The sequence below is a fragment of the Polypterus senegalus genome, chromosome 1, assembly GCF_016835505.1.
Source record: "Polypterus senegalus isolate Bchr_013 chromosome 1, ASM1683550v1, whole genome shotgun sequence".
Classification (NCBI taxonomy): Eukaryota; Metazoa; Chordata; class Cladistia; order Polypteriformes; family Polypteridae; genus Polypterus; species Polypterus senegalus.
Genome location: NC_053154.1, coordinates 231709892 through 231781980, shown reverse-complemented (window position 1 = coordinate 231781980; position 72089 = coordinate 231709892). Strand labels below are relative to the sequence as shown.

The 72089-nt window shown below is 37.3% G+C and overlaps 1 protein-coding gene across 5 annotated transcripts; it reads right to left on the bottom strand.

The window, feature by feature from the left end:
- Nucleotides 1-17809: 17809 nt before the first annotated feature.
- mki67 (marker of proliferation Ki-67) lies at nucleotides 17810-63543 on the bottom strand. Of its 5 annotated transcripts, none has more exons than XM_039770170.1 (17): nucleotides 63238-63540; nucleotides 62820-62935; nucleotides 62242-62323; nucleotides 62043-62158; nucleotides 61654-61717; nucleotides 61018-61081; nucleotides 51673-53008; nucleotides 50339-50979; nucleotides 49045-49304; nucleotides 43976-45014; nucleotides 43747-43868; nucleotides 39609-39777; nucleotides 35303-35440; nucleotides 26988-27790; nucleotides 21715-21772; nucleotides 18938-21484; nucleotides 17810-18480 (listed from the first exon to the last, which is right to left on the bottom strand). In XM_039770170.1, exons 2-17 carry the CDS (start codon nucleotides 62909-62911, stop codon nucleotides 18371-18373), a joined length of 7641 nt encoding a protein of 2546 aa, XP_039626104.1. In that variant the 5' UTR covers nucleotides 62912-62935; nucleotides 63238-63540; the 3' UTR covers nucleotides 17810-18370. The 5 variants fall into 5 exon arrangements, with proteins under 5 accessions (XP_039626104.1, XP_039626100.1, XP_039626095.1 ...); XM_039770166.1 differs by having other exon boundaries at nucleotides 50339-52360; nucleotides 52814-53008; XM_039770161.1 differs by having other exon boundaries at nucleotides 50339-53008; nucleotides 61018-61078; nucleotides 63238-63543.
- Nucleotides 63544-72089: the final 8546 nt, after the last annotated feature.

The window sequence follows — 72089 nt, the reverse complement described above, 5'->3', positions numbered from 1 at the left end:
CTGCCTCAGGGGACCACTTCCTGAATGAGTGTGTGGTTGTAGGTAGCGCCCTCACTCTTGGTTTGTATTGAGGCTGAAGCAGAACCAGGTTATGATCTGCTTTCCCAAGCGCAGGCAGTGGGGTGGCGCTGTATGCGTTTTAACGCTTGCATATAGTAGGTCAATAGTCCTGTTTCCCCGAGTGTTACAATCCACATACTGGGAGAAGGCAGGTAATGTTTTATCCAGCGTTACATGGTTAAAGTCTCCAGCGATTAGCACAAGTGCCTCAGGGTGCTGCGTTTGTAACTTAGCAACTGCGGAATGGATGATGTCACTCGCCATCTCCGCGTTGAGGGGGGGATGTAAACAATAACAGCAATCACGTGTCCAAACTCTCTGGGCAAGTAATAGGGCGCAGACTTACGGCCAACAGTTCGATGTCCCTGCAGCAAGTGGAGATTTTAACGTTTACATGTCCTGAGTTGCACCACTTTGTATTGACATAGAGAGCAAGTCCTCCTCCTTTCTTCTTTCCACAGGTACTTGCGTCTCTGTCCGCTCTAACTGTGCTAAACCCGGGTAGCTCCACGTTAGCATCTGGGATGACAGACGTTAGCCACGTTTCACTAAAACACAGCAAGCTGCATTCTCTGTAGGTTCTGACATTTTTCACCAGCACAGCCAGTTCGTCGATCTTATTTGGTAGTGAGTTTACATTTCCCAGGATCACAGAAGGCACCGACGGTTTATAACGCCATTTTCTCTCAAGTTGTCTCGATTTAATCTTATTTTTTATCTTTGCGCCGGCTCGGCTGCCCGATATCGTCTTCTTACCTCGTTAGGTAAATAAGGAACCACACCGGCATAAGCATTTCTTCTCAGTGCTTTAAGCTGACTACTTGAATAGGCGATTCTTGGAGTGTAACAATCCATGTCAAATAGTAAAATAGTAAAAATGTGTAAAAGTGTCCAGGGAGCAATTCCACATAAAAGAAAGTGGTAGAAGTGATCAGTGAAATAGAGAAAAATAGAGATAAAAACGTAAAAAGATAAAGTCATATACGGAGCTGCTGGAAAGGCTGCCAGTCAGATGCGGTGCCGGAAATGGGAAAAAAAAAAATAAAAAAAAAATAATAATATTCCTACAAAGACATGCCGATTAGGTGAAATGGCAACAGTAATATGTTCTGCAAAGAGCTAGCACTTTGTCGTGAACAATTTTCTGCATTGAATGGAGTAGTCCTGGGATAGACTTCTTCCTCATGAAATCCTAAAGGCTTGAGAATGTTATGAATGGTGTTCTGTGATCCTTCCATTACCAGTTTCATTTCACCTTTCACTCCTTGAGCTTTATGACACACTTGTGAGGCTAAAAGTGGAGCCTCCAGACTACAAAATACATAGCAGCGCTAGAAAAAGTCCAGAGAAGAGTGACTAGGCTCTGAGACTGAGAGGTATGAGCTATGAGGAAATCTGTTCAGTTTAAGCAAACTGAAATTAAGAGGTGACATGAATTTGAACAGTGCATTGAGATAGGTACTTTAACGTGAGTTGAACAAGAACAGGGGGGCACAGTTGGAAGCTTGTTAAGGGTAAATTTCATAGAAACGTTAGAAAGTTTGGAACGTTAGGAAGTTTTTCTTCACACAGAGAACCATAAACACAAGAAATAATTTGCCACGTAGTGAGGTGGACCGTAGAACTTTAGGGACCTTCGAAACTCAATTTGACTTAGGTGGTTAGGATTGGTGAGCTTTGTTGGACTAATGTTTTACTGCTACGTTACAATTAGTTCAAAAATACTGTATATAATTTGTTAAATGGCCCAGCCATTTATTACATGAAGACTGACCACAAGAAAATTAGTGAAATTATACAGAGAGCCTGAAGATCACTAAATTAAATCTTAAAGGGTGACTACCTTGTCTTTAGGCTTCTATTCCTAAACGCTACAGCTTCTTAAGCCTTCATGGTAGTGTCGATGATTTAGAAGTAAAATTAAGTGTATTCAATAAAAATGGGAGGCCTCATTATAACGCATGGTTTTGTTCAACAGCTCAATTCTGTTCAAACAGTAGTTGTCTTTAATGTGCCAAAATAATACAAAAACCTCCCCAACATTCAGAAACCGTACAAAATTCAATTTCAATTGAACATTTCGAAATAAGGGTGTGGAGAGCTATAGGATTTTAAGATTTAGTTATTTGTTAGTGACTAGGAGCTCAGACTTGGTAACTACAACGTTGCTGTTTCATATTGTGACCAATTGGAATATGATCAAGCCACTGGTGTGTCAGTTAAATAAAAATAAAAAAAAAAATGTAATTGTACTATAGCTTCATATATGTGTATCTTGAGATAACACTCACTATGAAAAGGCATAATATAGTGGGCGGGCAACGAACCATCATCCTGCACACGAGCGATAGCTGTGGCACCGGTTACTATGGACGGGTCACCGCTTGCCGCCAGGAGCTGCCCGAGGGACACTACACTGTGCGAGCAGTAAAATCGTCCCCCGCCAGCCACCACTTGCAGCATCCCCAGACCAAAGATGATGGAGCAGCAGTTACTGAGGCGCATGCGTCGCAGCTGCGCTCTCGTTCGTAAGTCGTAGGTCGGATGTCCATAACCTGGGGACTACCTGTAATTATTGTTTTTTGTATACCTTTTTGTATTTTCTTTAAAACGTAACTCCTTCAGACAGTTTTAGTGGAGCACGTTGAGTACTGGCTATGAAATGGCACTCTGTCCTTATCCCATAAGCCCCCTACACTTCCCCTTGTGGGCTGTGGGTGCTATGGCTTTTTTTCATATACAGGCAGTCCCCGGGTTACGTACAAGATAGGGACTGTAGGTTTGTACTTAAGTTGAATTTGTATGCAAGTCGGAACAGGTACATTATTTTAATAAATGCTATTGTTGACTGACTGTAACCAAGTGCTCTGCCAATGAATGATGGAGTTTCACCCCTCTCTGATCCATTGTTGAAGGGTGAAGACAAAAGGTTAAGATGAGCTGTTCTGCACAACACTGTACACGCTATCACAGCAGGAAGGCACCCCTCAACACGCCTGATGTGCTGACAAGAGACAACTTCCTGCTATGTGCGTAACAGTACAAGCATGCTTACTATTGAGAATGACTTGGGGAGGCGAGGGGGGGGGGTTCATCACTTGCCCACCGCACAGTCACTTCCACTACAGTATGCTGCCTGCAGCGTCCACCCACCAAGAATGAACACGGTGCGGCCAAAGGTGGGTTGTGAATTGCCCAACCCCAATTTAACAAGCAGCCATCCAAGGCACCCTACAATGCTACCCCCACAACCCCGTTCACCCTCAATGGCCTCCGTTCAGCCAGAACCGGGTCAGCAATTGCAGCATTATCAGCCGTGTGTGCTGGGCAGGCAGTAAAATGCCACCCTCCGCTCCATCCAAACTGTGTCCAGTCAGAAGCAGTAGCTGCGGCAGCATAGTGGCCGGGCAGCGAACCATCGTCCTACACACAAGCGTCAGCTGTGGCCCCGATGACTATGGACCACGGGTCACCGCTTACCGCCCGAGGGACACTACACTGCGCAAGCAGCAAAAGCGCCCCCCTCCAGCCACCGCTTGCAGCATCCCCAGACCGAAGATGACGGAGCGGCAGTTACTGAGGGTAATGCGGGATACCAGTTTAATGAGAGGACGCAGGATATAAACGAGAGTTTTGATCACTTTGTAACTAAGTTAAAATTGCAGGTGAAGGGCTGTGCTTATGCAAATTCCGAGAGACTGTGTTTGTGGGGGATTGACAGTTAAGGCGGGTGGGGGAGTCACATCATCATATCCCCTCATTTCGCTCTGAGCTGAGCTCCGCAGCTAACGCAGTGTTACGGAAGTGAGTTTGTGACGCTGCCACCAAATACTCACAGAAAAATCCACAAGTTAATACACACGCTGTCTCTACAGTTTCTCCACACTAAATCCTCCAGGCACTACTTACAAAAGGTTACACTGACAATCGTGTTACGTTATTTTAAAAATCTTTCCTTTTCTTAGCACAAGCACAGCTGAGAAGCTTCAATGCATGTGCTCCATAACGCGTTAAAAAATCACGCATTTAATCACACTTTGCTTGACTTCTGTCAATGCATATTTCCTGGTACACCGATTACATTGATCAGCGCTTTCCGATTCATTTTACCCTCGCACCCCCTTGGTTTGAGAAGAAATATGAAAAAATATGAGGTTAACACAGAAAAACAGATCACCAATTGAAGCTTTATGAATAATCGATTTGCCATCAATAATTGTTTTGGTAAAGCCATACTAAGTGTAATCCTCCTTCCATTTTACAATTTTTCCACCACTAGCCATGATTAAATGAACGGTAAAAAAGTAAGAGTGAAGCGAGGGTGACTTATTCAGGCAGACAGGCGACAGCTCAATAGCTCGAATTTGGATATAAGTAGGTTCTACTTAGTCGCCAGAAATATCTTTGTTAGGGATGGAAGTTGAATTTAGTCTTTAAATTTCTATGGTGAAGAAAAAGTTATGCAATGATGACTAAATTTAACTATATAAAGTCAAAACTTGTATATATAAAGTCATTCCCGAATATATAAAGTCAAAACTTGATTATATAAAGTCACTATCGGAATAAATAAAGTTAAAACTTGAATATATAAAGTCAGCGTCGGTATATATAGTCAAAACTTGTTTCTGAATATATAAAGTCAAAACTTGAATATATAAGGTCATTCCCAAATATATAAAGTCAAAACCTGAGTATATAAAGACGGCGTTGGAATATTTCGGAATATATAAAGTAAGCGCTGGAATATATAAAGTCAAAACTAAAATATATAAAGTCAGCGTCGGAATATATAAAGTCAGCGCTGGAATATATAAAGTCAAAACTTCAATATATAAAGTCATCGTCGGAATATATAAAGTCAGCGCTGGACTATCCATCCATTTCCCAACCCGTTGAATCCGACCACAGGGTCACGGGGGTCTGCTGGAGCCAATCCCAGCCAACACTGGGCGCAAGGCAGGAACCAATCCTGGGCAGGGCACATGCATCATTTTCAAAATATTAACCAAACAGTGTTTTTTAAATTTATTTTTCTGAATACGTTTTTGTTAACTTAGTTCAGTTCAGAGTCGTTTAAATCAATAAAATTTGACTTTCACTTGATATATTCAGGAGTGAGTTTATATACTCCGATGTTGACTTTATATACTGTAATCAGGAATGACTTTATAAATTCCGATGCTGACTTTATATATTCAGGTTTTGACTTTATATATTCCAGCGCTGACTTTATATATTCCAACGCTGATTTTATATATTCAAGTTTTGACTTTATATATTCGGAAAAGACTTTATATATTCAAGTATTGACTTTATATATTCTGACGCCGACTTTATATATTCACAAAATCAATGTATTTGCCTGTTTGGCTCCCCATAGTATATGTGTGTGTGTATATACACTCACCTAAAGAATTATTAGGAACACCTCTTCAATTTCTCATTAATGCAATTATCTAATCAACCAATCACATGGCAGTTGCTTCAATGCATTTAGGGGTGTGGTCCTGGTCAAGACAATCTCCTGAACTCCAAACTGAATGTCAGAATGGGAAAGAAAGATGATTAAAGCAATTTTGAGCGTGGCATGGTTGTTGGTGCCAGACGGGCCGGTCTGAGTATTTCACAATCTGCACAGTTACTGGGATTTTCACGCACAACCATTTCTAGGGTTTACAAAGAATGGTGTGAAAAAGGAAAAACATCCAGTATGCGGCAGTCCTGTGGGCAAAAATGCTTTGTTGATGCTAGAGGTCAGAGGAGAATGGGCCGACAGATTCAAGCTGATAGAAGAGCAACTTTGACTGAAATAACCAGTCGTTACAACCGAGGTATGCAGCAAAGCATTTGTGAAGCCACAACACGCACAACCTTGAGGCGGATGGGCTACAACAGCAGAAGACGCCACCGGGTACCACTCATCTTCACTACAAATAGGAAAAAGAGGCTACAATTTGCACGAGCTCACCAAAATTGGACAGTTGAAGACTGGAAAAATGTTGCCTGGTCTGATGAGTCTCGATTTCTGTTGAGACATTCAAATGGTAGAGTCAGAATTTGGCGTAAACAGAATGAGAACATGGATCCATCATGCCTTGTTACCACTGTGCAGGCTGGTGGTGGTGGTGTAATGGTGTGGGGGATGTTTTCTTGGCACACTTTAGGCCCCTTAGTGCCAGTTGGGCATCGTTTAAATGCCACGGGCTACCTGAGCATTGTTTCTGACCATGTCCATCCCTTCATGACCACCATGTACCCATCCTCTGATGGCTACTTCCAGCAGGATAATGCACGAGGTCACAAAGCTCGAATCATTTCAAATTGGTTTCTTGAACATGGCAATGAGTTCACTGTACTAAAATGGCCCCCATTGAAGACTTTAGTGCCACCTTAAGTGAAAAAGTTATGGAAAACGTCCTAAGTAATTGCAACACAAACACTGACTTGATCAGTTTAAACGCGAAAAGATGCCGACGAAAGAAGAGAACAAGCCTTCCGCTAGGGTGGAGAAAAGAAGAGCTAGTCAGGAAGCAGCAAGCGCATCAACCTCTGAGCAAATGAATGCTAAACGTACAAAGAGTATGAAAACTAGGAATAATCAAGTGAAGTGTATTTACTCCACGTTATCGTGCAGTGAATGCAGCGATGTTACTGGTATACAATATTGTCAGGACTAACTAAGAAAAGTAACTTTTCAATTCTAGTGAACCTCACTTGTTTTTTTGTCTCTCTAGCTCTGATGCCTTGGCATTTGAATTTGTGTTCCCTTCTCATACAGGATGAAAGAGGTTTTCCTCGGTCGGCAAACAGCACAATTGCAAGCCCTTTTCTGTGTGAGTGATTTATGCATCATAGGAAAAAGAACAGCTCCACGAGAGACGGACGGAAACAATGTATTGTATGTACTTTGCTTTTAATCCCAGGCAAACATGCCTCGATTTCCTCAGTTTCTGAAATACAACTTGCTCACTTGGTTCCAAAGGAATTCTGATCCTTTCATGAAAAATGAAATGAAAATTAAAAACAGAAACCAGAGTAAGCATTTGAATATTAAGTACTAAGGTGCTATTTTACCTCTAGCTAAAGGTTCATTCAGTAATTATACTGAAATTTAAGCTGAACAAGTCATAAAGACCAATGATGTACCCTACATATTTAAAATGTCCTTCTGATTCTTTTCATGGCTTAACATAAGACTCTTCATCCAGCCTAATTTGAACCGGAGGTTGTGAGGTACCACAGTCTATCATGGCAACATCAGGAGCAGATCAGAGTGATGCATACACCCACACTTACACCTATAAGCAGACAATTTAGAATTGACAATTTTTAGCAACTGTCAAATTCATACCTGAGGACTCACAACAAAAATCCATGCAGCCACAGGAAGAATGTAGAAAGCACCACACAGACGGCAGCCCAATATAAGACTGGAATCCAGGATGCTGAATTTGTGAGGCACCCTTGTGTTCACTCAACAGTAAAAGCATCTGATATTGGACAGAATTACAATTGAATTCCACATTATGTTGGTCTGTTCGGCTTTTGGCCAAATGTTTTGTTATTCGTTGTGTTCACAGCTCAAGTTTAACACATTACACATCTAACGATAGATTTCTGGGGACATTACACCTTTTTTTGCTATCAGTTCTTTGATTAGAGGTTGTTTTTTAATAGTTATATATTTTTCACTTCTTTTTCTGATGCCAAATTATATAGTTTTTCTGGGTGTTTGCATTTTCAGCATCAATTGTTATGGTATTGATGTGTAAAAAACCCACTGTGTTGCACAAAGCTGACTTATCACTACGATGGAAAAAGAAAGGTCAACACCATGCACTAGCTGGTCATCCAATTTTGTGAATAATTCAAAAGAAATCTCTACATGTTGCTTTTCTCGTTCTTATTTAGCGTTTTAGGCTCTTTTTTACGGCATTGATTTTGATTCCTGGTTTAGCCATTGGGTTTAACAAAAAGATTTTGGAAGTGAAGCCTTTCCTTGTCTGGTCACCTCTATTAATTTAATTTGCTTTCTGTTTTTCTTGGCAAACATGTAACACATGTTTGCAGTTTCTAATTGTTGTGTGTGACATTGTTTGTTAATGAAAGCTATCTATGAAAGATAATGCTGCCTTCCATTTGAAGTGGGAAGTTGGGATTTCCAAGTTCCTAGTCGAGAATTTTCAACAGGAATGCCCTCTTAAGTTGGATTTCCAACTTGGAAACTCGAAGCTGGTCTGTTAAGCCAGAGTTTGTCGGACTTCAAATTATGACATCAATCTAAAACAGTGAGATACACCACTTTAGGGAATCTGTAGTATTCTACTGTTTATTAGAGCTTCACTCTGTTTGTGTCTCATTAAATCAGTCCATGGAATTGTTGCAGTGGTCTTTGGATGCACAAACGTCCGTGTAATGTGTTGTTATTGTTCTGTACACTGATTAAGCGAGCACAACAAAGGTTTTTCATATTGGTTTACCGAATATTTCACTGGAACACTTTCAACTCAGGTGTGATGTCATTTTTCAGCTCTACTTGACTTTATTACCCTTCTCTCAGTTTACCTTTATGTCAAGATGCTCATGTAACCTGTATGTGTGTGCTATACCACCAATTATGTTTCTGTTAGACTTTCTCTGAATTTACTGTCTTAATCCTCTTTATTTATCTGGTTTGTACAATTGTATATACTGTATACCCTGCCGTTCTTTTTTAATTCCGTGAAGTGCCTTGAGCATGGGAAAGGCACTATATAAATAAAATGTATTATAATTATTATTATTCCCAGCTCCGACATCGGAACCTTGAGGTAAATGGAGCACAACAATGCAAGTCTGATAGGCTCACATTCCACCTGATGGTGGCAAATAAGGTCTTAACTATCAATGGAAACCTTATGGGTTTTGGAAACTGACTGTCTCGAGTAATTGTACGCACTGTTTCTCTATGCCATCTTTCAGTATGAGTGAAGTACAGATATTTTAATCATTAAGAATCGGTATTACCTTTCCTTTCTTACTAATTAGGAAACTTTACAGAAGTCTAGAAACCGACCAAAATGAACTCTTCACCATCAGTTTTTGTCTCGATTTAATTTATTACATTTTTAGATTTATTACTCTTGTTTTATCGTTATTATTTATTTTCACGATGTCATTGTAAAGTCATTTTTTTGAATGTTTTCTTACTTATTGATGCCAATTTCAGGATTATTTTCATGGTTGCCATCATATTGTTAACAGTAACACCACTAGTTGCTGGTTTAAAAGATGGTAGCGAGACAAACGTGTGATCATGTTGTGTGAGAGTACTTCAAAAAACATTTGCTTATGGCTTTGCTTAGTTTTGACTTTGACTTCAAATATTGGCTAGCATTTGCTTTTCGGTCATCAAAATCATTTCTCAGCTCCTCGGTTGCTACATTTATTTCTCTGATATCGTCTTATTCTCTAAATGTTTGTCGACACTGAATTGCATGACCAAAGCCTCTTGCTGGTTCACCAGAACCATTTCCTCTGCTGTGCTTATCTCCTCTTTAATTCTCTATGGGACTTTAGTTATAAAGGAAGTGGACATGGTTTTATACTTTTTTTCCATCCCTTTTTTTTTTAAAAAAAAAAAAAAAAAGAGAGAACAATTGGCATGCATTTGAAAAGAAGAAGTGAATGAAACCGAACGTAGCCCTTTTAGACAAGCACTCCACTCCATGTTTTCAATCTAGGATATAGAAATGTAGATCCTATTGTCACACTACCCTAATCCACTTATGGGTTAGAGGCTCAGAATGTCAAAAGTGATATTCAGAATTAATACTTTAAAGAACTATCTAATTATTTTAAAATAAGCCATCATCTGAATGAGGATGAAACACATTAGCACTGTGCAACTGAGGACGGTTTTAGAAACACGTCATTTCTAAAGGAGCTGAGAGTAGACAGCTAAAAATATGACGGTTATTGTGCCTCTTTTTCTCCGTGGCCTAGTTCTGCATTTGAGAAGCAAGTCTAATTTCTATACCGAAATGAGATTACATACGAAACACATTGGACCGTGAGCAACTGGTGGAGTGAAATTTTTAATCAAAAAATGGCAAGAGCACATTCACACTGAAATTAGAAGATGAAGAATAAAAAAACTTCAGTCTTCTCATCAGTGAAAACTGATTTAGTTATGTAAATTACAGCTATGAATATTAAACTACTGATGAAAGGTTTTTAATGAAGGAATCTTTTGTTTTGAAAATGCAAGAGTATATGCTTTAATTTCTTGCTAATTTACTGTTCTTTGATAATGTTCACATTTTCCCCAAAGTGACTTCGCTGATGGGTTTAATACTGTGAATACAACTACCGACTAACAATACTGGTTTTGACAAGCTTTCCCCTGTGTGAATATAGATCATGATTCGCAGCCCCTAATGCACAATTCTATTAGGGTGAATTTTGTCTACAGGGCTTTCTTTGAAATGAATTCTCATTTTAATGTTAGCCTCCTGCAGTTTTTAATTTTTAATCTTTAATATGAAATTGCAAATTTTACAAACATCATTTAAGAAAGCCAGTAGGACAGAAGTGAATGCCAAAGTTTACATTTCATCTAATTAGAACATTATGAGAACAGCTTATCAATGTCAAAGTCCAAAAATGACAATTGTTAATCTGAAAAAATGCACAGTTGTAACCTGTTCATGTGTTTAAGAATATTATCAGCGCTTAATGTGTGCTTAATTATGTCATGTTTATAGTGAACACTAGTCGCAATCATCACTCCATTGTCTTTGCGTGTCTAAAACTGATTGGCAATATTTTCTTTTAAGATGTGTAAAATAAGGTTATTAAATGCATGTATGTGTCCTACTGTGAATACAAGACCTAATATTACCTACACATAGACGTGCTCATCCGGTACTCATACAGTATTTCTTAGCGGTTACATATAGTATACAGTATATCACTTTCTAGTTCCGATGTACAGTAAATGTTTATCTTTCTGAAATAAAAGGCTTTCATTTCAGTTAAAGAAACATTAAAAATGATGGTAACGTGGCACAGCAGGGTGCACCATCTGCTTACAGCCATTGCCTTCAGGAGAGAACATCATCTGTGAAGTTTCAATGGTCTCCCCATTTTCACATATAATGAGCTTCTGCAACATCTCAACTGACAAGAGATCAACTTTGTACTTCAATTTTGATTTGTGTTCCTCATCCTGGCTTCCAATGAAAGCTCCTCGACAGTCTGGAGATGAGATATTTATTCAAAGAAAAGGTGTGATGGCTGGTAGAGTGCCACCATATGGTCGCAAGTGGATGGACAAAGTCATGAAACTACTGTAGATTAGATATTACAGTATAAGGAACAATTAATAATTTACATTAATAGTTGTAGGTTGTGTGTTCATAGGAATTACAAACACTTTGAAATTATTTCAGTTTTCTTTGTCCAGCAGCTCCTGACTCACCAGTGTGAGAAAACCCCCACATATGACATACTGCTCAGTGCATCTTGATGTCTAGTTATCCATCGAGCTTTTTGCCCCCCTTTCTTATGAACCTCTAGATCTGAAAACCTCCATATTATGTCTTGTGCAGGATATTACATCCTTATGATGAAGAGAAAACCCACAGGTGTCTTCAGCCAAAATTCAGATGGACTTGAAGTTGTGAATGTCAGAACCATCAACCCCAAGGGTTCACCCCCTAATGTAATACAAAGGGTCAAAGTTACTCCTTTTTTTTAAACTTTGGGGGGAAAAAAAAAAACAAACGGCATGTGGAATGTTGTTTTATTCTACTGTGAGATTACTGATCACAAACATAGTTTTGATATTTGATCAAAATATCCCAGAAGGTTAGAAATGACAAATTTCAAGCATTAGCATTGTGAACCACAGGGGCACATACAGCCACCCTAACCTCGACACAGACAGACTGAGACACAAATTTACCACACAGCACACAGTTTATTTACATGTGGAGGCGCTTCCTTCGCACCCCACAGCTACACAATAGCTGCAGCACAGTACAGTCCCTTCTCCTTGCCAGTCCATTCCTTTTCCTAGTCCTTCTGCCTGCACTCCTCTTCAGCAAGCTTCATCCACCTCCTCCCAACTCAGGCTCCTTGGAGTGAGGTGGCTCCATTTATTCTGCTCCTGGGAGTGCTCCAAGTGGCTCATTAATATTACCTGGAATTACTCCCAGCTGTGGTGGAAGGCCATTACAGGGCTCTGCCCCCAAGGAACAAAACAAGGCTGTACCAAACTCCAAGTCCCGGCATGCCCTGCAGGAACCCGTGGTGCCACAGCTGCTCAGGAGGGCATCCCAGGGGAGATAGTGCCTCGGAGATGCTCTCTCCCTCGGTTCTTCAGCCCACTGGCGTTCCCGCTGCCTGTCACAGCATGTCGGGTATCATTTTAATCTATATCAAAGTCAATGATTATGTGTGTGGTGTTATTTTTGATCCTTCACTAGGGATCTAGCCCTCTATGGACTTAAACCAAAGGGTCAAAAATGACTGTTACAACCAAGAATATTTAGACTTTAAACATTTTAATATTTCAAATAGCTGACAACCACTATTCTTGTTTATTATGTACTAGAGTAGAGTGTGTGCCAAACTGGTGTGTATGTGGTACCAAATCCTAGTCCCTGGTAAGGCAGATGAAGCACACCATAGTTATATTAGAATGAGTTAATTAACCACCAAGCGTTCGTTGCAAAGCTAAATATTTCTTGTCAGAAGTGTGTGTGGTTTCTGAAACAGAACAAATAACCATTAAACATTCATCCATCACAAAGTAAATGCCTAAATACTAAAAAAACAATAATACTCAAAAAGGCCAGTAGATGGCAGCAGAAATTAACAGAGCTCTATGTGTTATGCTATCATTGGCAAAGGCACTGGAAAGAAGTTACTGAATGTGTTAAAACTGTGTTTACTGTCACTACTTAAACACCATTTAACATGTCTGTTTTCTACAAGTATACATATATGAACAAAGAAACATTTCTTAATGTACTTTATACAGTTTTAAACACTGAACAAACTTCAACATAAAAGGTTGCCTGGGCATGTTAGTAAAACATCATTAGAGCTTTTAACATTACTCGCATAATAAAAAAAAGTGTTATACAGTATTTCTAAATAGATGACCCCCGTGGCTCCGTCCATGTAGCAGTGAAACAGGACAAACTTGAAAAATCAAAAATTTAAAAAAAAAAATGCATTTGTATTGAAAAGAATTTATATTGATGCTTACCTATTTGAAGGCCTCTTGATATACAGTACAATATTTTTGGTTTTGCTATCGCGATGCACGCTCTTCCGACACCTCGCGTTCTCTGTGAGAAGCATTCCTCCCTTGATTAGCCCTGAGGCACGATCTTCAGTTGCCTTGTACTCACGCTGAGATGCGTGCCGTTGTTGATCCGCTCTGAGGCGAGCAGTTCGCTCTTGTGAAGTTTGTTTGTCTAGATAAACGCTTTCTCTTTGCATAACAGTAGAACATCCAATTGGAAAAATTGACATGGGGCATATATTTTTTTCGTGATAAGTGAATAGACATCAATGTAGCTGTGACCTCTCTCTGTGGCTAAGCGGAAGGTAGATAGACTCTTAAGTCAAACGTTGGCACTGTATCCGATAGTGTTCAGCTCTGATGGGAGAGCGTCCCCCGCGTGCGGAGAAGAGCACGTGGCTGTGATATCTCCGGAAATCAGCGGCTACCCTCCAAAACACACATATCTGTGATCCTTTTCTCAAACATTACACCTTAACAATCTGCAGATGATAATGTCTGCTGAACAAACGAGGCACGCTCCAACACGTGGCTATAGAGGTAGGCCAACTTGAACAGAAGTTGGCGCGTGAGAGAGGATGGCCTCGCCCGGCTCCCTACTCTTGGCCCATCTTAGATTTGCGCGAATAAATCGCAGCCACAAGCGAACTATGATACTTGGCGCGCTAAGAGAAGTTGTAAAAATCAACCGGAATGTTCAAACAGATTATAAAAAAAACCTGTTTAGTTCTCTCGTGAAAACCAGACAGACGTTGGATTATATATACCAAAATAGACGTACACAAGGTTAACAAATAAATGGGACAACGTGCAGGCTCCAGGATGTACAGCGTTTCAGCATATCGGGCACAAGAACACACACGCGCACGTTCACGCATAACCAGTGTGCGTGATGACGCAATGGACATCGTGCTCAGACGTTTGCACACAGAGTATTGAAATTTTGTTAACTCCTCAAATTAGTGTGGCTTACACTAATCAGACATTTTATAACCCGTTAAGTTTAAAGAAACACTACAATGGTAGGCTCCAGTCCCTTGTAAAGTTAAATTGGCATACATATTTGAAAATAGGATGGTTTACAGTCACATTCTTAAAGGTTGTTGCTTTATTTTCTATAAATAAATAGGTAATATGTTTTTATAACCTACAAATTCAATTTACAATGGATAATCGAAAAGTATAGGCAACTTGCTTTTTAATGCCGGGAACTATTAGCAGATGAAACTAACATCTGCATCACTTCTCCACATAGTCTTCTTTCAGGTGGATGCACTTCTTGTTCCATTCCATAGGATGATGATTTACGGCTGCTCCCGAATCCAGGTGTGCACCACTTCCTTTACCTCATGATGAATGTGTGACCACATAGGACCTCATTAAATGGGTTGAAGAGGTGATGGCTGCATAATGCTAGACTAGGGCTGATGTGGAAGACTGTCATATTGCAGCTATTACATTAGGACGTGCCTCGTCATTTGCATGTGCAGCTCAATAAACTTAATGGTACCAAAAGCAGACAACACAATCCATCAATCTTCTCTGATGTAAGCATTCCCCAGGTTGATGGTCAACCAGATCTAGCTTTGTCAGTTACACTTTAAACTTTTTTTACCCATTCATAAATTTTTCATTGAGTCATGCTGTTTTCACTTCCATACTGTGTCAACATCCTTTGGTTTCATTACCTCTGTCCAAAGAACTCTCACTACAGAATGTTGATTGACAAAGAGGCAATCCTGCAACGGAGCATTTGTGTTCTTTTAACCTTGGCTTCAGCTAGACTAACAGTGGAGCGCTGCACTGTGAGTGTACAAAGTACCTATGAGCCATCACAAACATGTTACATTGCATCAGCTGATATCCATTGTTGTTACTATGCAATTTTTCCAATTGTCTTTACTTTTTGATTTACTCTTATGAAAGATAGTGTGAACAACAGCATCCAACAAATAGCAAAAATATGATTGCCAAAATCTGAAGCCAAGATGGAGTTCAACCCTAAAGATGTAATTTGCTTCACAGTGAATATTTTAGTGTTTCTCTTATGAGGTTTACCTAAGAATTCCTTAAGTATGAAGTACCAAAACAATCAAGACTTTTAAATGTACTTCCCTGATATAGAATACACACTCAGGTTACATCCACACAACTCTGTTTTTATTTATTATTACTGACAGGTGCCATAATAAAGACTGTATTAAAATACAATTACCACCATTCTATGTAAGTGACTAGATACTGAAATTAATAATATTGCTTCAACACATACATATACAAATCAGTAGACATATACAGACAATACCACCACCAATTTACAAACCATCATTAAGACCATAGTCCCCATGAGTTGTTATCCAAACATCAGTCTATCCGTTTTGGTCACACTTGCAACAAAAGGTGAAAAGAAACCCTGCACAGGCCAGCAGGCCATTACAAAGGCAGCAAACGCAGACAGCCACTACTGGCCAGTTTACCTAACATGCAAACCTTCACAGTGTGGAAGGAAAACCAGAGTGCTGGGAGAAAAACCCCACACAGGCATCAGGGAAAACATACAAACTCCATCAAGCAGGTCCAAAAACCAAACGTGGGGAGATGTGAGGTAGCAACTTCAAATAATGTGCCAGCCATTAATATCAACACCTATGAAAGCGAGAACTAAACCATGGCGGTTAAGGGCCTCAACACACCTCTTAAAAGAATCATAACTTGGCACATGGAGACTTAACATTATTAAAGCAAATACTGCCCTCCATATCAGTAAGTAATCAATTTTTACAAGCAGGTCAATCACTGAGGAAGCACTAGAACTTGAAGTCAGATGTCTCACAAGACTTGGAAAACAAAGCCTCAACATACTGGTTACCTGATTTGAGCCATTGATGATGTTCAGACTAGACCATCCTAGGGCAGCAACCCCAGCAGGTCCATTGTGCCAAAGAAGAGGGACACTGAAGCATATCCTTAACAGTTGCTCCAAGGTACTATGAAAATCGGTGAGGTTCTCAAAGGGTTAATTAAAACTCTCTCCCATGCCATTGGTAACATCAGGCACATGCAACCATCAAAATGCATTAGATTTATTAGGCAAGGAGTGATGCCTTAGGTCTAGGAGACATTCACAAATTTTCTTGCATCTGCACAACAAACTGGAAGCAAACTGCTGGCCTTCGAAAGCAGTTGAGATGTCTACATGACCATCTTGATGCCAAATATTGTTCTGCTGTTTGAATTAACTAGACTGGTGGTCATGTTGGAACTCACTTTCCTAGGAAGATACTGCTTTTCTTCTCACTAACCTCCTCCATTGCAGTCTTGAACCTAGGGATGGAAGTCCTGGTTGGAGCCAACAGTGGAATCTAATTTACTGGGTGTGGTGGAATGAGCAAGAACAGAGCCATCAAGACAGTATTGGAGTTGGCTGCGCATAAGGAGTTCCCCGGGGAAACAGACTGTTACCTGATCAGCCTTGGTGGGGTTCATCCGTGCAAGGGTATCAGGTATTAAAAGACCCGAAACACTCACCGCCCACAGGTTACTTCACTGATGATGTGCCCTAGTGCATCATATTATGCCAAGAACAAAAAGCATATAAAACCTGAAAACAGATTGACCACATAAACTTAAGCAGAAAAAGAATTTCTTCCACAGTCCGAGAAAAACACCGACCAATGCACCCACAGATATACATCAAAAGTGACCTCGTGTGCTATGCCGGGGGTCTCCCTGTTGGATACAACCAGTTTTTCAATCAGTAGTTTTCTCTCTTAATGAGCAGGTGCTTTCAAGCCGGTCACCCATGCCTATAAAACCCAACAGTTACATAAATGCGGTGGTATGTTATGTTATGTCATTTATGCAGGCAGTTTATTGTTCCTGTTAGTTCTTGTCCTTTCATAGTTGGTCAATGTAGAAATGGCAAATTGACAGCTGTGCTGGAAGTACCTACTTACAAGTCACTTCTCATGTCAATATTAGATTTGAATTGCTTCATCTTCTAAAGCAATAGCTGCAGAAACCTTAGCTTTTGATGACCACTGCCAATACCAAGGAATCACCAGCATCAACTTCAGGTTATAAATCCCAGAGGACAGCAGATTGTCCATTACTATGAGACTGCTTCACATCTTCTTGGACTCCAATGAGACTGGTGAGATTCTCTTTGGGGCAGTGCTGTCATCTCAGTCATTTTTCCTTGCTACTCTATATCACTGAAGAATAAGCATTTGGCATCATGCTGTTTAATCTGGATTTAGCTAAAACTTTGCACACTTTATACTATCAAGAGAGAAGCTGGGCATTATGCAGTGCACAGTTGTGTGGCCAAGCCAGGAAAGTAGTAAGGCATTTTAAAAAGTTATCAAAAATACTAGAGAATTAAAAAAAAAAATGTCCAAAAAATAGTTTTAACATTTATTTAACAAAATTCCCAGAAGAAGAAATGGGTAAGAAATAATAGCTTCAATTTTATTGTTTTGGTATACTGAACCATTAAGCTCTGCAGATTCTACAAATATTTTTTCAGATCACAAAATAACTGATGCAAGTTAGCCACCAATGAAAATCTACATATACAGATCATTTTGTTTCCTAACCATACCGGACTACAATGATGTAAACATTGTTGTAATCTAATATTGGAAAATGACATGCATTACTGGTGATTGAGCCGTAGGATGAATACAAAATTTTAAATATTCATATTTTGTTCTGATTTTGCTACATAGTTTTTTTTTTCTTTAAGACTACTTAACAATTTAAAACTAAAAACCATGAAAAACTAAAACATACAGATATAACATGATAAACTGTATATTTAAAACTCCCTTTTGAAAATATATACACAATAATCCTTATAGCCATATATTTAAAAAGTTATTGCAACAGTAAGATTTAACAAGTATGCTGAAAAAACAATATAAGCATAACTAGCTAGCAGTGCCTTACGTTTAAAATACCTGAAACACCACGGACTAAAGGCTAAAATTTTAAAATTAAACTTCATGCCTATTTCCTCCTTTTAACTGGATTCAATATTTTATTGTTGGTTTTCTGTTCTGTGTAGTGTCCTCTTCTAGACACCCTTTGAGGTTTAATTTCAGTATCAGGCAATTTGTCTAGAAATAAGAAGGAAAAAGTGGTGTTAAAAACCCATGTTGTATTGGAAATAAAATGTGGCCGTCTGTCTAGTAACAGGAGTAAAGTATTTAATTTTTAATGGGATCACTTGTAAAAATTTGCAGGAATTTATAGTAATATTTTGTTGCTTATTTATACAACGGGAATACTTTAAATATGAATCCGCAAGACAGCTATTCACTTCAGTGCATCAACAAACCAATAGTTTTAACTTTTTCTTCTAAAATCAAACATTAAAGTACAATTTAAACCACTTTTGCTCAGATTAACCAATCAAATTGCTTACAGTAATCGGAAAAGAATATTCATTCATTCACCGAGTTAAGCTAGAATCTGTATGTTTCACCCGCTGAATGTTTGCACAAAAACGACATTTCAAGTCAATTGGGATAAAGATTATAAAGTACATTTGAAAACTAAACATAAGATACTTACCATGGACATTTTTTGAAGTTTTATCTTCAGTCACTGCTCTTCTACCCCTTAAAGATTTTACAGGGCTGATGACAGATTCAGCGATAGCCGTTTCTGCAAGCACTCTTTTCCCTCTCCTTAAAGGTTTCTCTAATTTAGCAGCATCTTGGTTGTTGTCCGTTTGTAAAGAGTCCGATTTTCCTTGTGCTACCTTTAGTTTTTCTTCACTTTTAAGTTTGTTCACAGCTATTTCATTACCACATTTTGCCCGTCTCCCCCTTCTGATGCTCACAGTGACCTCACCACTGGCTTCAGGGGAAGTAACAGAATTTAAGTCTTCAGGTCCCTTACTGGCAGGAATAATTTTTTCTCGCCTTGGTCTTTTTGATATCAGCTGTTCTTGGTCTGCACTCTCCAGGACTGGGTTATCTGCAGTATCGGTGTCAAGTATTTTGCGCTTTCTTGTAGATTTTTCCAGCGGCACAAGTGCTTCAGCTGCTAGTCTAGTTTTGGAAGGTCGACCTTTTCTGTGTGGAAGCGTGACAACTTCAACAGAACTTTCTGCTGATGCATCTTCACAAATGGTATTATGCGCTTGCAGTAACTTTGACTTTGCAGACTTTCGACCTTTTGGCTTTGTTAACTCGCCACCACTTTTATTTTCAGGGGACTTTTCATTGGTTACTTGAAGCATCACAACTTCAGCATCTGGTGTATTAGATTTTGTTTCACTTGCTTGCCGTTCCAACTCTTTACTCTCCTGCAGAGTTTCAGATAGCAAAGGATGCCAGTTTACATGTTTTTTGCGCCCTTTCTTGGATTTAGTTTCTGACATATTGGTAGCTTCATTAGGAACTTCTTTCTCATCTGCTGAATTAAGACTTGACTCGACTATTTTGTGAGACTCTACATTATCACTTTCTGATAACTCTAGCACTACCTTCTTTCCTCTTAATTTCTTCAAGGTAGTATTGGAACCCTTTTCTGCTTTCAGGTTTTTCTTGGTTCCTGAATCCTCTACATTTGATATCAGGGTTTGAGTGTTGATATCTTCTCGCTTTCTTCTACCACTAGTTTTCCTAGAGTTAATATCTAATGCAGACTCAACATCAGTTAAAACCAGTAAGCTTCCAGTTCCCCTACGAGAACGATTTAAGACCGCGGTGGCTTTTTTAGTTTCCTCACCTTTAGTCTCACTATCTATAGAATTCCTTTTCCTAGTACCCATCCTAACAGGTACATGTGCTGACACTGTAGAAATGGTTTCTGCTTCTAAGATGACATTTCTACTAAAGTTGGGACTTGTTTCAGAGGTGACAGGTGGATCTGATTTTTCAAGGCTAGGATCTGCCAAATCTGTACCATCTGACATAGCAAGTTTAACCATTTCCTTTGTTTTTTTCAAAGCTTTAGACCGAGACCTTTTTGAAATAACTGGAATTTCACTTTCCACAAGATTTTTTTCAATGAACTCAATTTCCGATTGATCAGAAACCTGTTTTGCTTTATTTCTGACAGATCTGGTAGAAACAATTGGCACACTTTGTTCCAACTCTGAAGTGCCCTTTACTACTCCTCTTGCCCTCTTTGAACGTGCTATCGTATCATTTTTGACAGGACTTGCCCCAGCAACATTTTGGCTATCAGTACCTGGTTTATTATTTTGACCATGTGAAGACTTTCGAGGTAAACCAGACAATGCAGCATGTTTAGCTTGCAGTACCATTTTCTTTGGCTTAGAAGCATCTTCAGCTAACGCAGGACTAGGAGAGTTTTCTTCAGCACATGAATCTGTTGTCATATTTGGACTGGAATTTTTCTCACTGAGGGTCATATCTAAAGAATTTTCATGCGTTTTCCGCTTCCTTCCAGGTTTTTTGGCTGATGTAGGTCGTTGTGGGCTTGTGTGTAATTTTAGGAGAGATTCACATTCCTTAACATCTTCACCCGAAACCTCTTCAGACCTTGATCTGCTTTCTTTCGTGTCTATTTGTATTTTTCTTCCTCTAGTAGATTTCTTGGCAGGGAGTTCAAGGTTTTCAATCTTCTTTGCAACTTCTTTGCCTGAACCACGACCTGATCTTTTTGAAATAGATGTGTTCACCTTTTCTGCAACTTCTGAGATCACTGCACTTGTCACTGCTGTGACACAAGACAGATTTTCTTCACTTTCACTATGAGCACCTCTTCTGCTACGTGTAGATCTTGTGGTACTTGTTAAGTTTTTGTGAGCAACTAACTTCTGTTGTGACCTCCTAGATATCACTGGAGACTTTACAGGTTTCACCGTTTCAACATTCAAAGAACTCTCAGTTGTTTTAAGACAAGCAGACACAAGTAGATTACCATCAGACGTGTCATTTTGCCCAGGTAAAGGAGCATTAGGCAGAATATCCGAAGAGATTCTATTGCCTCTTGGAGATTTTCTAGACTTGGGAGGAGAGAAACATGACTGCACACTAGCAGCAGAAACTGCAACAGTTTTTTCAGAAGTCTCTGATGTAGATGCAACTGGTGCAGGTTCATATACGGTCTTTGGACTTGTTGGCTTTTCCAGTATTAATTCTGCTTTGAGAGAGAGAGAGAGAGAGAGAGAGAGAGAGAGAGCACAATTAGCAACACAAATACAAACATAAAATATAACGGGAGTAAAAACAGATCCTTGGGCCAATACAAATCTTAAAATCATAATAGTAAATGTTTTATACTAGTTCGAATTTCAGGGAAAAAAAAACCTTCTGTTACAATTATGATTATTTTCCTCATAATGTGTGGGTATGAACTCTAAAAATACAAACCTTTATGTGAAGGTGTTAGTCCTTCTTGATGCTCATTAGAAAGTCTTCTGGATTGCCTCTGAATTAAACAAATGAGAAAAAAGGTACATTATAAAAATGTAGGGTTGTTTAGGAGCATACAGTGGGCTTAATTGTATACTGACCCTTCCTGTTTTTGTACACTATCTTGTAGATTGTATTTTAAAAGGATAAAACTTATTTTCGCGTTCTTTCTACAAAGTGAAATCCCTTACTTATATTAAGCATTCAGGTGTATCCCGTTTGCTTCAATTATCCTTTAGATGTGTCTAGTACTTGACTGGAGTCCACCAGTGTCAACCTGAACTGACTAGATAGATTTGAGAAAGTTTAGAACCTATGTATAAAAGGCCCTACAGTTCACAATGCATGCCAGGATAAAAACCAAGCCATTAAATCAAAACCTCCTCTGTAGATTTCTCCAATAAAAGTGGTGAGGGATTGATTAGGGCAAAGGTATAAAACTATTTGTAAACCTTTGAGTGTTCCCAGGAGCACAGTGGCCTCAATAATTGAGAGCCAGAAAAGTTTGGAACCACCAGGACTCTTCATAGAGATAGCCATCTGCCCAAGCTGAGCAACTCAGAATGAAAACCTTCAGTCAGGGAGGTGACCAAGAACCCAATGGTGACCATAACCATCTCAATAGCTCTCTAAAAATCAGGCATTAATGATAGGGTGGCTAACTTCCATTTGCAGTTTAACAAAAGAAATTTAAAGACTTTGACAGCATGAGCGGAGGGGGAAGGAAAAAAAATTCTCTGGTCTGATAATACAAAAATTGAATAACTTTGGCAGTTTAGAGACACTATCATCTAATCTAACAGAGCCCAAGAAAATATGCCTTGAAGAATTAATCTGCCTAAATCTACATGTGCAAAGTTTGTAGAAACTTACCCAAGAATGTTCAATGGAGGGATACAAAGTACTGAATTAATGGTCTGAATGCTTTTTTTAATTCACAAACTGTTCTGAAAACACACTTTTACTTTATCATTATGGGTTACCAAGTGTAGATTGATGGGCAAAACTAGTAAATTTATCAATTTTTAATTAGGTCTGCAACATAAATTCTCCAGAAAGTGAATTGCTGAATATTTCCTGAGTCCATTTCATCTCATGATTACCTTAAATTTGAATACACCCATTCATCTACCCAAACAGCAGAAAGCTACAGCCCTTCCTTACAGCAATGGAAACAAATACAAGAATAAACCTGGACAGGAAATAAGTCCACACAACTAATTTGTACTATATGCAAAATATAACTGTCCAAAAAAAAAAAAAAAAGGGTGAACCGGCCATCTTAATATTTTCAAACAAATTCAATACAACTAAGTGGTAAAATCTGGTGATGTGTAAACTAGTTGCCACATTTGTTTCAAGCATCATCATGAATACACACAACTACTTTTCCTAGATTTTCCTAAATTTCCAGCATTTCCACAACCAGTCTTCAGTTTCTTAAACACACCTGTTCACGTCGTATTTTAGGACAGCAAGATCAGTTTTTTTTTTTTTTTTTAATTAATAGAAATATTCTGCTACCAATTCAATTCTAAATTAATTTCTGAAGCTGAGATCTCATTTACTGCTGTTTTATGGCAGCACATTTAAGCATCAATCACACCAAACAAAAGTTGCTTTTCATTATCATTAAGGGCATTGGAAAATTACTATATTCCTGATTTTCCTTTAATTATAATGCCTTTAAAATCCTGAAAAACCTGGTCAGTGTCAGTAATGTCCATTTAGCCACCACAGCTAATACAGTACATGGTTTCACACAAAGTCTAAGTTAGCTGCCGACTTACTGAAAATTTTTGAAGACATAAAACAAATATATCTATATAAATAGATCTATATTTTCTTATCACTTTTACTGCAAGTATAAGGGAAAGAGAAGGCGCGAAACTTAGCTTAATTTAGTTCTACGTTAGTCCTTAACCTACTTATCCCATCTGTGCCACTAAAGTACCGTCTCACACATCTGATCTAGCACCTGCACTTCCCTTCAAAATTTCATTCTGTATTATTTAACATTAGTTTCTTGAATAACCCTCGTATAAATCTCTATAAAAATAATTTGTTAGAAAAAACACCCTAAACAAATTATAACGTGCAGGAAATACACGAGGACCATAATGCAGCATTAAATGCATTTAGTTGCAGACAATGCACAGGCTGACAGTACCCCAATTTAATTGAAGAGAGGGCAATCATACTTCTGATGTACACAAAAAGCACAGTTATGAAGAACTATTAATATTTTTGAATAATTACAAGTGATTTTGTCAGGGTTGTTATGTACTACAGATAATGTAAAATGTCCCTGGTTTAATCTTCTCTCTGATTGCATCGATAGAGAGATAGACAGAAAGATATATAGATAGTGTCTCTAGACCAGGAGTCCCCAACTCAGGTCCTGGAGGACCCCAGTGGCTGCAGGTTTTCATTTTAACCCTTTTAATTAGTGACCTGTTTTTGTTGCTAATTAACTTTTAAATTTATTTTAATTGACTTGTTTTTTAAATTTGTTCCCCTTAATGTCTCCATCGTTCCTCTGAATTGCTTCATTTCTTTCCTTAAATGGCACACAACCAGAAATGACATGTGAAGTGAGTGAGCCAACAGAAGAGCAACTAACCCAGGGCCTCAATTTCCAACCAATTTCACTCCAACCAGTTGCTTAATTAGGTGCTGATTCTTGTTGTTAATTAAACCCGCTCTTTAATTCCATGGCTTGTTACTGCTCTCATTGTGTAATAGCAGACATTTCTGAAATTGTTGATCTTCTCTTTTCTAAGAGCACTGGTAAAATGTTTTGTGGACCTGAGCAGATCACAGTTCCTGAGACATTCACCTTTTTTTTTATTCTCAGGTATTGTGTGATCAACAGTGTTGGTCATGTGTTGCTGGTCATGTTTTGGCTCAAGTTTGTATCGCATTATTATTTGGCTGTTAATTAAGGAAAAACAAACAGTTTAAGGGGTTCTGAGTCTTCAAAACCAAGTCAAATGAAATGAATTCAAAAGAAGCTAATTAGGAGCAAAAACAGGTCACTAATTAAGGGTTAGAATGGAACCCTGCAGCCACTGGGGTCCTCCAGGACTGGAGTTGGGGACCCCTGCTCTAGATGGAGCAATTGCAGGTTAAGAGCCTTGCTCAAAGGCCAAATGGAGTGGAATCCTTTCTGGCATTTATGGGATTTGGACCAGCAACCTTCTGATTGCCAGTCCAGATCCCTAGACTCAGAGCCACCACTCTGCCCACATCACTTTAGGTGCAATGAAAATTCCATTTTTGTGAAGGTAGGAATTTTCAAGTGTCACATTTTTTTGTGTTTTCTCACGCATCTTAAGCAACAGTGCTTGATTTACAGACACCTAACCCTTTACAAACAAAATGTGATGGAAAAGTACAAAATATATAGTAAAAATACGGTAAGCATGTAGCACTCAGATTAAACTTACTATTCAAATGATTAGAAGTTACACAGCAGTTAATGTTTGGTTGACACCGTCAGTTGTGTATCATGATTAAAGCTGTGGACAAATCTAAAATTGCTGTCTAAAGCATTTTAAAATAATCTTACATTACCATATTCAGTTTAACAGAAGTTGTCTATGTCAACATATGAGGAAAAAGTCAAATCGACTTGTTTGTTAATCACTTATAGCATCACTGATGTCATCTTTACAAAGTCACACCTCATGTTTCCAAACTGTACGTACTGTACTTAACTTACTCAACTTGTCATGATACATAGAACACATTAAAGTTGGTAAAAAGACAGCATTACGTGCAAGTCATCAAATTGGACATAAGTCTTGTTTACTACCACATTTGGTTCATTAAATTACCACATTACTTTAACTCCACTAGACTACGAATTGTTTCATACACTACTAGGAGCAGAAGAAAACCTGCATTCAGATACTAGAAATTAAGGCTATCAAACTAGCCAAAAACTTAATTATATATTATTTAAAATAAGGGTATAATCGAACATGGCTTAAATATTCTGGGTGGTACATTAATGTTTGTAGCTTATGTACTTTTGTATATTTTTTTTTATTATTTTTACTGTTTTGTTTGCAGTATGTCTGATGACTTTAACAGAAACAGGTGGATAAACAATGCCTTCAAAAGAAATGACATTTGTAAACACAGCCCTTCACAAAAATACAATTTTCTGTGAACAAAATTGGTATAAACAAGCAGGAAAACAAGGCACAATTCCTAATGCATGTTTACATAGGGTGGTCCAGATCTAATTATGCAATTTTCATTATGCTATAACAAGTTTATTATATAGAAAATCACACAAAAAATCCCGGACCATCGAGAAGTGTGCGAACTGACGACGTCCCTGCATAAATCAAAGTCATCCAGATTAACTGGATCTGCATAATTAGATCTGGACCACAATGTACTTGTAAACCACTTTATTGAAAGGCCTTGATATTTTTTTTTTTCCCTAGCAATTGGTTTAGCACAGTTTGGGCGTGTTGGACCCGACTGGGTATTCTACTGGACAGGATGCCAGCAAGACTGCCGCTAAAAGAAACATGAGGGCAAGGAATAACATACAAGCTTAAACAGTTTTACTTTTTTCCCAAGTGAACTCAATATTTAATTTTTCAAAATGGCATCATTAAGTGGCTGTTAACTTGTGTCTTGTGTAAACTAACTAACTAAATGTCTAAGATGCACACTGCGTTTATAACTGTCTGCTGAAATAACTAAAATAAGCCAACACTGAAAATGCCCTTTAGAACTGTCATTACAAAAGGAAAAACAGATTCTGTCTAATCAGTAAAACATTCAGCCTTTGCTTATGGCAACGGAAGCTTAACAGTTTCATTATAAAGCTGCAACAACAGTGTTAAACTAATTGGTGCCAAACCAAAATAATGCTGATTATTACTGTGGATAAGTTTCTCCCAGGAATCATTACACAGAAAAACTGAACAAACTGTATTCAGTAAGATATTTTTTTGTGTATCTGCACTTTAGTAGTATATTTTCTTGCAAAAATATTAATCTAACAATTGCTTAATAAAAAAAAAAGTTAAAGAATAGAGCAGAAAGTATTAGGAAAACTACATCTACATTCAGACTTCTGCTAAACTGCATCTGTTAGAAAGAGTTTCACAGTTCACTTCACAAGAACCCTGTAGAATTCAAAATGACAGGTAACACTGATTTACCCAGACTAATATTTTAAAAAATTTACAGAAAAAAGTGCTTACTATGTTCTTTGTTATCAACAGCTCTGTGTTTATCGTCTGGCCTCCAGTTTGCTGGGGTTCTGCAAATAGACTAGTCAATCCAGCAAAGTCTTTCACTGGAGTGTGTTTCTGCTTTGGAGATTTCATAATTCTACTAATTCCAAAAGCACTGTCAACGGGACTTCCCTTTTGTTTAGGAGTAGTCATTATTCTCTTTATACCAATCATGTCTTCAACTGGCTGACTTTTTTGCTTTGGAGTCCTCATAATTGTTTTTACTCCAGTTAGATCCTCAATAAATACTTTTGATACTTTTGGCTCTTTAGGTGAGCGCAGGAGTCTCTTAAGTCCACGGAGATCTTCTACATGCTCAGACTTTTGTTTTGGTGTTCTCAGGATCCTTTTAACACCCTCAAGGGCTTTAGTAGAGTCTTCTACAACTGCTTTCTCTTTTGGAGTCCGCAAAATTCTCTTCAGCCCAACAAAATCTTCTACAGGATCAGATTTCTTCTTTGGGGTTTTCATAATTCTTTTCACATCCTTACTCTTAGAATATTGTACAACTGTTTTTTGCTTTGGAGTCTGCACTAGCTTTGTTACTCCTCCCAGGTTTTCCAAACAATCTAATTTTTGGTCTGATGTCATAGGATTTTCAACATTTATGCTGGATGTTTTAATGTTTCTTGACGCTGATCTATTCAGTGGTTTGCTAGGAGACTCTGCACCGCTGTACTCTTCTTGGAGAAGACGTGACACAGCTTCTCTGTTATACCTTCCACGTCTTAAAGTACTAGGAAGACTTAAAGGCGACACTACCATTTCACCTAAAGAAATAAAGGGGAGAAAGCACATTGAAATTACCCGGTGAATTTAAACAGTTTGTACTACAAAGTAGATTTTCAAGACCTGTTTAATATAAAAAATTAAATATATCCCAATCTTGTATATTTCAAGTTAAATGAGAGCATCGACTATTTGGAACTTAGCCATTTCAAGTTAAAAGCTCCACAGAAATAAATAGGATAAATCCTTCAGGTGTATATACAGTGGATTAAAAACATCACTAGTTTTAATTCTAACTATGGAGATGAAGAATTCTTACTAGTCAGAAATTAGGACTAGTCAAATGCAGGCATTGAAATGTTAAACTGATCTTGTCACATAAGTGACACACCAATGCTCAAAAGGTAAGTCAATAATAGGAGGCTACACACAGAAGAAAAAACAGTTAAGACTTGCAGCTAAAAAAATGAACTTGAAGGCACTAAAACAAAGCTCCAGCAATACAATTGAATTTATTGGATGAAATGAATCGATTATATAAAAAAATAAAGATAGATTCAATTATGAAAAAAAATTATACAGTTGGGCATTTTGCCCAGCTTGGACACCTCCATGCTAAAAGGACTGGGGGAGGGGCCAAATCCAGAGCATCAACTACCCCGGAGCTCTAGATGGCATTCCCCCCTGTATTGCAGTGGTGCCTAGGATTCCTGTAGGGCTCCATAGGAGCTGGAGTTCGGTGCAGCCCTGTTGGTTTCCGTTGGCGCCGCGAAGGGGTGCTGCAGCTGAACCCCTGAATGCAACTCTTCCACCACACCTGGAAGTGCTGCCAGAACTGTGTTAATGAACACCTGGAGCACTTCCAGTGCCTTATAAAAGGACAGAGAGAAAGATACCAAGGTACCGCTGTATATACTACCCTTAATGTGTACAATTCAAGATGTTCAATATGAAATATGCTCTGCTTCAAAGTGAACAGATTAGCTAAATTAAGGATTAGGATTCAAGTTTCTACATGTGCCCTGTTGATCACATTTGTAAGTTTCTGGAGATTTATAAAATACAATTTTATTCAGCAAGTTCCTGTGGCAAATGACTCAATTAAGTGATTCCGTAAAAGCACAAAAAACTGAACACATCTTTTAATTTCTTTCAGTGGCCCATGTGAGGAAATACTTTGATGTCTAGATTTTGTTAGGTGCAAGGGCAAACCAGGATGGTACAGAACACAACTAGATACTATATTAGTTATGCATTTGAGTAGGGTGGACACAAAAGGGAAGCTGGGAGATATAAACCTATGGAATGTAAACGAAAGCCAAGCAACCTAGACAGAGGTATGTGATGCTACTTCAAAATAGCAGTTATTAGGTATGCTTAGCCCTGTCTAAAAAGATCAGGAAAGTAACATTAAGAAAACATACAAGACAATGTCATCCCTCTAAGAGTAGACAGCTAGAAAGGTGCTTTACTGAAATGGCCCTATTCAGGGCAATAGAAAGCTCAAAAATGCAGGGACACTTAAGACCGAGTGTTCTAGTCTGGAGACTCAAGAAAATAGATTTAAAGCTGCTTCATGGTAAAGGAGCTCATGGAGTGCTGAGCTAGGAGGAGAAAGGGCTGATGACCAAACAGACAAAATAAAGATAGGCAAAAACCTGAAAGGAGAGATGTGTGAAAATAAAGGGAATGCTTTGTTCAGTATGCTTGTTAACAAGCACGTGAGCCATTCCACCATAGAGAGGGAGTCTAAGACATATATTGATAGACCCCAAAGAGTATAGGTTTGGTTGTTTTGTCTGTAGATATTCTTGCTGACCCCCTATACCTATCTTCCCCTAGTTTAGCTATAATAAAAAATGTATTTCTTGGTAAGGAAGTCTTCAATGAGTGCACCGTTTTCCTATCCATTGCAAGGTTTTTTTAGTGGCTAATTTTCTACAAAAAACTGTTTCGAGGTCTTTTTTCTGTAGCTCACCGAGGGTTTGCAGCACTACAGTTCCTTGGTTCTAATGTAAGGTCTATTCTGCAGAGTTTTTAGCATGGCTATACAGGTAAATATCCATTTGGTTCAAAGAACAAAAAATGTGCTGTGCACTTTTTAGGGGCATTATGTGCTAAATGAAACAATTCACATGCATTTCTTAGTAAAGGAACAATGCCATATCTTGGGAAATGGGTAAGGATGTTCAAAAATAGTCAAACAAGTGTGATGGGTGCATTAAGCTCAGGGAACAGACAATAAGTCAGAACTATGGCCACTGTTTTTACTGCCAAAACAGAATGGATGAGGAGGAAATTAGAGTTTCAGTAAAAGATGAACAAATTTGTTAATGACATTACTGGAGTACAGAAAACTCTGCACCACTGAGTTGACACAACTAAAACATTTTCCAAAGACATTCAGGAACTTGTAGATTACTGATATAAATGTACAGAGAAACACAAAACATTAACTGAATTTTAAAACTAAGAACAATTTGAGTAAAATAAATAAATGTTCTGAACCACCCCAAGATATTACTGAATTACTCCAGAGTATTTCTCTATTGCTTTTGATTAATAAAGGTTTCCTAATTTTCACTAATCACATGGCATGCCATTTTCAGTATACCAGTATGCAGCAAATCAACCACCAAGATGAGCTTACCGTAAGAGTTATATGGAGATCCAGTACTTTGTTTTTGTTCTTTTTAAACTAACTTTTTTTTATATAGAATGTCATGATTGAGCTTTGAAATGTCAGTGTGTGTGTGATATGTATCGCATTTGATATCTTAGTTGGTGTTTTGATAATTTCAGCTCACACATTATTAAGTATGTCACTCAATTTGCAAAAACATGTCTTAAGTCCACACATTCAACATCTCATGTAACCTAACAGGATGGACTACTGCACACATGTGCATGGTCAGCACACCACAAGAGAAGCTAGTGTAGCTGCCTAAGAAGGAGTAAGCAAACGGCACCAGGGCAAAAGCCTCACAATCTCCGTTGTTAGATTTAATTACAAGATGTGGATCATCCTCACTCACATGGAGGTGGTTTGGCTTTGAAAAGACTGATGTTGCTTAAAAGTCAATATGTAAACTATGTTGGAAATCAAGTTAAACTGATCTAGTATGGAACCCTGTAGGAGTTTAGGCCTAAGAAAAAACTTTTTTTCCCCCCTTAATTCCTTCAAAAGGACTATTTCCTTAAGAAGCACATGCCTATTGAGCAGATTTTATTTCACAAGCTGTCTTGGTTGGGGGTCTTCTATTCAAAAGCACATTTTTTCTTTTATTATTTAAAACAATCTAACATCCCTGCCTTCTCATCTCACCCCATCCTGCCCCTCAAAAAAGGTTAGTCTCTTTACACTGCCATTGAAAAAGCGATCAAAAGTGACTTGACGATACCCGAGAGTAATGTAAATCTACTTGAGTTATGCTAAACCCCATGCACCTGTTCGGCATTGCCGTGCTCTTACATCTTCCACTGCTGCCCAGTTTTCTGCTGTTTTGAATTACGAAGTGACCTCACAGCCCTCAGTGTCTTCCACTACTGAGGAGCTAACACTTCAATTTAATTCTGCTTGCCAAACTGCTCTGGACTCTGTGGCACCATTAAATAGCAGGCAACTAAAGCACTGCTCCGAGCCGTGGTTAAATGCTAATACCCGTGCATATAGACGGGAGTGCAGAAGAGCTGAGCAGAGGTGAAAAAGGACAGGATGCAGGTTTTCTTTTGAAATATTGAAAGAAAGTTGGTCATGTTATCAGAAAGTTTTGAAAGCTGCAAGATCAAAATTTTTTTTTCTGAAGTTATTGGCTCCAACTCTCACAACCCCACGTGTACTTTTTAAACACATTGAGCTCTGGACTTAATGTTCGCGAACCTGTCTTTCTAGAAGCCTCTAGGGAAACTTGCGACAAATTTCTTTACTTTTTTTTTGGAGAAGGTTGTAAGTACTAGGGCCCTCATTTCACCACCTTCTCACAATCCATCCATTTTAATACCCTGATTGGCTTATTTGATCATTTTGAGCATGTCACTCTTCCCTCTTTACAGCAGCTCGTTTTCAGTATGAAGCTGTCTAGCTCCCCCTTTGATGGTGTCCCTCCTCGACTTCTTAAGGAGGTCTTTTCTACCTTGGGTCCTTCTATTCTTACAATTAATAGTAGTTTAACCTCTAGTGTGGTGCCTAAAAGTTTTAAACATGCTGTTGTGCAACCACTGCAGAAAAAAAAATGGGCCTGGACCACTCTGTTATGTCTAACTTTAGGCCTATTTCTAAACTCTTGGAAAAAGTCATCTATACCCAACTGAAATCCTTTCTGGACGAACATGCAATTCTGGAAGTGTTCCAGTCTAGGTTTAAAACTCACCACAGCACTGAGTCCTCTCGGTTAAGGGTTTTTAATGATATTCCTTTAACAATGGATGCTGGCGACTGTGTACTACTTAGGCTTTTGGATTTAACAGCAGCCTTTGACAGGATAGACCATGAGATCCTCATCTCCAGGCTGGAGCAGTGGGTGGGCATCACAGGCTCAGCTCTCCAATGGTTTAGGTCCTCTCTCTCAGATAGAAGTTTGTGTGTCAGTATTGATGATTTTACTTCCACCTCTGTTGCCCACCCCTGGGGGATACCACAGGGCTCCATCCTGGGACCTCTTCTGTTCTCCTTACACCTTCTGCCACTCTGCGCTATTTTTCGGAAACACGGTATTTCCTTTCATCTTTATGCAGATTGTCAGGTTTATTTCCCTCTGAAGTGCCAAAACCTATTTCTGTCCAGCCCCTGCTTGACTGCCTCATTGACATAAGGAGTTGGATGGCATTACATTTTCTTAATTTTAATGAGAACAAAACAGAAGGCATGCTATTTTAGATCCAATAGCACCAGCGGGACCCCCTGCATCGACCTTTCTACTGCGGCTCAATTTGAGAAAACCACAATCACAAATTTAGGTGTGAAAATGGATCCAACTTTTAAACTTGATAGCCATGAACGCAGAGGTAAAAATCTTGCTTTTTCCAGCTGAGGCGGCTGTCAAAAATCAAGTCTGTCTTGTCTAAGCGCAACCTTGAAACAGAGATACATGCTTTTATAACATCTCGTCTAGATTACTGCAATGCGCTTCTTTTTGGAATTAGCCAGGCCTCCATTGCTTGCCTACAGCTGCTACAAAATGCTGCTGCTCGATTTTTAACTGGCACAAGAAAGCATGAGCATTATTTTTTAACGCGTTATGGAGCACATGCATCGAAGCTTCTCAGCTGTGCATGTGCAAAAAAAAGGAAACATTTTAAAAATAACGTAACACGATTGTCAATGTAACCTTTTGTAAGTAGTGCCTGGAGGATTCAGTGTGGAGAAACTTTAGACAGCGTGTGTATTAACTTGTGGATTTTTCTGTGAGTATTTGGTGGCAGCGTCACAAAGTCGCTTCCGTAAGACTTGTTAGCTGCGGAGCTCAGCTCAGAGCGAAATGAGGTGAATGGGAGGGGAGATGACGTGACTCCCCCACCCGCCTTAACTGTCAATCCCCCACAAACACAGTCTCTCGGAATTTGCATAAGCACAGCCCTTCACCTGCAATTTTAACTTAGTTACAAAGTGATCAAAACTCTCATTTATATCCTGCGTCCTCTCATTAAACTTGTATCCCGCATTACCCGTGGGCTTGACAAATGCCAGCAGCAGCCCGTCGATGAACTTGATTTAAATTTTAGGTTTACACCGTGCTTTGTTTCCGAAGTAGCAGCACTCATGAATATGGTTGTATATGTCACTCACTCGCTCGCTTCTTATTGTTTCGCTGCCTTCTCAATTATATAATGCATGTTTTCTTTAGTTCTTTTTGGGGCTCTTCCTTGTTTTCTACGTACTGCATTGACAGTCAGTTCACGTGATTACGTGGAAGGCATGATGATGTCACACAAAACTCTGCCCGCCACGGCTTTCGAGCTCAACTCCATTACAGTAAATGGAGAAAAATAATAATACACATATATACACACATTTTTTTAAATATTATATATAATAAATTATATACAAGTACAAGTACACTGACCTTTCGGTTGAATCCAATTGCTTATTGGAAATTTTCCACCAGCTTCAGCACTGAACTATTGTTTACAGGGGTGCATGGCTTGGGTTTTCCATTATGATTACGGTAGCAATATTAATAAAAAAGTGTAATAAAAAGGGGATTATCTAAACTTAACAAAAATGAATTAACACTATTTAAGCAGCAGGAATTAAAATTTTGTGCAACTACATGAACACTAAAAATGTATCAATTGAGAATATTCCTACAACCCTACTCAACATTCAATGAATAGTCACCCAAAGCAACAATGATTTAAGTCAATAGTAAAACATACACGAAAAGTGTCCATCATTTCAACTTTTTTGCTGCTTACCACAACCAGTCACGTAGGCAACTCTGAGTGGCCAGGCCAAGACATCCCTATCCCCAGCAACACCTGCCAACTCATACACCAAGGTGTTCCCAGGCCACATGGGAAATGCAATTCTCCTAGCAGGCCCTACCAGCATAACTTAAACAGGGGGATGTCCAGAAGGCATCAATATGAGAGGCATTAACTACTTCAATTGGATCCTCTCTGAGCCTCTCCCAGATGTCTATACTTCTCACCCTACAAAACTTCAAACTGCCTTAAGGTTTCATGGTTAACAACCTCAACATGATTAAGACAAAAACATTAAACCAAGAACAGCTGCACTGCTTGTCAAGGACAAAGTATGTACCAAGTCCTTTTCCTAAACAGGGTAGAGACCCCTTGAAATTATTAAAGTTCTAAGCATGATGAAAGGAAGAACAGACATTTAGAGAGGAGGCGAAGGCAGCAGTAAGAACCTTCAACAGCATCTTGAAAAATAAATGAAAAAATATTTTTTCCTTTAGGAGGCTTTAACTACAATTTGAGAAAAAAAAAATTACTAAAGAATAACCAAGAACAAATAACAAGGAGGCCATGGTTTCTAAAATATTCATAGCAGACTGTACAACGATTTCAGCAAAAGATACAATATACTGAATATACACATTACACTGAAGAAGTTCTCACTTTGGTGATCCACTACTGTAAAAAGTATCCACATACTTAAAGCCTACTTTCAAAGTTATTAAAATCATATTTAAATGAAAATACAAAAATAAAAAAATATTTAGCTGGGGGACAATAAGGGCTTTTTGTTTAAAAAAAAAAAAGGAAAAACAATGTGCATATCAGAGTAAATGCAAAGGTACAATGTGCACAGGGATCCCGTTATAGGTAAGAGATTACATTCACTTGTCAGAGAAAGGACTGCTAAAGGAATGCTACTGTTTGCCAATTAGTAATTGAATCGTGTATAGAAACTTTTATCCAGTCCATTCCTCACCACCTGCACTACCCTTCATCTTTCAAATACAGGTTCAATTTCTCAAGTGCCCTTTGGTGCAGATCACTGCTCAACTTGAACCTGATGGTGGAATCATTGCTTCAATACACAGCAATAGTATAAACATCCAGTTTTATATAGTAAAGAATCTGACCTGTCTCCTCAGGGGTTTTCATAGTTGAAGCTTCAGAAGGAGACAGTGAAGTAATAACAGGAACCTCAAGATCTGTAGAGCATCTTGAAGATCTTTTTACTTTATAGTTGGGTGGTGTACTAAACAATACATCAATTCCTGAAAAGAGAATGTAGATTGTTTGAAATTCAGACTGTTACATTTAAGGATAATCTTAAAAAAAAAAAAAAAAACAAAAACAAAAAAACAACCTTACTTCACACAACCTTAAATCATCCTAAGCTCCTTTAATTTAACCAAAGCAAATGCTACTCTCATGTTTCAATATTAAAGCTTCTCCCAAAATGTAATCATTAAAATATTTGCTTGTGTTTCGGGAATGTTAGGCTGCAACAATTAACTTTATTACACCTATATTTGACAAGATATTAACAAGTAAGTTTTCTGAATGATCAATTCCCAGCATTAACTATAAGAAAATATCAAACCTTAAAATATATAAGTATGAAAACAACTTAACATATATCTTACAAAAAAGTGGGATACAGTTATGTTTACATCAATAATAAATATTTCAAAAATATATTACAAAATAAGCACCATCTGAAAGAAATATAAAATCACACAATGATAGGGTGTTGTCTTCTACCTTATACCGAGAGAGAAAAAAAATTGAAATGATACATATTTGTAAATTCACAGAAAAGTATGAATATTTTATATGATATACACAAACACATTCAGAAGCAGACAAATCAGTACTTTACTAGCTTTTAATTCTGCATAATCAAAACTCATACTCAAAGCACTACCAGAAGTTTTTGAATTATTGCACCATCAAAAAAAAAAAAAAAAAAAGGTTAATAAATGGAATATGAAAAAACATTCTTATTCATATGAACACATGTATGAAAAATCATAACCAAAAATATTCTTTTTTTTTTTTTAAATGATGAATGAGAACAAAAAAATGTAGGCATATTTTTAAAAAGCTCTAACTAACATCAACAATCCACTAAATGTTACTAGTTCTACAGTAATGCAGACTTTATTTTGTAATGTAAAGTGAACCCTAAAGCACAGTATGCATGTCACATTTACATTATGCATACTTTTAGCTTTTGTTGAACGTACAACGATGGCAAATTGAAAGGGTCAATGGTCTTTATTTTGCCGGAAATAAGGGACCTAAAATGTAGATGTAATACCAAAATCACATTGAAAAATCGCTCCAAGACTTCACAAGGAACAGCTTTGTTACCTCTAGTATTGGTGACACTACCATTGTACATCTCACTCACCTGAAGTAATATGAATGTACTGAAGGAGTAGAGAATATAAAGGTGAAACAATTGAGTGTTTAAGTGTTTGTGACAAATGTAAAATTAAGAAATTTCAAGAGGTTCATTGTTTATGCAACATCTTCTGCACATTCAAAAGGTATACATGTGCCGTTTTTTCGATGAATCACTCAGTCATGTTGAAAGAACTATTCCATCTTGTCAGAACAATCAATCATCAACTTGTCTTCCAGCAAATGGAGTAGGTGTTCTTTTCAATTCAGAGTATTGCTGGTAGTGGTATTTTATTTGAAAAAAATATAAACTGTTTCAAAGTGAGGGATGCCTGACACTTTCGATGTATGCCGAGTTTCTAAATAGGTTTCCTACCTGCTGAACATTGTAAATGCAACACTTACTTTTGAAACAGCATCATTCACATACTTGTATGAACTATGTGGAAAAAAAAGATTAATATCAATACAGCAATGACTGCATCAACTCACATAATGATTGTTTATTCCAATATACTATTTTTAAAACACAGCCCTAATGCTGTACACATTATATATAGACAAATGGGGATAGGAGCAGACACCTAAACAATCTTTCTATGAGGAATACTCTTTATGAAGATGTCCATCAATATCGGGTTGTTGAAATATGCTTAACCTCGTGTCTTGAAAATTTGACATGGAGAGAGGAGAGAAATAAACAAAACAAAAAAAATCATATTATCATGCATGATAGTGGAATAAATGCCAGAAACATTCTGACAAAGCACAATGCCAATCTGGGGACTACCACATACGTATAAAATATACATATATGCACTAGAGGGGGGTGGTATACTGGTATGACGTCATGCTACCAATTTGAAATTTGCAAAAGGAAATGTACACTCCATAAAACCAGCTTGATATTTTTGCTTTTTCACATTAAGGACTTCAAAGCCTTATGCTTTTAAAAAACAAACAAAAAAAAAACAACTCCTTGAGCAGGCCTTAGACTGGGAATTAACTTCCACATAATGCGCTGTTAGATCTGCCACTTAAAGATGTCACATCTTTCTTTTGCTTTGATTATTTTTTTGTTTACGAGCTACTTTTTCACCATTTTACCAAGTGCACAGGTAAGGCTTACTCCAAAAATGAGTGACAGAGGAAATTCTAAACCACCACCAATTCTAAACTGTCACCTGCAGGCTGGTAAAATAAAACTTGTGAAAAAGTGTTACCGATCCACCGAGTGCTATTACATCCTACTACATGGGTGTATCCAAATCCATTCCTGGAGAGCTACAGTTGCTGCATGTTTTTTCTCTCACCATCCTTAGAGTGTGCCTAGTTTTGTCTGCCAATTAATACAAAGCAAGTAAACACAAGACCAGCTAACCTGTGCCCATCATACAAGATTACAAAATTAAGAAAAAGCAAAAGGTCTCCCTCATACTAATCTGCTCTGAGTAGACAAACCATTTCTATGATGCAGTTAAAAAAAAATCAACAGTTTTAAAAATGTCTGGTGTGGCAGAATGAGAGCACCAACAAGCCATGTAAATAATGGATCTAATTAACAAGAAACTATTACAAGCAAGCAAAAAGCATAAGATGAACACTGTATATATGAGCCCTTTTTGTTTACAGTGTAGTAGAAATACTATAAAAAGAAGTTTTACATATTATTGAAAAGTCTATTTCTGCAATATCAAATACATATTTAAGCTGACAAAAGAAACAGAAGTGACAATGTGTGCTGCTGAATTAACTATAAGTGTGATTTAGTGTCAGAGAGCACCACTATACTTATATATATTTTTTCTTTTCTGGTGCTCCCACATCATGGTTGTGTTCCTATTCATAACAAGTAACAAGGCATCTAACAGATGACAAAATTTAATAGCAGCTATCTTCAGCATCTATTATAAATGACACTGATTTGATTAGTTGATGACAGGGCTGCTCCAAACAAGATGTTTTTAGGGCTGATATATTTTTGGTGAAAAGTGTTACTAGATCAGTCAACTCAGGATTTTATTTGTGTCTATTGAAAACACATTTACACTAAGTTCCTGCATAACCAAATACAGAGAAGATTTAAAGTGTTAGATTATCAAAAAAAAAAAAAAAAAAAAAAAAAACAATTAAAACCATAGACCACAGGTGTTACAGGTTAATTTTTTATTCACAAAATGAAATTCAATAGGTTTACGTTTAGTGACCATAAAAATAAAAATTCCCTTAAAATACATACTTTAATAGAAAATATTTATTCAGAATACACATGGCATTCAAGAAAATAAAACAACTCTTAATTACAAGTTGTCATGTTTAATTTCTTCTGTATTTTACTTATCTGAAACAAACTAAGTAGTTTTCACCATCTGTCTACCAAAATATATATATAGATATATTCTCTCACATTGATTCAATAAATTGATATTGGCAGTTGAACACTGCTTAAGTGTAAACATACATACTTGCATGTTTTTAACCATTTTTAATTTAAAAGCACTTTTCAGTGTTTTATCCATTTACTAGCAAGACATTACAATTTCTTGAGGTGTAATTAATATGGGCAACCATTTATATTATACTTGTTTTTACTAAAGCCTATACTGTATGAAGCAAATAAGTACAAACCTTTAAAAGTTTTGCTATCGACCCAATATACTAATCAAGCATTTAAATGAAAAAAATCGACTGGAGAACCACTAGGTTTTGCAGACCTAAATACACACACAAAATACTTTTTTCACCAAAGAGCTTCATATGCAAGTATGAAACCAATGACCTGTCCAGTGGATAGTATGGTTAGAAATGAAAGAATACCATATAACAGAGAAAAGTTTGTACTGATCAGTCGTAAAAAGTGATGTTTACCAGTTATATTTGTATCATAAAACTTCACAATAAATATAAAAATCTTGCAAAGAACAGAAAATAATTACTGAAATCAGACAGATATCTATCCCAAATGGATGTGCACAATTCCAATGGTGAACTTGTGAAAATATGGTAATAAAAGGGGTAAAATTACAACCATACCTGTAAAACTTTCATTCATTTCCATGTTCTTCAACAATGCCACATTTTGGACGAGACGAGGTGCTTGACCTACTACTTGCACAGATCTATGTGCTCTGCCAATAACAATTGTGGCTGGGGACTCTGCGTGACCAGTACTAAAATGTTCCTTTATCTTCTGAACAGGTGTCTGTTAAAACAATTTAAAAATTAAAACAGGTGACTATGCAACAGCGTAAAACAATTTAAAAAATTCTGTGAATGATTCATTAATAGAAAACTCAAAGTGGGGCAGAACTAGATTAAAGTATTAAAAAGGAATATCTAAGACTGCAAGTGCTTATTTCATTAAATGCTTGCAGGTGAAAAAATACTTGAAGGCCATTATTTAATGTTTAGCAACTTCAACTGTTTGGACTTTAGAACTATTTATCTCCAGGTGTAAGTTAAAATCCTGTAGAAGTAGTGCGATTTGCCTTAATCTGTTAAATCTGACTTCTGAGCCAAATGTAACAGATTGGAATGAAAGCTTAGTGACAGGTGTCAAGTAAACCCTATGGCATTTAACTGATGTCTACATTTTCATCCTTGACTGCTATGTGATTTGTATCTTTCACTTTAAAAGTCTGAACTTATTCTCTTTTTTGAAAAATTAATTAAAATGCTTGCACAACATTTACAATGAATATGTACAGTAAAACCTCGATTATCTGCGAGCCTCCGTTAACCATCAGGCACCAAAAAAAAAAAAAAAAAACAAACACCACACACACATTGCACTCTTCAGCGCCTATTACTGCACTACTACTGCTGTGCCATATACTGTGAACTATGTACGATGGATCAACTCTCCCTTGTGCTGGCGTGTAGTGTTCGTACCCAGCACCATGTGTCACTTTTGTTATAATAAAATCTCATATACGTTGCAATCGCCAATAAAGAAATGCATGTGGTGCGGGAATTATCACAAAACATTTTTTAAATTAAACATGTTTTGTTGCAGGCAGCTTGTGATGTGCTGTATGGGAGCAGAAAGGGTGGAATGAATATTGTACGCAATGGACTAGCTGATAGGCTTCAGCTGTGTAAGGGCGAGGATACACCTCTTTGGAGAGATGAGTGACAGGAGAAGTTAGGAGGAAAAGGAAGGTGCAATTAAAGGAAGTTTTGAGTAGGGAGTCAGGAGACAATAAGCAGGACTGTTTGCTGTATAGAAAAAAGAAAGTATCAGGAGACAATAAGCAGGAGTATTAAGGTATAAAGAAATATATATATATATATAAAAAAAAAAAGCATATGTGACTGGCAAGAAATATAACTAGTAGGGAAAGCTTTTTGTTTTTTCGGAGGTGTGCTCTGTAACCCAGATAAGACAGGGCACCATTTGTTATGGAACGAAGACCGCCAAGTAAAACATTGAAAACTCTAGTATCTGAGTTGAATTGGTTTATTAGGCAGCTGGTTACAGTATTAAATGGATTAATTTTGTTAATACTATATTTTGTCAATATAGGTTTTCTTTTGTAAATAAATATGACTATTTGCTAAACTGATCTACTGTATATCATTTTTAAAGTTCTGTTATCCGTCATGGCCTTGATCCCAACCCCTGACAGATGATCAAGGTTTTACTGTAACTTATTTTAATTTGTTACTCAATCTCTGTAAACCTTACACAATTAGGAAGTGAAGGCTAAAATAGATAATTCTCCCATTTAAAGATGGTATATGCTTATATATAATATGCCAGTTAAGACTTTTTTTTAGGGATACTCCAATTGATTGGTCGATTTTATAAGTGAAAGACTATTGGTGGCCAATTGTTTCAGCCCCTGCTTTTCTATACTTTAACTTAGTTTCAGTTATCCTTTACGCAAGGTATTACAGTAAACAGTAAGTCAAGGCTTATGTTAAAAGTATGGATTCTTCTGTACAGCAGAAAGCGAGAGGCAATTGCAATATTTGTCTTTATGTTAAAGTGGAGTAATAACCCGAGAAAAAGAAATCGGAGTAGTCGTCCCCTGTAGTTTGACAAACGGCAAGAAAAAGTATTTTAATGAATTCAGTCCTTTATTTTATCCTTTAAAAAGTGGACTCTAACTTCAGATGGCAAGCTTAAGCGTCGAGTGCAGCAGGTTACATTTTTAATTGGGAAAAAAATGGTAAAGAATAATTTGAAATTGCTGCGTAGTAAACAATAGGCCTGTTAGCTTAACAGCAAAATGTATCTATCTTAACCTTAAAAACCTGTTAAGAATGTTAGTCTTGTGTCTTCTTGATAAACTTAAAAAAAAAAACGCAATTGTATCAAATGTTTGTATTTATTTTTTTTTAAGATTTATACTGTGTATTTGTCACTGTGTCATATAGCCTAAGTTTTTGTAAGAGAAGAGTACTACATAATTAAAACTGAAAACCCATATTTATAAGAACATGAACTGCGAATGTCTAGCGGATACACTGGAGAGAGGAAAAAAAAAACACCTGTATAAATACAATAAATGTATATTTTAACAGCGAAAATGCTGTAGTACAATGATTTAAAATGATGAAACCTATAAGTGCATGTATATTTACATTTTAGCAGTGTTTAATTTCCAATATCAATTAATTGTGTGATTAAATTATGTTAAGAGAAATAGTGAACTTTAATTTTTTCTGTAATGATACTGTTGAAAACAAAGTTTAATTAAACAAAATGACAGCTTGTAATTAACATGAAGCATTATTCCCTTTTATGTCATACGGTACGTATTATGGATACATACTTTGTATATAAAGTATGTACCTTAAGGAAATTTTACTTCAGTATTTTAATAATCACTGAACACTAAGCCTACAGAATTTCACTTTAACAAAAAAATGAACAGTTAACCTGTGGTGTATAATAATAAAATTATAAAAATACACTAATATAGGTCATACGGCTTCAATGTATCTGGTTATGGAGGAGCTTAATGTAAAAAAAAAAAAAAGATACAGGAAGGGGGGAAAAAAACAAAATCGCATCTGAATTGACTGATCAAGTAACATGAAAACGATATAAACCTTAAAAAATCTGATCGGGGCAACCGTAATTTTTTTTTAAACTGAAAGGGACTCTGTGCCAGGAGGTTTTAATCAGCACAACACTCAGATTGGTATTATGCTATGAACTGCTTTAAACCTTTGTGCACAATACACAGGACCAACAGTGGACAGGGTGACTTTACCCCCCAAACACATTTAAAGCATACAGAGTAACATTTACAACTGATTGTTTATAAATACTTGAACATTTGTAGCAAAAATACACTGGGCTTTCGCTTTGTTGCTTACTGGCTCTTACAGTCAGAGAACACCAGAAACACCTACAGCTCCTCTCCTTTAAAAACAGTTACCGTATATACTCGCGGAAAAGTCGGGACTTGCTTTTACAGTATAATTTGTGGTATTTTATAATGTCGGTCGTATAAGTTGAATACAGAAAACTCACGCTATTGGTACAAGGGATTATAATATGCCAACACCCACCGGAGAGTAAACACAGAGCACACTGCCTTTTAGTCCTATGTGGGTGCGGCAATGTGCTGTATCAGCGTGTGCTCCTAACCCCTCTCTCTCTCTATTGTGCTTACGTGACCACACAGCAATACCCAAACTATTCCGAAGCAACGTTTGCACCGATTTGTGTTTTTGTATCACACCCCCTCATACACCTTTATTGTAAGAGCATCCCTTATCTACGATGGAGCATTCAATCAGAAAAAAATATGAAGCTGGTTTTAAATTAAACGTTGTTGAAGTAGCAAAAGAAATTGGCAAGTGCACTGCTGCAATAAAATTTGATGCGTTTGAGAAAATGATCCGAGATTGGAGGAGGCAAGAAGATGTTTATAAAAAAAAAAAAAAAATGTAACTGCTGCTTTTGAACGGGCGTATAAGTCGGGGTCTGGTTTTAGAATCGATTTTTCGGGATTCAAGACCAAACTTATACACGAGTATATATGGTAAAAGTCTTTAAAATGATTGTACTATGTAAAATATCTGGATACCTTTCTTGAATCAGGGCATTATCCCCGTAGTACACACAGCTGATAAAGTCAACTGTCAAAGTACTTTAACTTTTAGTATTAAAAAAAATGTACAATTATAATGAAACACAAGGGCAAGATACTACCTTTTGAACTTTAGAAGACACTTTTTTTACATGCTTCTTTCGAGAAGAAGGTTTCCTCGCAGCAGCCACCGTCTTGCTTTTTGCAACACCAAGCTTAACAATGTCTGCCCAGGATTTTTTTGCTGCAACAGGAAGAAAAAAAAAAAAAGATATTTCTGGTTTCTAATAAAGAGCACCATAGGTTACTCACAAATTATAAATATGCAAAAAAAAAAAAGTAATAACTCACCGAACAGGCTTGACTGTAGTGCACCACTTCGTCTTGTACGCACAGAACCAAAAATAGCGCTCTTTCGCCGACTTTTAGTAATGGACTTCTTTGCAGTAGAGGACAAGCTTTTTCGTTCTTGAACATGTTTGGGTGTGAAGTTAATGTTTTTATCTGCATTAACACTTTTTGGAGCGTTTTCTTCTGTACTGGGTGAAGGTGTATGTATTCGAGAAATTGAGAAACGACCACGAACATATGGTGTTCTTTCACTGGACTCATTAGGTGCTGTTGAGACACCAGGAGATGACCTCCTTTTAGGTGAGGCTAGATTAACACTGTCTGCAACAGCAGCTGTGTTAGTACCAGAAGAGCTAATTAATGAACGATTCCTAGGAGATGAACGAGGTGTACCAATTACAACAATGTGCTTCTTGTCTGGTGTTGATTCAGACTCACTGAGTTGTTTATTTCTAGGGGATATCTGAAGAGTGCTGATGGAAATTTCATGAGATTGGCCAGGATCAACTACGGACTTTGTCCTAGGAGATGATCTAGGGGAGTCGCTTAAAGATATATCTAACTTAGTACTGTTTTTATTAGAGTCACTCAGTAAGTTACCGAGAGAAACTACAGTATTTTTCAAATGAGATTTTTTACTTGGTGAAGGGAATGTTAAGTCATCTACTGGTTTTCTCAGTGGTGATTCTTCTGAAACAAAGGAGACAGATTTCCTGTCTTGCAAAGACTTCCTGTTACTGACAGATAATCCTTTTACTTTTGTCACAGATTCAAACTCTATGTTAGCTGCACTTCTACGTGCTCTTGTACCAGGAGATGGCGTTTTAACTAAAGATTCAACAGAACTGTTCACCACAGTTTCAGCAGCTGATGCTGACACAATCACATCTGGTGTCACACTTTGAGTTAACTTATTAGTCGATTTCTGGCGAGGTGATGGAGTCTTCAATTTCTGAGGAGTACTGCTAACTTTGGGCAGCAATCTGCCAGGAGAGGATTTCTTAATAGATTTATCCTCTGTAGAAGCCTCTAAACTTTCCTGCAAATAAAAACAGTCATCTTTCAGAGAACATTACAACAATTCATAAAGAAACATTTCATATAAGAGATCCACCAACTAAGGACTTTCTTGGAGCAAATAAAAAAGCTAATGACCTCTCCCAAAACCCTAGCCCTTTATTTCATCACTGGTTCCTTTTGTGACTAGAAAATTTGTAAACACACACAAAACCTAACATACAGTTTTAACATATATGCATTTTCTTTCATGTAATTTTCTGAAAAGGACCACCAAATTAAGGTTTCTTAAAAATACAGAACTACATTGCAGCAGGACTGTCCACTACTAATCATGTATATAATCTAAGCAAATAAAGCACAAATATATTGAAAAATTACATGCATACAGAAATGCTTGAATGACGTGTGTGTGTGTGTGTGTGCCTGCGCAAGTGATTGTTGACTAGTTTCCTAATCACAACACACCTAGCTGAAGAGTGAAAATGTATAAATTGCATTCTTTCTGAAACTTAAGTTGAAGAACCCATCCCAAATTAGCCATATTAAAAAATTAAATTGATTTTTAAAATGTATCCATCCATCCATTATCCAACCTGCTATATCCTAACTACAGGGTCACAGGAGTCTGCCGGAGCCAATCTCAGCAAACACAGGGCACAAAGCAGGAAACAAACCCCGGGCAGGGCGCGCGCGCACACACACCAAGGACAATTTAGGATCGCCAGTACACCTAATCTGCATGTCTTTAGACTGTGGGAGGAAACCAGAGCACCCGAAAGGAAACCCACACAGACACGGGAAGAACATGCAAACTTTTAAACTTATCCTAAGCTAAACTGGAACATAAAATATCTGAACACCTGGAGATATTTCTAGTTACAATGCTTACCTCCGTGATATAAATGTATAGAGTAAATAAACAAAGTGAACCGATTAGCAAACCATTAGCCAGTTCACATTTATATATTTATAATGTAGAATAGCAAGCTTTGAATTTGCTTTTTGTGTGAAAGCAGGCTACTATTTTAGACATTGTCATTTTTAAGGAGAACACCATGTATCCAATGTAACATCTGAACCTCAAACCCATTCTAACAAGTGCAGACAAAAATCCACACAAGGTGCTTTGTCCCACAGTATACTTTTTACTATAAAAAGGTTATGAAAATCGAATTTTTCCTTACCCATACAATATAACGAGGTCAAATCTCATAATTCAATTAGCTACATAAATCAGTCATCAATGCCACAAACGTATGTGCGTAAGCCACATTTAACCATAAGTCTAATGGAGTGAAAATCAGATAATTTTAATGTTTAGAGCAAAAACAGTTATTACTGCAATGCACATAGCCTATTTTTTAATGCAAGCAGGAGCATATTGTTATTGCCATCAACTGCAATGCACTTAAGGCACAAGTTCAATGTCTATCAAGTAAGTTATTTTTCCCACAATAAAAGCTAGCACTAATTTGTCATGAGAAATTGTGTTCTCTAGTTAAGCATTTTATAAATTATCAATCATGTTCTTGTATTTAAAATTGGGATGTGGTGCAGCAGGTCCACAGCTCAAGTTAAAAAGGCCACTTTTTAAATAGTCGCCGCACTCGCAGCGTAGAGGGGACGTGGTAGTGTGGCCGGAGCAGGTTCCCAGGTGAATTCGTGATGGGGGTGGTCCCCGCTTAAGTGCACAGGTGAGGAGTTGACTGCATCTGTAATTAATGCTAGGTGCTGCTAATTGCCACACCTGATCCACATCCCCATGATAAATAATAGAAGCGCAAGGCAGCTAGGAAAGAAAAAACAGAAAGAAAAGACAGACGGAGGTTAAGAAGGAGAGAAGGCAGGGAGGAGAAAGTCAGTTGCGTGAACGAGCGAAGGTGCTCATTGTAGAGAACAAATGCACCTGAGAAGTGAGCCTGGGTGTCTGACCAGCACCCCAGGAGCAGTCGGTAGTGGTCGCTCCTGCTGAGCATTAGTGAGGAGCGGGAGTGACCAGAAGGAGGATGGCTTGCAACATAAGGCAGAGAAGGCAGTGGGAGTCGGGACATGGGAGATGAACCCCCCAGCGTGAGCAACCTGGTTGCTGGGGAGCCCATGTCATGGTCTGGTGAAGCCTACTGGAGCCAGGGATTGGCAAGGTGAACAGAAGGCAGCAGCAGAAAGAAGGTCAGCTGCAGATAGGGCGACTCCCCTGGTGCACAGCCTGGACGGGAGAAGCAGGGGAGTCACCAGTAGAAAGGCGGCACCAGCCATTTTTAAAAGGAGGGCTTCCAGCCATTATTTTAACCTCGTTTTTAAAGGATTTATTTATTGTGTTAACCTCCACAGTACACCTGTTTGATTGGATTATTTATTTAAAGATTCTGAGACACTGCACTATTTGGACACTGCTTTTGATTCTGTTATTTTTAATAAAAGCACTTTGTACTTTTTGCACCATCCCCTTGCGTCATTGTTGTGCCTCAATGCCTAGCTATTCGGTGGCATTACAAATGGTGTAGGGTTCAAGGGCTCCCAGAAGGAAGATGGGAGCATGGAGTAGAACCCGCATTGTCACATTGAGACTACAGTGAATTGAGCCAAACATGAAAATGAAACTGTTAAACTTACTGAATATATGTACTTTGAAACAGCACAGGTTTTAAATTCAGAAAATGACTTCTGGGTTTAGGGTATGTTTCTGAAAACACTATTTCTTCCTCTAAAAAAAGCTCTTCCATATTTACTTTTATCACTTTACTGTATTGCAATTGTTGCTTTGCAGCTTACTTACTAAAGTAAGCCCTGAATGCATAGCTGATATACCCACATCTGAAAAACTAGTCATTAATGCAACACTGATCTTTTACCCAGCTTGGTTTCAGTACACCTATTTTTTACATAAATACATAATTTTAGCATACAGAAATAAGAAAATGTTAACTGACATACCAGGCAGAAAGATTTTCCTATGTATCTATAAGTTTGAGCATTGTAAATGAAGTTAACGTTTTACTAATAGGTGCTGTATTAGTGAACAGAAAATGCATTACGTGTTTAGTAATAGTCGGATGGTTAATGGATGCAGCACTGGGCTAATAAAAGGATTTACACTACTTACTGAAGCATCTGTAAATAGGTGTGTAACTAATGACTTTCAATAAGGAAATAAATAACACATTTCCTTTTTGAAGGAAGCCTATCTAAACTGAACAACTGACGACATTCCCCTTTGCCTGTACTAGAAAAATGGCCTCAATCCCACTAAAGATGGACAAATAATCAAAGACCCTGTGAAGTATTGCAAGATAGCTTTGAGTATCCTTCAGTTATCAGTATACGATGCATTTACAAATCAAGTTTATTTAGAACATCTCCTTTATACCTCAATTATGGTTACTGTGGAGGGACACATTAACTATAGTATGGTGCAACTCTATAGTAATATGCACCCAGGGAGCAAGTATATTTTGCTGCATACAACAGGTTGCACCAATATTGCGTGTGTGATTGTGGGCTTGATCACGCTGAATCTGTAATGGTTTGGTGCCTTGTACAACATGGTTTCCTGCCATATGAACAGTGCTGCATAGGCTTGCTCATCTAACTTGCAAACCTAAATTAGGTTAAGCTGGTTTAAGATTTTATTTGTATTTTAATTTGACACTCAAGACCTCACCTACCTGAAGTCACTTTATTTTGTTGCAAATACACAACTTACTTTACATTTTATTCTTGATACAGTTCAGAGTAATACTTTACAGCGGAATACTTACTTAAATGTACAGTATATTAACTAAATTACCATAAGTTATTACATAGCGGTTCGAAATTAAAGGATTGCAATGAAAGCTAATACATTGTTAGCAAAATGGTATACTTAAGCCTATCTTCAAGGCGAATGAAGAAACTCACTATCCAAACAGTTCCAATAAGTCCTGTGTTCCAATTTTATCATAATTATCTACTTACCCCAAATACACTCCTGCAAAAACGCTTTTCAAAAAGGTGGGATTGCATTTTTAGTTATTTAAGCTATCATGATCAAAAAAAGCAGCAAAACATACCTTCATCATAGAAGAGCCAACCACAGAAATTGAATATCTGCTAGGTTTAGTAATCGTCTTCTTCTTCTTCATCACTGATAAACTCAGTCTAAGTGGGGCAGCACCTTTTTTCAGTGGCGAATTTGGTGGTAAACGTCTGTCAAATATTTCAGGACTCAAATGCCCACCAAAAGAAACTCTCTTCCTCTTTGAGGAAGGCTCTGATAACTTCTCAAAATGCTCTCCACTCCTCCGCTTTCGGGTTGAGATTTGATTAGAAGCTATGAAAAAATAATAATAAAAAAAAATTATCAAGGGGAGGAAAACTTGAAATGTTCCAAGTGGTATTTTGGCAAGTTTTCAGAAAATTAATATGTAATGTTGTATATTGTCCTTACAAAACAGTTACACAAAAGACCCTATTAACACAATGTGCGGACGACAGTGTTTCAAATATGGGCATTCTTATATTGCCCTATTAAAATCAGTGTCTGTAGCCTACTTTACCAACTCCTAGAACTTAGATTTAATGAAACTGGTAGAAGCAGAAAATGGAACACACATTTCAGTTGCATATATTAGATACTGAACCTTTCAAAAACTGAATTCTGCTTTACACAATTTATGTAATTAAAAAAAGTGTTCCAAAGGAAATGTGGCCATTAATGAATAATGTAAAGGCTTAAAATCAGCACTTTTAACTTTCTCATATATGAAGGACAGGGAAAGTACTGTAAATTGTCAAAAGATTTGACGTCGAGATTTTCATGAATCTCAACGTTTTAGACCTCCCTGCATCTGAAAATACCACTTTTGGAATTATGTCCATGTGTAAACATGATAGCTTAGTACACTTTCACTTAGGTCAACCAAAACGTACATACAAGTATTAGGTATAAAACAGATTTCTAACAACTTTTGGGCTATTTCCATTAACTGGAGGTAGTAATTTACCTATTATCCATGCAGTGCAGAGTCAGATTTATTTACCTTTACTTTTGTAACACAGTACTTATACAATATATTAATTTTATATGATGCCGATGGTTCTTTAATGCACATAATATAAAAATATAATCATTGTCTCACGCTTTACTCCTCAAATCCCCATATCTGAGTATACAAGAAAGTCTAGGGGAGACCAACCCCAATTTTTTTTTTATATGTTATTGGAGAAGTTCTTACTAGAAATCAGATCTAAGTAACAAAATAGCAGGGTTAGTCTTGAAATTTCTACAATTATATGACAGAATGAGAGTTTCTGTTACAAGAATTAAATAAGTTTGTATCTGTAGTGCTACTAAAAAGGACTTACTACTGGGAGAAGGCATTGTATCATTTTCTCCAGCTTCCAGCATCATCCCTCTGGTCACACTGCTCACAGATCTCTTACGAGGCGAGTTTTCCTCTTCACTGTTAGGCAATTTAGTGACAGCTGCAGGATGACCAGGTCTCTTTGGTGTTGATGAAACTGCATCCGTTTTACTTTCAGGTGATTTAAGGGAAGCAGCAGGACTGTTGGATCTCCTTGGTGTTGACAAAACTACCGCTGTTTCACTTTTGGGGGATTTAGTGGCAGCAGCAGGACGACCACGTCTCCTTGGTGTTGACAAAACTGCCTCTGTTTCACTTTCAGGTGATTTAGTTGCTGCTGCAGGACTGTTGGATCTTCTGGGTGTTGATAAACCTACCCCGGTTTCACTTTTGGGCGATTTAGTAGCAGCAGGACGACCAGGTTTCCTTGGTGTTGACACAACTGCTTCAGTTTCACCTCCAGGCGATTTAATGGAAGAATCAGGACTGTTGGATCTCCTTGGTGTTGACACAACAGCCTTTGTTTCACTTTCAGGCGATTTAATGGCTGCTGCAGGACTGTTGGATCTCCTTGGTGTTGACAAAACTACCCCGGTTTCACTTTTGGGGGATTTAGTGGCAGCAGCAGGACGACCAGGTCTCCTTGGTGTTGACACAACTGTCTCCGTATCACTTTCAGGCGATTTAATGGCAGCACCTGGACTGTTGGATCTCCTTGGTGACACAACTGCCTTTGTTTCACTTTCAGGTGATTTAATGGCTGCTGCAGGACTGCTGGATCTCCTGGGTGTTGACAAAACTACCCCGGTTTCACTTTTGGGGGATTTAGTGGCAGCTGCAGGACGGCCTGGTCTCCTTGGTGTTGGTAAAACAGCCTCTGTTTCACTTTCAGGGGACTGATTGGATCTCCTTGGTGTTGACAAAACTACCGCCGTTTCACTTTTGGGGGATTTAGTGGCAGCAGCAGGACAGCCAGGTCTCCTTGGTGTTGACAAAACTGCCTCCGTTTCACTTTCAGGTGATTTAATAGCAGCAGCAGGACTTCTGGATCTCTCTGTTAAAGCTGCCTTAGTTTCACTTTTAGGTGATTTAGTGGCAACTGCAGGACGGCCTGGTCTCCTTGGTGTTGACAAAACTTCCTCTGTTTCAGTTTCAGGGGATTTAATGGTGGCAGCAGGACTTTTGGATCGCCTTGGCGATGACAAAACCTTCCTAGTTTCACTTTTAGGGGACTGATTGGCAGCTGCAGAATTGTTGGCTCTTCTTGGTGTTGAGGAAACGGCCTCCATTTCACTTTTAGGTGATTTAGTGGAAGCTGCAGGACGGCCTGGTCTCCTTGGTGTTGGTAAAACAGCCTCTGTTTCACTTTCAGGGGATTTAATGGCAGCAGCTAAACTGCTGGATCTCCTTGATGATGATAAAACTTTCTTAGTTTCACTTTTAGGAGACTGAATGGCTGGTGTAGGACTGTTTGTATGGCTTGTTGCTGGTAGCTGCAGAAGAGCTTTCTGAGGCAATTGATTTACCTTTGCAGGGGACACTGATCTAGTTCTGAGCCTAGGAGAGGTAGAATCCTGCTTGGAAGAATTTACTTGGGATGCTACTGTTTCAGCTTTAAAACTCCTTCTGGTTTTTACATTGCATGATTCACTATTTTGGTCACTTATTGAATCTAACACCTCAGTCAAATGTGAATCCTGAATTGCCTGTAAAACTTCACTTGCACTTAGAGATCTTCTGTGTATAGCCTGTGAGCTTCTCCTAGTCTTCTTATTATGGTCACCTGTTACAGATACATGGCTTTGACAAATTTCAGAAAGGTTCTTTCTCCCATCCACTTGCTTCAAGAGTAATTCTTGGGTACTAGTTGTGCTCACAGCTACATCTCTGTTTGTAGACAGCATTTCATTACTCAGAACATCTATAGAAGACAAGCTGGAAGATTTCAGCGACTTTCTGCCACGACCCTTACTTGAGGATTTAGGGGTTCCAAGTGAAGGGGTTTCTTTTGATACAAGGGGCTCTGAAACAGAAGAATCAGATACTACAAAATTAGATAAACTTGAAGATGTCCCTGAACGCCTACATGTTTTAGGCGTTTCAAGTACTCTACTCTCCTTGTCATTGTCAGGTACTTGATTTTCACAATCTGCATTAGAAACTACATGCTGTATTACGTTACTTTTTCTTCTGGTATTTGGTGTTTCTGCTTTAACTTCTTGTGACTCTATAATCAAGGATTCTGCCACTCTTTTGTCAGAACCCAAGGAATTACAGCTGCTTCTTTGACTCCTTCTGCCAGAGACTACTTTTTCCAATGAAGTATCATTAGCTTTCAATGACAAACTTGGATTTTCCTGCTTATTCTCGAATATCTCCATTTCCAAGACTTTACTTTGAAATATTTTCTGAGATTTACGCTTTGGTGACTGGACCATCAAACTCGCACTGTCGGAAACATTTGTAGGTGGCTTACCATCAGTTAAACGGATGTTACTTTTGTCATTAGCCTCAATCTGATTTTTAAGCATTTTATAAAGTTGACTAAATGGAGATGATCCATCCAATATCTTCTGCTTATGTGCTTTAACTGCCATGTTAGCTGGTGTGGCATTAAGGTTTTCAGACTCATTCTTTTGCTCCACTTCATCATTCAGTACATCAGCTGTACCTGTTGAAATCCCCAAATTAAACCACACAGATTAAAAATGTATGTAATATATTTACAACAAACTGGAAATAAAACAAGTTGAAAAAAAAAAAGTATCACTTTGGGCATGGTTTTCTCATTAGTAAATAGAACTAAAGGAAAACATTTAAAAAAACTACAGCATTTCCGAAAATTTTATTAAATCATTCTATGAAGGTTCACAGAGACGGAGTGCTAAATGATTAAAAATGTATGACTTTGCACATTTTTTTTTTACCTCCCCTGCTCCGTTAACTCACTTCAGAAATGGCAGCATCACACTTTTTAGCATATGCGAGATCCCCTGAACTAATAAAATATCTGAATTTAAAAAAAAAAAAGAAAGCTTTTTTGGCATAATAATTCCTAATCATATACTCTGAAATCAACCACAATCCTTACTGAAGAATTCTTCAAATATTGAATACAGATTTTCAGTTTACCTTTAAATTGCATTGTAGAGACCTCAACAAAAAAGGTGAAATCCTGACAACAGTCAACTCATCATGTGTTATAGTGTTGGATTGAGCTAAAATTTTGACTTTGATATCAATACCAGCTTTCAGACCACAGCACCGTTACTTTCATGGAACCAAAGCAAATAATGACTAAATGTCAACACCACAAGTTACTCAATAACGCACCTGACTGATGCACCACACAAAGTGCACATCAACTATTGCACCACACAATCCCACATCTCCCTGAAGCTATGCTTCTACTTTGAACTCTCCAGTGTGCCAAAACCAGCTGTTCTCCCAGCAGTCTAAAGCATGTTCAAAAGCTTGGGAATGGGGTGGGACTTTCAGGAGTGGTTGTCCACCTCTGACTCTACAGTATGCCTTGGTACAAGAAGCAGTCCTCCTTTGAATTCTCTAATGCATGATCTCTTAAACTTTTTAATATGGGTCACAGGACGACAAATACCATCAGTTAAACTCCCCCATTTCACGCAGACTTCTCACATGAAAGAGTATTATTACTACTATAAATTGGGAAACAAATGTATTATTACCCCAACTATCTATTCTCTAAAACCAACTATCCACAGTAGGGTTGCAGGAGAGCCAAAGGCTGTTTCTAGTATAGGGTGCAATGCAGGAACACTTACACAATGTGCCATTATATCACATGTTGAACACAGATTTAAGCCGATTTAGCATCACCAATCAACCTAACCTGCATGTCTTTGAACTGTGGGAGGAAACACATATGCACATGGGGAGAAGATGCAAACACCCCATAGGGAGCACCTGAGGCTTGAACATAAAACAATTACTTAAAAACAGGAATAGATTCCTCAGGTACTTCACTACCAGTGGAAATATGTAGTGACCACTGAAAATGCATTGTGTGTACAACAATGCTATAGTACACCATACTGTACACCACTTTCACCCAATTCACTCAGCCTTTATAACATCCTGACAAATCATATTCTTGAGTCCCACCAGTTATTTTCAATATTTTGACAGTCATTTTATTCTAGCATTTTCGCCACCTCCTCTTCTCACAAGCTAATCTGTGCCAGTACCCCTTCTCTCCCCCCTTTATGCATGTCCTTGCTGGTGACCTTCAAAGACTAAACATTTAATAAGCATTGAAATTTGAGATAGGGGATACTTGTAGTTTCACTCTAAAGAAACAAAAGCACTCCATGGTGCTGTTTAAAATACTGCAGTACAACAACAGCCAGCACACTAAATGGCACGTGACATATTCAACAGAGAATTCACGTGTGGATGAACTCAATGTTATAATACATGTGGCAACCCATTGCAGACATTTCCGCAACCTGGCTTGTAATTTAAGGATTATTAGGGGGTTGGTTTTGTTCCCCATGGGATTTACAGTGCACTAGACAGAAAAAAACAAGGTCTTTCAAATCTACTGTTTATGCCCAATACTGAAATTAGAGAAATGCTGTTACTGTCCATTTGTGTTTTACATTACTTTAGTACCAATAAACCACACAACCCTAATGTATTTTCACCATAAAACACAAAAATTAGATTTTTGGTAACATTACCTATTATATATGTCTAGTTCATCCGCAAAAAAAATGATATTTTGATTCAGTCTTGTTAAAGAAATATAGGAACAGGTAAGTCAGCAAATACTGGTTATCAGTAGACACTAATATTTAAAACCATGATACGCAACATACAATTTTCATTAAGTTTGCTGCAAATTAGAATTTGCAATTTTACCCTTAAACTAAGAAAAAACTGTTTGGCTTTTTTTAAAAAAAAAAAAAAAAAGTCAAACTGTTGAATGAAGAGAAGATCTCATACGACTCTCTGCCATTTTGTATTCTTTGCAAAAACCTGAAGTACAGAACTCAAAACCTGATGAGATGCTCAAGAGTTTTTCTACAAGTGACCCAAGTTAATGCTCTTATTTGATAGCACAAAGAACATAGGAGCAAAGGACGACTATAAAAATGGATGTATTTTAGGTTGAAGCAGCATACTTAATTCCAAAGAAACATTAGAAAATACTAAATCTATTGTTTAATAATGACTTTGGTTTCATAAATTCCATCAGTTTATTTGGAGGACAACTAAAATTTAACCAAAACAAATGGCACGGGAGGAAATGCAATGTTTAAGGCCGGACAACCCGACTGACTACACAATCAAAGTCTGGTGGACTACTAGATGTTTAGGATATTTGGTCAACATGGTATTTTCCTATTGAAAAACAATTTGATAGAGATCCAATTCTTTAGCTGCTAATAGCGAGCCAAATACTGGAATAACTTTTTGAGCACAAACTATGGAGGACAGCACCCAGAAACCACATATTAAAAGGCGGCCTATTGCTTTCAGACAAAACTAATTTTAGATTGAGAAGGTGAACATGCACAGTAACCCTGGAAGATTTAACAAAAGCGGATGCAATGCTAAGTCATTTCATAAAATGTACAACATTGCAACAAAAATGTACACTGATGCAGCAGGTAATTCAATTGAAATACCTTGTTACCACCTAATATATTCAACAACTTCTTGATCACATGTGATTACTTAAATTAGAGCAATTGAGACAACAGGCCATTCAGGCCAACAAAGCTATCCGCTTAATTATTCCAAAATAACATCTTGACTAGCTTTCAAGTTCCCTAAAGCCCTAGTGTCTATCACACTACTTGGTAACTTATTCGAAGTGCTTATAGTTTTCTGTGGAAAGAAAAATGTCCTAATGTTTGTTTGAAATTTACCCTGAAGTTTCCAGCTGTGTCCCTGTGCATTTGTTGAACTCATTTTAAAGTAATAGTCTTGATCCATTGTACTGTACTAATTCCCTTCATAATTTTAAACACACAATCATGTCACCCCTAATCTCCTTTTGCTCACAATGAAAATACTTGGCTCTTTTAATCTTTCCTCAAAACTCACTCCCTGTAGCCATGGAACCTCTTTGCTCTTCTCTGGCCTTTTTCTACTATGTCTTTTTGTAGGCTGGAGACCAAAACTGTACAGCAGATTAAGTCTTATTAGTGTTATAAAGCTTGATCATAACCACCTTTGACTTGAACTCTACACATTGTGCTATATAAACTAACATTGTTAGTCTTAACAGCTTCTGACCACTGGAAGCTGATCGTGACAAGTACACTACAACTCCTAAATCTTTCTCAGAAGGTGTACTTTCAATTTTCAGAGGTCCCAATGTAGATTCAAATGTAACATTTTTTACTTCCATCTTATTTCTATTCCAAATCAAATCATTTATAGAATTTAAACATAGCACAGGCCCTATCAGTGACACTTGAACACCACTCTTAACATCACTCGATTCTGATAAGGTTCCACCATAACCCTCTGCCTCTTGTGTTTGAGCCAATTTTGCACCCATCTACACACCACATCCTGAACACCCACTTTTAGTTTGATGCCTAATCTCTCATGATACCTTATCAAATGCTTTCTGAAAGTCAAGACAAATATAAGCACAACTTTATATGGATCGTTTTGTTGCTTGCTCATAGAAATCCAGAATATGTTTGCAGAACATCTTTCCTTGTCTGTACCCCTGTGGATTGTTCAGTAAAACTCTTGATCTTGCCACTTGTTGCTCAATCTTTACCTTAATTCCTTCCATTAAATGTATCTATGATGCATGCTAAGCTTACTGGCTTATACCATACGTACTTGGTCTGTCTGATCACCCTTTTCATATGTCATTTTCTAGACCTTTGGAATTTCCCTAGTACTAACTTCCTTAAGTACTGAAGGATAAATATCTGGTGCAGGTGATGTTAGATTTCAGCCTATTTAATCTAAGCAGTATTTCTCCTCCTTGACTGTTCTTTTACTACTGAATTACTGAATCTGCAATATTCCTCTCCAATTGCCTTTGAACTTCTCTAATATCAATCTCTATGGTCTCTCTCATGCACCCTACAATTCACATTGGAATTATTAGTTTTATATGCTTTAAACAGATAGAGGATAGATGGATGGATGTAGATATAGATATATATTTTTTTTAAACTTTGCAGCTTATCTCCTTACCTACCCACAATTTCCTAACAATTACTATTTCTGGGATGTACCCGTCTTGCATTAAATGTTTCTAGACCTCAGCTGTTTCTACACTGAAAAGCCTATCGCTTTTAGACTTTAGTAGGAACAATTCTGAACAGATGCAACAAAGTTAAAAGCAACAGTTTTAGTCTTTGCATCCACACTCTGCCAAAACTCTAAAAAATTGTATTCTATTACAGTCACTTTACCCTAGCAGTTCAATCACCTCTACCCCTGAACTTTATACCGATTTTAACAAAATACTAAATCTGGACAGGCTTTCTCCTGCATTAATGCTTTAAAAATACTGTGCTAAAAAACAGACACTGATTAAATCTAAACAATCTAACAGGTTAGCCCAGTTAATACTGGGATAGTTAAAATCCACCATGACTATAACATCACCCTATAAACTTACCTTTTTAATATTAAAAAGGTGCACAATGAAATTACTGTCTGCCTTGGGGTGTTCATAAGCACACTCCTTAAATAAGGACTCTTTCCCTGCTGCATTTCAGATGTTCCCACTAACACGTAGCTCATCACCCAAATGAAGACGACTTGCATTTAAAATATGCTTGACCTAAACTAAACAACAACTCCCCCACATCCTTTTCTGGCCTGTCTATCCTTCTTAAAAATGTGTAACCATCTGTAAGTCATCCATTTCCTTATTTAGCTGGGTTTCTGTTATTGCTAAAATGATAATATAATTATGCTCTGCTACATAAAAAACTTTTTTGTTTTTTTTTTTAATATTTATAGGCAAGCCATTTTAAAAGTGTTATTTTCCTTTTACAGTTAAACTTTGGGCTACAATTTATGTTACTATGTATACATGCCTTTACACTAATTTTCATCCCTTCATGTATAAATCTAAACCTTGACTGTTCTACACTCACTGCTCTTCCCGAACTAATTTCAACAATCCTCAACTTAATTACCTGATCCTAAGCATATTTATTTGGATTGGTCTGCAGAACTAACAACCTGTCCTCATGTATGTCGTTTCCAAAATGGGCGACAACTGGATCCAGATGAGTGAGCAAAATTAATTAGTAACTTCAGTAAATATCTACTGAGGGGGAACCGCTTAAACCCATAATATGAGGTGGTACTTCTAATATTGTGATTGATAGCAACTTTAAATCACCTTAATTATTTTTAACATTACCAAATACTAGTGTGGGTGCTGTACCATGTCCCATCCTGCAGCAATATCTACATTTCCACAGCTGCTTTCTAACTGCAGTTGTTTACCGAAGTCCATTGTGATTTTTTTATCATCATACCACAATAAAAGACTTGAGTGACTGCAAGTGTGGAATGTTTCAGCAGTTGTCTTGTAAGGCTGTCAGATCAAGTGCTGCCATTCAAATAATTTGTATTTATTTTAAAAGTGTGTTATTCAAAGGAAAAATCTGACATTCAATTGTAAAAGAATGGTTATCGGTTTTGCCTGCACTAATTTTGGCATCAAGTTACTCCAGACACATTACACTAAGCTGTAATATTTTACTGATCTGTTTTTATACATCACATATTTCATAATTTTGAATGGTTAGCTTGTCATCTTCGTTAGCAAAACGTATAGCCAGAACCACTCCATTTCTTTCTCCCCTCTATCTCACTACTCTGCACTTTCATGTACAAGTGTACACAGAGCAGCTTTTCTAAACGTTTCTCTTGTGCCCCAAAAATATCATTTTGCATTATGTCCAATTTACTCTTAAATAAAGAGATCCCTGGCTACTGCTAATTTAAACATACTTATTTTGCAAGATAACATTTGGCACTTCCATAAAATCACTGTTCAAGTGAAACAGCATACATCTCCCTATATTGTGATTTTTTGTAGTGAATAGGATCCTACATATGTATAGAACTTGTTTTCTCTTTACAAATTTAACATACAGGAATTTAAAGTTTAGTGAGGAACACAAAAAAAGCCAGCACTGGAAAGAGAACTAACAACTTTCACTTTAAAATGATGACATGCAGTATATCTCAGCGATTACACCAAAGAGCCTACCTAAAATAACCATTTTTAACAATGCACATGCAGCATACATTAATATATACACAAGTGCAAAACACAGATCCCTACAATGAAACTTGATAACACTTTGCAACTGCATCTTCATTTCTGATAAACATTCTTTCAAAACACGCTGAAAGATAACACTTTATAACTAGTATCACTTGGAAGTTAAGAACCCAAATAGCACATTTTCTAGATCAATACTGAAAAAGAAATGTACACGTAATGCTATTATATAGTCCCCCACTATACTGTCACAGAACTGCAAATGTCATATTAATTTCTAAATAGTACCCCCAAAATGCCTTTCAAATTAAACAGGATTACAAATTAGAACCAAATGAAAAAATGATCAGCACTGAAAATTGAGTTAGACAACAGTGAGACCTCAAAAAATATGCCTGACAAACTATTAAGTACCGTAACGTGAAAATAATTACGTTTTATCTGATATTTCACAATACTGGGACAATATAAGGAAAGTAGGTGGGGGTCTGACAGAATTTGGCTTACTATCACTAAATGGAAAGTTTCACTTCTGGCAGAATTATCAAGTCTGTTGTAAAGCATTATGAATTTCCATCTTGAACCACCTAAACATTAATGCCCGGAAGGTGAAACTATGATGCCACCTTGCAAAAAGCTAAAAAATATTTAAGATGTGTGTTGTCAACACCACAAGAAGAGAAGGCTCTATAAATCCTTGCCTTGGATGCACAAGAATATGCTAACTTGAACTACAAATCTGCAAGAGTATCAGAATCTGAATTTCAGTGCTTTTTAAATTCAAGCTCTTGCTTAACAGACCAAGTAGCAAGATATATAGCATGTGGCTGTTGCTCAGGTGTCACTAGTGCCAAATTCAATTGGAGTTTTTAATATGTAGGACAGACATCCCCAATTTTAATCACATCAGTATGTTTGAAACATTACTGAATTTAAGGGACATTTAAATGATTGAAAACAGAGAGGCTAGTATAATAACCTTACTAAGAGGCGGAAGTTAAACACCGTACTAATACTTACAACTGTGAACACATCATACTAGTAACAAATTAATTTTCATTCAACCATTTGTAGGTAGTGAACATGTTAAGAAAGCACTGTTACTCATATTTTACTTGGGCAATTCTAAAAAGTACCAAAATAAATGAGCAGCAGTAGCACTAAAGAAATAAACCAATCATAATATTTTCATAATCAACTGTTTGGCAATTAAAAATAGAACAAATAAATCTCCAAGTCTGCACTAACAGTTTTAGGACACAAATGTTTCTTATTCCACATATTTCAAATACCCTAATTGTTACATCATGCATGTTTTTATACAAAGTGTAAGTGTACAGACTACATTAAGGCATAAAAATGTAGAGAAATCATATGAAAACTCAAACTCCTCACACATTTATTAAACCCACCTGAAATCAAAGCTGTAAATTCACTCTTATTTTCAGATAAATGGCCAACAGTTTCCTTCACCTGCTGAAGAATTATACATCTGTTAAATTTACACAGCATTCACAAAAGCATTCAGGTCAACAAAGTAAGATGTTTCTAATAGAATCTTCACCATTGCTTATATTTCGATTTAATAGTTTTTAAAAACATTAAGAACATTTTCTGGAATGTACACTTAAAGCACACGAATTTACATTTTCTTTACAAATTAAATATATGAAAACTTTTGGCAACAGTCGAGCTACAAAATGAGCCAAATAAGTGAATTTGATGACGCAAAACCTATCTATCCCTTTACTCAACAAATAAAAAAAAAGGTACCATATAAAGAAAACTTTTTAAATTAAAATGCTACTTAAAGCAGGTTTTATATTCAAAAACAAAGAGACAACACTTCAAAATAAGACAGCAAATCTGTTACTATACTTTTAAAAGAAACTGTACTTTTAACAATGCTTTTGAATACACCACTCTATGATCTTGACAATCTGGTGTACAATAAAGCTATCAAATTAAGCCTTGGCAGTCACAATTAACTTGATGGCAATAACTGCCAACAATGAACACTCAGTTATTTAGACTACTTTTTTCACTACCTGTAAAGTTTTGTTTCCTGCAGTTGATCTTCTCTTCCTTGGAGTAGCATTGGGATATTCAAACCTAAAATCACAAGCAGTAGTAAATGTAACTAAATGAGATGAAAGGCACCTATCTAATAAAGCATATCCTACAAATTGTCAACAGCATACTCTAAATACTAAGGGATGTATAATTGTGTAGTGACAATTAAAGAAACAGCAATCCATCTGGCTAAGGAGAATGAAAACATGTAAATTACAAACATGTACACAAGTTCATAATCGGTTTAGAGGGTCAGTGTGAACTTGATGCTGAATCTAATGACGTTGATTTACACAGTATGCATTCATTTAATATTGACAGTAACTATCAAATATTGTATAATAAAAATGCATAATGAAATTACCTGAAAGAACGATCAATAATAGTTATTATATCTCCGTGCTTCAATTGTTTAGGTTCTGGTACAATATTTCCATTCACACAAGTTGGATTAACCAAGCTCAGGTTAGTTAAAATTACCTAAAAGAAAAATGAATAAAGCAATGTACATCTACAAAACAACATAACTATTTTAAATTAGAATTATATAAAACATGACTCACTGCCTTGTTTTCATTAATTTCCAGTTTACAGTGTTCTTTAGAAACATGGGGTAGTTGAATGCGAATATCACAATCTGGTTTCCTGTACGTAACAGACAATACAGGTTAACATATTTCAAATGCCTGTTATTTATTGATTGTTTTGCTCGGCTTAGCACACTTAAAAGAATTTATTTTCAAAAGAGATGAACAGAAAAGCAACATCTTAAAACTAAGAACTGTAATTACCTACCACTAGATCATATATTTAATGTTGTCTAAAAACACTTTTATAAAATAAAAACTGGGAAACATTTTATTTATATAACGCCTTTTAACCTTAAAAAAGTCAAATATTCGGACAGTGCTGCAGTTAAAAACTTATAAGCTGAAACTGTGCTGAAGGATGTAATTTATCCAAGTCATAAGCAGAAAACCGATATGAATACATTTGAAACAGATATGGCTGAAACTCGAGTTTTTTACCAAAGGTGAAATGATCCACGATCACCGTGCAAAGTTTTACACCTATCTAATACATATTAAAGACAGTCATCGTGTATCGTTTAAGAAAAACGAACGGTTGAATTGTCACTGACCTTCCAAACATGCATAAAGGCATCGTTAGCGGGAATTCTGTCCCATCACTTCCATTTCTCTTTATAATTACAATTTTCCCGTGCACCGTCATCTTGGTCAGTTAAAATCAGCTTACCTGTTGAAAACATGGAATATATCTGACTACGGAAATTACAGTATTAATAAAGTACACATTTTAACCAGAACGAACCTGTATATTTTAAGCATATATAAACACATATACCGTAAAACTATTAATAAACAGTTCTTACATGTCTTAAAATCAGCCGCAGAAGCACGTTACTACTACTTGCGGTGTCCGCAACGCAGACTAAGAAGCAAATTGTGGCGGGCAATATGAACAAATGCCATGCAATATCATAACATTTTCATGCATAAACGTTATACTTCAGACAAACGGCACATACACATACTTACCTGTTTATCGTAAAATACAACACGAGGCATCAACATCCATATAAACTCAGAACATCACACTGTCCTAAAAACAAGGTGATGTAAGGAGAAAAAAAAAATAAAAACTAGGAATTAAACCATGCCGCATTACACAAAACAGTTTATTGATTCAGGTTCAACGTCTCAAAGCGCGGCCAACCCGCTGCGTAACCGTTTCACAATCTGACGTACATAATATATCACTCCGCGGCTCAAGACCAACACTTTCATGTGATAACAGCTACCAAGCCCCAAAGACAATCTTCACATCTTAGAGTTGGGACTAATATGAATACGCATTTCTGAGTTGTGCTCTTTCAAATGTTATTATCTCCTAAAATATTTTTCCTCTAAGAACTATTTAGGGCCGGGAATCATTAGGAGTGAAGCGCCGGATAGCGCTACTCGGAAAATAATTTGAAAAATTGCGCGAAGAATTCCTATTGGGTGACTCAGTCATGCGCACGCACTGCTGAAGGTTTAAGGCGGTTCTTAGATTGTAATAGGCAGAATAACTCACCAATAATACGAATTAAATGTTCGCTTTTGACCAATGATTTAAAACAAACAAAGCTGACGATACTACAAGGAAGAGGGAGAGAAAATGAGAAAACGCGGGGTATCGTACTGCTGTGAATATGTTTATGCGAGTCAGGATTAAGAAAATAAAAACCAATGAAGGTCACGGATGCTTCACAGTTTTGTGCGTGCGGAAATCACAAAGAGAAAGAATTACAGTTCACGAATAGCATTTACTTGGCCGTATTTGTAGTTGTATTCAGTTTGATTTAATTAAGGTGATGATGGCGAAACATTATTTGTTTTGCCCTCATAATAAACACGTAAGATAATTTATGAGAAAAAGTTGGAAAGATTTACGTGGTTAGTAGGCATTAAAGCGCGGGCGTGGACTAAGCGCAACAAACAAGACGCGATGTAGCCTATACTTCAAAATATTAAACGAACTGAACACCATGTTAAATCATTGAGGGTTTTCTGTATACTACTGTTTTGTTTGTAAGACTGAAACCACTACAGAACATGCTTAAAGTCGACCCAGAAAATTGAAAATGTCTTGTAAATGTATTAATGGCCTTTGTTTTTCTGTTAACATTACTATTTTCATGTTTCTAACCTCTTCGTAGTATTAATAATCAAAAAATAAGTGTTTTTTTAAGACAAATGCCTATCGTTTTTCACAGCTCATATGTCGAACTTATTTCAAATCCTTAATACATATATGTAAAAGTAATTTGATTTCTGTGTACAAGAGCAGCGGACACCTATCTCAAGGCGTAAAATTCACAAAGTTTTAAATAAAAAAAAACTCCATTGAGCAAGTATAATGTTTTCCATAGGTTAAAACGATAGAAACAAGGAATATTACATGTAAAGTGTATTATAAAGATAAAGGTGCCAAATAATAAGTAATAAATATGCACATTGGGTATAACATGAGCTTCTATTAATTAGAAGTGTTTGCAAAAGAAGCAAATTATATTAAATTCGTAAGTAATTTATCTTAAGTAGATTGATCTTAATGCGCAAGATATATTGGTTTTGATTGTTTATGGCAGTCTTTCTGTATCTCCTTCTTCGTGTTTGACTGTGGTGCAAGAAATTGGTCCACAGCTCCATTATTAAATTTGCTGATGACACCATCTTTGCAGGTCTGATCACCAAAAATGAAGAGACAGCTCACCAGGTAGAGATTTATTTTGGCACAGTTGTTTGCCTGGACAGCAATCTCCACTTTAAAGTTAGCAAAGTTAAGGATCTAGTTATTGACTTTAGAAAACCAATAACATGCCTGTATACATCCAAGGGGATTCTGTTGAAAGGCTGAGTAACTTTAAATTTCTTGGAATGACCGTGACTGATTATCTGAAGTGTGAGCAACATAGTTTGCCTTTGGCTGAAAAGGCTCAACAATACCTGCAGTTACTGAGATGAGATGTCTGTGGAAAGCTCCCTTTTCCCCATCTGCTCTCACAAACTTCAATTATGGCGCTTTTCCACTGCATAGTACGGCACAGCACGGTTCAGTACAGCTCACCTTGGTTCGGCTCAGTTCGGCTCGGTTTGCGTTTCGACTGCAGTTTAGTACCGCTTTAGAGTGGGCGGGATTATTCACATGTCGTTATATGGCGCTTTTCCACTGCATTTTTTAACTTGTCCCTACACTGTTTGTAAGTCCGATGGTAGCCGTGTGCGCCCAAGAGCTTAGCGACCTCCTGAAAAACTTTTTCATTCCGCGTCGCCCCATTCAGCTCTCGCTGGATCCGCTCCTCGGCTACCAACAAGAGGAACATCTGTACTTCCTCAATAGACCACGAAACAGCCATTTTTGGTTAAAACAAAATGGTGCGTCCAAACCTTCGCTGGCTGTGCTAAAAATCCAGCGGGTCTGTTGTGTCTCGTGTCGCAAGTTCAGTGACGCAGTAATGACGATTTTCTCCGGCCAATCAGTGACCAGCAGAGTGTACACGTCACGTTTTGGTAATGGTTCGGCGCGCTTGGAACCTCGGCTGAGGTGGTACTAAAAAAAGGACCAGGTACTGTTCCCAGTGGAAAACCCCCCAAAAGTGAGCTGAACTGAACCGTGTCGTGCCGTACTATGCAGTGAAAAAGCGCCTTTAGTGCACCTTGGAGCCCATCCATCACATCTCGGTACGGCACCTGCTTGGCTGAAGAGCATCAAGACCTGCAGAGTGTGGTGAAGACAGCAGAGAACAGCACCAACACTCAGCTTCCTTCTTTTAAAACATGTACTGTACAACAGTCGTTGCCTGAAAAATACAACCAGGATCTTTAAAGACCTCAGCCATCCTGCACAGTTGCTTTAATCACTTCTTTCTTCTGACAACAATACAGAACCATTGGCACATCAGAGATGTCTGGGTTACAGATCTGCCTATAATAGTAAAAAATATGGTATGTGTTCTTGCACATATACTGTATATTATATATATATATATATATATATATATATATATATATATATATATAAAGGCTACAGCCTATATTAACTCTTTTAGGGCGGATGTCGACTTTTGTCGACAGGAGGGGTTGAGGGCGAATGTCGACTAAAGTCGACATCCAGGGATAGAGGGCGATAATCAGCTGTTAATGGCGACAAATCTCACTGTCACGTCACAAGCATTCCCTCTGTGCTTGGAAGAATGGTAGACTCGTTGACTCGGCAACTAATCCTAGTGTGTGCGTGAGTTGCGAAATGTAAACAATGGCAAGATGGTATCGACATGTGACAATGGAGTGAAGCGAGTGCAGAAAAGAAAACACTCGGCAGACAATGACCATGTTTTGCGCATTATTGCGGAGTCGGACTCTGATTTTTCAGAATCGGATTTTATTGACAGTGATCAGGAGATTGAGCAAGAGAGTGAGAAGCCGGAATCAGTGTTTTCAGCAGTGTTTTAAAGTGCTCTACTGTATTAGCCTGGCAAATTCCTATTGGGAGGCTATTCCAGATTTTAGGTGCATAGCAGCAGAAGGCCGTCTCACCACTTTTAAGTTTTGTTCTTGGAATTCTAAGGTGATACTCATTTGAGGATCTAAGGTTACGATTTGGAATATAAGGTGTCAGACATTCCGATATGTAAGATGTGGCAAGATTATTTAAGGCTTTATAAACCATAAGCAGAATTTTAAAGTCAATCCTGAATGACACAGGTAACCAGTGTAGTGACATCAAAACTGGAGAAATGTGCTCGGATTTTCTTTTCCTAGTTAGGATTCTAGCAGCTGCATTCTGAACTAGTTGCAAACGATTTATGTCTTTTTTGGGTAGTTCTGAGAGGAGTGCGTTACAGTAATCTAGTCGACTGAAAACAAACGCGTGAGCTAATTTCTCAGCATCTTTCAATGATATAAGAGGTCTAACTTTAGCTATGTTTCTTAAGTGAAAAAATGCTGTCCTAGTGATCTGATTAATATGCGATTTAAAATTCAGATTACAGTCAACAATTACCCCTAAGCTTTTTACCTCCGTCTTGACTTTTAATTCTAATTTATCCAGTTTATTTCTTTTTTTTTTTTAATTTTTATTTATTAATTTTATTACAATCAATACATAGCAATCAAGTTTTTACAAAAAGAATTATGTTAAGAACAGATCGATCCCCACCCTGAGAGAGAGAGCAAGCCAAACGTGTAAAATTTAAGGCTTGTAAAAATACCTAAATTAATAAATTCTCTGTGCTTTATAAACTTATTTTAAAATATTACTGATTAGATCCTGCCATGTTTTGAAAAAGTCTGTACAGATCCTCTAACTGAGTATTTGATTTTTCCAATTTTAAATAATATAACACATCAGTTTCCCACTGACTTAAAGAGGAGAGTTTGGGTTCTTCCAGTTTATCAGAATAAGTCTGCGTGCCAACAGTGTAGTGAATGCAATCACAATTTGTTTGTCCTTCTCCACTTTAAGCCCTCTGGAAGAACCCCAAACACAGCTGTTAATGGGTTAGGAGGGATTGTGAGTCCAAGGCTGTCTGAGAGGTAATTAAAATTTTTGTCCAGAATAATGTTAATTTGGTGCAGGCCCAGAACATGTGACCTAGTGAGGCTGGGGCTTGGTTGCAACGTTCGCAGGTTGGATCATGCCCTGGAAACATTTTGGAGAGTTTTAGTGAGACAGATGTGCTCGATATATAATTTTGAGTTGTATAATTGTATGCTTTGCGCATATGGAGCTTGAGTGAATTCTCTGCATTGCTACTTTCCACTCCTTTTCTGATATATTAATTGAGAGGTCATTTTCCCAGTGTCCTCTTGGATCTTTGAAAGGAAGGGATTGTAAAATGATTTTATATATTGTAGAGATGGAGTCTAATCCTTGAAATTGAGCAATATTTTTCCAGCGTGGATGAGGGTGCAAGATGAGGAAAATCTGGAAGGTTCTGTTTAACAAAGTTCCTGATTTGAAGATAGTGAAAGAAATGTGTAGCTGGAATGTTAAATTTGGAATGTAATTGTTCATAGGATGCAAAGACGTTGTCTATATAAAGATCTCTAAGCAAGTTAATTCCAAATTTTTCCAGATATTAAAACTGCATATGTTTGTGAGGTTGAAAGAGGTGGTTCTCTTGCAGGGTGCCACAGAAGAAGCTTCTCCGTCTTAAAATGCTTTCTACATTGGTTCCAGATTCTAAGTGAGTGGAGCACAATTGGGTTATTAGTGTATTGCCGATAACGTGTGTTTATTGGAGCACAGAGCAGGAATACAAAGAAGTACTGCAGGATTTTACTTCTATTGCGGTCCATGCCTGTGTATGTTCTTCTATTTGTGTCCAGGTTCTTATCGACTGTATATTTGCCCCAGTAATAAAACTGGAAGTTAGGTAGAGCCATGCCGCCTTCTGCCTTTTGTCTTTGTAGGGTCGCTCTTTTGATGCGTGGATGTTTTGAATTCCAAATAAATGAGGTTATTGTTGAATCTAATTGCTTAAAGAACGATTTATTAATGTATATTGGTATGTTTTGAAATAAAAAGGAGCTTAGGAAGAATATTTATCTTAACAGTGTTAATTCTTCCAGCTAGTGTGAGATGAAGGGTTGACCATCTATGCAAGTCTTGTTTAATTTTTTCCATGCAGGCAGCGAAATTTTGTTGATATAGAGCTTTATGTTTACTTGTGATGTTTACCCCGAGGTATTTAAACTGTTCTGCAATGATAAAAGGTAGGGTGTCTAATCTAATATTATATGCTTGAGAATTCACCGGAAAGAGTACACTTTTATTCAGATTAATTCTGAGACCAGAGAGCTTTTGAAATTCTGTGAGTGCTGCTAAGACTGCAGGCACAGAATTTTCTGGGTCCGATATATACAGTACCATGTCATCTGCATATAATGAGATTTTCTGTTCCAGTCCTTCTCTGCTAATCCCCTTTATCTGATCAGTATTTCGACAATGTATTGCCAGTGGTTCAATGGCAATTGCAAACAGCAGCGGTGACAAAGGGCATCCTTGTCTTGTGCCACGTTCTAGTTTAAAGTAGTCTGAGCAAATGTTATTGATGCAAACTGAAGCTTCTGGGTTAGTATACAGTAATTTAATCCATGCACAAATGTTCGGGCCAAACCCAAACTTCTCCAAAATAGTAAAAAGGTATTTCCATTCAATCATGTCGAATGCTTTTTCTGCATCCAATGATAATAATATTTCTGGGGTGTTTGATTTAGTTGGTAAGTATATTACATTAAACAGGCGTCGAAGATTTGAAGATAAGTGTCGGCCCCTAATAAATCCAGTTTGGTCTTGTGATATTACTGAGGGGAGCACTTTCTCCATCCTTCTAGCTATGATCCAGTTTATTTCTAATAGCCTCATTGTATCCATTTTTGCCAATCACTAAGATTTCAGTTTTCTCTTTATTTAACTTGAGAAAGTTACTATTCGTCCATTCTGAGATACAAGTCAGACATTGTGCTAGTGAATCAAGAGAATCGGGGTCATCAGGTGCTATTGATAAGTACAGCTGTGTGTCATCAGCATAGCTGTGGTAGCTCACGTTGTGCCCTGAGATAATCTGACCTAATGGAAGCATGTAGATTGAGAATAACAGCGGACCCAGGATAGAGCCTTGTGGAACACCATATTGGATATTATGTGTCTTTGAGTTGTAATTACAACAACTAACAAAGAATTTTCTCCCTGTCAGGTAGGATTCAAACCAATTCAAGACACTGCCAGAGAGGCCAACCCATTGACTAAGGCAATTTCTAAGAATATTATGATCAATGGTGTCAAATGCAGCACTCAGATCTAAGAGGATGAGAACAGATAAATGGTCTCTGTCTGCATTCACCCGCAAATCATTTACTACTTTAACGAGTGCAGTTTCTGTGCTGTGATTTGTTCTAAAACCTGACTGAAATTTATCAAGAATAGCATGTTTATTGAGGTGGTCATTTAACTGCATAATGACTGCCTTCTCCAGAACTTTACTTAAGAAAGACAGGTTAGAGATGGGTCTAAAATTTTCAAGCTCCGTGGGGTCGAGTATGTTTCTTAAGTAGGGGTTTAAGACTACAGCAGTCTTAAGACAGTCTGGGAAGACCCCTGTATCTAATGACGAATTTACTATGTCAAGAACATTATCAATTAGCACGCCTGATACCTCTTTGAAATAATTTGTTGGTATTGGGTCAAGGACGCAGGTGGAGGGTTTTAATTGAGATATTATTTTTTGTAAATCAGGTAAATCTATCCTAGTGAAAGAGTTTAATTTGTTTATAACAGAATGCTAGGGTTTAGGAGGATCCTTAGTGTTGGGGAGATATACAATGTTATTTCTAATATCATTAATTTTTTGATTGAAAAATACAGCGAAAGCCTCACAGGTTTTACTGGAAGTTACTGGAATTAGGAGGCATTCCTTTGAGTTACCTGGGTTTAGCAGACGATCAGTCGTAGAGAATAAGACTCTGGGATTACTAGCATTGTTATTTATAATCTTAGAGAAATAGCAGCACCTCTCAAGACGGACAGTGTTATTGTATTCTGTTAATTTAACTTTTAATATTTCATAGTGGATAGTTAGTTTAGTCTTCCTCCATTTACGCTCAGCTCTACAGTATGTTCTCTTTAAATCAGACACTCTTTGTGTCTTCCATGGTATAATAATGCTAGAAGATTTTTTAACTGTCTTTTCAGGTACAACTATGTCAACAGCAGCTCTCACTTTAGTATTAAATCTTTCCACCTTACTATTTACGTTATCCTCGCTATTATAGTTGGCACTATAAACGGACTGGTTGCTTAGAATGTTTGTAAGTTTTAAAGCTGCTGCTGAGTCAAAGAAGCGTTTTTTAATAATATGCTTCTCATGGGTGTTTTTTATCATTTCTGTATTAAAAAGTAGAAGAAAATGGTCTGCTTTATATCAATTTTAAGTCCTTTAGTAATCACTAAGTCTAACGTATGACCTGCTTTATGTGTAGGCTGATTAACGAGCTGTTTAAAATCAAAAGAGTCCAGGAGGCTCATAAATTCTTTTACTTTTAGGTCACACTGATTATCTATATGAAAATTAAAGTCTTGTATTTCCCTTTGTCATTCTGCTTGTGTTAAGCAATCAGAAGACAGTATTCTGCTTATACTATAAAACTATAAAAGCAAGTGTGTTGGAAAGAATCAACAGTGGTTCAATCAACTCACTAATAGTAGGAGAAAAAAGGAGTTCAGATGTTTCCATTCATAGGTCTAGAGGGTCAATATTGTCATAATATTGTGTAGAGTACGGTGAAAGTCTTACTTACATGTACTAATCAACAAGCAACACGTGTCCACTCTCCAGACCCATACCCAGTGAGTATAACAACCTTACCTCCAAGTATCTGTCTTCATTATTGTATTGTTATGTTCCTATACTTTGCATTCTTTTTTGCCCTTAGAGGATTGAGTTTGATTTTCATCTCAAAACCCTTCTATCCAATATCCTTATTGAGTGACTTCCATTTATTCTTAAATTCTTTGTTCTATAGTCATAGGACTCATCACTCTAAAATTCCATAATAGAATAATACATAACTATACCAACTATGATATTTGAGCATTGTAGTTAACTAATTTTTCTGCTGAAGGCATCAGTTTAACTGATTGTGTAAAAGTTACTTGTTTGTTGACACCTCACCACTTTTTTATCTTTGTGAAATAGTATATATGCAAGAGCTTGAAATGTTGATAACATTTTGAAAAATGTGTTATGCTTTAAATGTTCAAAATTCTCTTTTAACTCAAGTATGTAAGGAGGTGCAGGTGTATCGATTTGAATATTGTTGCCTTTTCTTTCTTTGGATGTGTT

What these genes read in the sequence shown, in the direction of transcription:
- mki67 (XM_039770147.1), bottom strand. Translation starts at nt 62,911, where the DNA reads ATGACGGTGCACGGGAAAATTGTAATTATAAAGAGAAATGGAAGTGAT. An exon ending in CCTTTATGCATGTTTGGAAG is followed by an intron (nt 62,324 to 62,819) that starts GTCAGTGACAAT and finishes TGTTACGTACAG; the next exon opens with GAAACCAGATTGTGATATTC. An exon ending in TGTTGATAACAAAGAACATA is followed by an intron (nt 21,773 to 26,987) that starts GTAAGCACTTTT and finishes TGTTTAATTCAG; the next exon opens with AGGCAATCCAGAAGACTTTC.